The sequence below is a fragment of the Salvia hispanica genome, chromosome 2, assembly GCF_029641045.1.
Source record: "Salvia hispanica isolate PSC_SH4W2 chromosome 2, Shi_PSC_v1, whole genome shotgun sequence".
Lineage (NCBI taxonomy): Eukaryota > Viridiplantae > Streptophyta > Magnoliopsida > Lamiales > Lamiaceae > Salvia > Salvia hispanica.
This window is the reverse complement of record NC_142693.1, coordinates 6,230,407-6,293,396: the sequence shown is the minus strand read 5'-3', so window position 1 is coordinate 6,293,396 and position 62,990 is coordinate 6,230,407. Positions and strand designations below refer to the sequence as shown.

General features: G+C 34.8%; 6 protein-coding genes and 2 pseudogenes across 10 annotated transcripts in view; 7 read left to right on the top strand and 1 right to left on the bottom strand.

Moving 5' to 3' along the window:
- Positions 1 to 2,251: 2,251 nt before the first annotated feature.
- LOC125202414 (very-long-chain aldehyde decarbonylase CER1-like) lies at positions 2,252 to 5,538 on the top strand. The gene is made up of 9 exons (XM_048100807.2): positions 2,252 to 2,408; positions 2,493 to 2,716; positions 2,799 to 3,031; positions 3,223 to 3,442; positions 3,909 to 4,284; positions 4,376 to 4,684; positions 4,768 to 4,866; positions 4,946 to 5,119; positions 5,217 to 5,538. The coding sequence occupies exons 1-9, from the start codon at positions 2,349 to 2,351 to the stop codon at positions 5,397 to 5,399; spliced, it is 1,878 nt and encodes a 625-aa protein (XP_047956764.1). The 5' UTR covers positions 2,252 to 2,348; the 3' UTR covers positions 5,400 to 5,538.
- A 9,182-nt stretch (positions 5,539 to 14,720) lies between these two features.
- LOC125201589 (very-long-chain aldehyde decarbonylase CER1-like) lies at positions 14,721 to 18,633 on the top strand. The gene is made up of 11 exons (XM_048099763.2): positions 14,721 to 14,794; positions 15,638 to 15,750; positions 15,864 to 16,090; positions 16,180 to 16,412; positions 16,495 to 16,714; positions 16,824 to 17,199; positions 17,273 to 17,380; positions 17,464 to 17,664; positions 17,735 to 17,821; positions 17,892 to 18,065; positions 18,224 to 18,633. Exons 2-11 carry the CDS (start codon positions 15,691 to 15,693, stop codon positions 18,386 to 18,388), a joined length of 1,851 nt encoding a protein of 616 aa, XP_047955720.1. The 5' UTR covers positions 14,721 to 14,794; positions 15,638 to 15,690; the 3' UTR covers positions 18,389 to 18,633.
- A 7,998-nt stretch (positions 18,634 to 26,631) lies between these two features.
- LOC125212942 (very-long-chain aldehyde decarbonylase CER1-like) lies at positions 26,632 to 29,651 on the top strand. Its single transcript, XM_048113257.2, has 10 exons — positions 26,632 to 26,746; positions 26,901 to 27,124; positions 27,195 to 27,427; positions 27,526 to 27,745; positions 27,930 to 28,302; positions 28,391 to 28,498; positions 28,582 to 28,782; positions 28,842 to 28,928; positions 28,999 to 29,172; positions 29,309 to 29,651. Exons 1-10 carry the CDS (start codon positions 26,687 to 26,689, stop codon positions 29,471 to 29,473), a joined length of 1,845 nt encoding a protein of 614 aa, XP_047969214.1. The 5' UTR covers positions 26,632 to 26,686; the 3' UTR covers positions 29,474 to 29,651.
- A 560-nt stretch (positions 29,652 to 30,211) lies between these two features.
- LOC125185508 (putative receptor-like protein kinase At2g21480) lies at positions 30,212 to 39,774 on the top strand (annotated as a pseudogene).
- Positions 39,775 to 44,947: 5,173 nt separating this feature from the next.
- LOC125201274 (uncharacterized) lies at positions 44,948 to 52,462 on the top strand. 4 transcript variants are annotated; one of them, XM_048099315.2, is made up of 19 exons: positions 44,948 to 45,054; positions 45,133 to 45,239; positions 45,395 to 45,455; positions 45,563 to 45,599; positions 45,687 to 45,826; positions 45,991 to 46,167; positions 46,427 to 46,505; positions 46,602 to 46,735; positions 47,119 to 47,258; positions 48,011 to 48,061; positions 48,177 to 48,259; positions 48,357 to 48,411; positions 48,898 to 49,012; positions 49,329 to 49,791; positions 49,872 to 50,085; positions 50,237 to 50,307; positions 51,160 to 51,328; positions 51,412 to 51,541; positions 51,644 to 52,462. In XM_048099315.2, the coding sequence occupies exons 2-19, from the start codon at positions 45,141 to 45,143 to the stop codon at positions 52,330 to 52,332; spliced, it is 2,907 nt and encodes a 968-aa protein (XP_047955272.1). In that variant the 5' UTR covers positions 44,948 to 45,054; positions 45,133 to 45,140; the 3' UTR covers positions 52,333 to 52,462. The 4 variants fall into 4 exon arrangements, with proteins under 4 accessions (XP_047955272.1, XP_047955273.1, XP_088921985.1 ...); XM_048099316.2 differs by having other exon boundaries at positions 44,971 to 45,239; positions 45,687 to 45,817; XM_089065859.1 differs by having other exon boundaries at positions 44,971 to 45,239.
- A 2,746-nt stretch (positions 52,463 to 55,208) lies between these two features.
- On the top strand, positions 55,209 to 58,199 carry LOC125210349 (very-long-chain aldehyde decarbonylase CER1-like). The gene is made up of 10 exons (XM_089063779.1): positions 55,209 to 55,286; positions 55,414 to 55,637; positions 55,735 to 55,967; positions 56,063 to 56,282; positions 56,490 to 56,862; positions 56,951 to 57,058; positions 57,142 to 57,342; positions 57,413 to 57,499; positions 57,575 to 57,748; positions 57,890 to 58,199. Exons 1-10 carry the CDS (start codon positions 55,227 to 55,229, stop codon positions 58,052 to 58,054), a joined length of 1,845 nt encoding a protein of 614 aa, XP_088919905.1. The 5' UTR covers positions 55,209 to 55,226; the 3' UTR covers positions 58,055 to 58,199.
- A 1,582-nt stretch (positions 58,200 to 59,781) lies between these two features.
- On the top strand, positions 59,782 to 61,302 carry LOC125210393 (Ribosomal L18p/L5e family protein). The gene is made up of 2 exons (XM_048109954.2): positions 59,782 to 59,976; positions 60,593 to 61,302. Exons 1-2 carry the CDS (start codon positions 59,818 to 59,820, stop codon positions 60,989 to 60,991), a joined length of 558 nt encoding a protein of 185 aa, XP_047965911.1. The 5' UTR covers positions 59,782 to 59,817; the 3' UTR covers positions 60,992 to 61,302.
- Positions 61,303 to 62,219: 917 nt separating this feature from the next.
- LOC125210368 (UMP-CMP kinase 3-like) overlaps positions 62,220 to 62,990 on the bottom strand; it is a 2,969-nt pseudogene continuing 2,198 nt past the window's right edge. The window contains exons 5-8 of the transcript XR_016135603.1: positions 62,886 to 62,990; positions 62,624 to 62,704; positions 62,429 to 62,536; positions 62,220 to 62,340 (exon numbers count right to left, since the gene is read on the bottom strand). The exon at positions 62,886 to 62,990 is cut by the window's right edge and continues 52 nt beyond it. The product of XR_016135603.1 is annotated as a UMP-CMP kinase 3-like (transcript). The remainder of the gene's footprint in view (positions 62,341 to 62,428; positions 62,537 to 62,623; positions 62,705 to 62,885) is intronic.

Sequence of the window (62,990 nt, the reverse complement as noted above, 5' to 3'; positions counted from 1 at the left end):
ACATGGATGAATACGAAACATAGACATATAAATTATAAAAAAGATTTTTAAGTAGCTGGATCTACTGAGTTTGACCGGTCATGAAGATTTTAATATAAGAATTGAAAGCCAAAGCATATGCAATTTAATTTGTAGTCAATTTTTAATCGTGAAAAAACTTTAATTTTATGTTGTGAAATAGTGTATATGTATTTACTCTATATTTATAAATATGTAGGTGTAATAAGGTTTGTGTATATAAGAGGTAGGGTCAGTTAGGTGCTTAGTTTAATGCATTGATTTGATTCATACTCAAATCAAATTAATCAAGCTTATTAATAAGGAGCCCCCGCTCACGTGCTAACGCTTGCATCATACACTTTATAATCACTGCCCAATTAATTAATTATACTCCACTTGAATTAAGTACTAACTTTTATTTATGTTACAATATACTAAGATTAATAAATTAATAGTATTAGACTATAATCATGGGTTCATAAACTATAATTATAAATCCTAATTAGTTGTAAATCACCCCTAAGTAAAGGGGTTGCAGAAGGTAGCACCAAAGCTTTTGTCCTTGTTAGAAAGACAAAACCGGGAATGTTTGATAATAGAGAGAAAATAACACATTCAAATTATTGTGAACCCTCTCAAATTAATACTCTCTTAATCGAGTTAGGAAAAAATCAAATACGAATGTCGTGTTTGATTAGGACAAATCAGAAATACTCTATCCGTCTGTCATTTGTAGTCTCATCTTGATCAATTATGAAAATTGGTTAGTGATTGAACCGATTTTTACTTTCTGATCAAAAAATGAACCCATCCATATGATTGTATAACATTCCATTTGTTGTTACGTGTAAGATATTTCATAAAAAGAATCTGTTTATTATTCTATATTTGAACTTGTATATTTGTAGACTTATTGACATTTAATGTTATTATGATTCAAGACTCGTGTTTTATGATATCTATTTTTTATTCACTAAAATTTGGAGTATTAGTATTTTTATTGTTCAAGAGATTAGATGTAGATGATTGATTATCTGAATCCAAAGAAGAATAATATATCACTCGTAAGAAAAAAATTAGTTATGTTGTAGGAGAATTAAATGTTTTATTAAATTAATAGTACTATATATCAGATATTTTATTTTTTTATTTTAATCGAAATTAATGGCAATGCAGCTCATTGTATTATAAAAATATTTAAACTTGCAAAAGGTCACATCTTGCTTTTAAAATATGGCTGCTTCTGTCTAATGACATTTATTTACTCGAAATTGACACATAACAGTAGCAACATAGATTAATATTGCCCCATACAGATATTATTGCGACCATTCCATGTGAAGCGCTTGGACCAAACGCGCTTTCTCTTCCAGTAATGAACTCGTTGTCCAAAATCAGACAGCATAAATCTAGATTGTCAAGTGACAAACAAGATAGTTTTAAATTGCATGATAATATAAAATAATAATAATAATAATATGCAAATCTGTTCGTCTACATCCACGATTTTAATTAATGCCCTCCTAATGTTTGTCATCTCATTAAACAAGTTGTCAACTAAACAAGTTGTAATTTTCAAATCTATGAAAAATTCAAAATTTGGTAGTACTAGTACTAATTAACAAGCAAATCCAGCATAAATGACTCAAGCTTTCGAATTGGTTGCAAGATATTGCCTATATGAGTTATTAAACCCTAAGGCATGGTTTGGTTTGGTTGAAGGCCAAACCATACCAAATATGAAGGAGCATGAAACAAATGATTTGGCATTGCTATTCTGCCGTTTCACTAAATTAGATATATGTTGAGTAGTTAGTCTCAATTACTCAATCTCCCTATTGATTGGGCAGTTGGGACTAATAAATGCCCCATTTATAAGCTTGTTGATTTAAAGGACAGCTAAGGGTGGCTGCATCTGCCTTGATTGGGATTTTAGTGGCTCGATTTGACCGCACAGTAACTCCGACCCTCCTCACGCGTTGTTACGTGTATATTGATGATGTTCGTCGATTCTACATTAGATGCATTAGATGAGCGAGATCCCTAAGTGAAAATTATGAAATTGAATTTTACAAAGTACATGTGTGGGTCGAGTTAGATACACTGATATGGTACATAATAATAATTAGCATGGTACATCTTCCATAAATGCAAACCCTAAAACTAAATGAATTAAAAAAAGGGAAAAAAAACAAGAGAGAAACACGTGGAGGGTAGTTATTAGGCAGAATCATTGAAATGCTATTATGGAAAAGTGGTGAGTCTACACATTGTCTTTTTTGTTATAAAGGCAATGGACGTGAAGATGTTGAAGCATTAGAAACCAAGGGAAGGAAAGAAGAAGAATTATGGCGTCGAAACCGGGATTTCTCACCGAGTGGCCATGGACTTGGCTCGGAGACTTTAAGGTATGTATATAATTCTTAGTACTATTTCATAAAAATAGATGAATATATGTGTAACTTTTTGTGTTTTTTGTTGTGTTGTTGTAGTATGTGGTGATAGCGCCGTGGGCAATACACTCAACATACACATACGTGACGAAGGATCGAACCGAGAGGGATATTGGGCAACTCATCATATTCCCTTTCTTGCTATCAAGAATGATCCACAACCAATTGTGGATTTCCTACTCTCGCTATCGCACGGCCAAGGGGACTAACCGGATAGTCGATAAAAACATTGAGTTTGAGCAGGTCGACCGCGAGAGAAACTGGTATGAAAACCCACAAATATAGGTTTTTGAGGGGGCTCGAGCCCACCCGAACTGTAGAATGATTGTGATGGTGTGTTTGCAGGGATGATCAGATTATATTCAATGGGATATTATTCTACATTGGATATATATACATCAAGGAGGCTCATAATCTTCCATGGTGGCGAACGGACGGTGTGATTTGGACAATCCTTCTACATGCGGGTCCGGTGGAGTTTCTATACTACTGGCTGCACCGGGCGCTGCATCACCACTTCTTGTACTCGAGATATCATTCGCACCACCACTCCTCCATCGCCACCGAGCCCATCACATGTAACATATTTTTCAATACCCTACTTATAGAACATTCAAGAATCATGATTTAAATTTATTCTAGGTTTGCTAGCTGACTCTAGTTGTTGTTACAAGACCAATTAGGTGATGATATGATAATTGCCTTTTAATTAATCTTGAAATTTACCACTTATCTAAAATTAAGTAACAATGTTTTATATATGTGGTAGCTGTGATACATCCATTTGGGGAGCACATAGCCTACTTCGCCCTTTTCGCGATACCACTGCTGACGACCGTGTTGACGAAGACGGCTTCCTTGCTGTCGTTTGCCGGTTACATAACCTACATCGACTTCATGAACAACATGGGACACTGCAACTTCGAGCACATACCCAAACGCCTCTTCTCCGTCTTCCCTCCCCTCAAATACCTCGTCTACACGCCTTCGTGAGTATTGCTTACTTCTTGATTTTCAATGTGTGATATTAAATGAGGATAATGAGGTCCCCAGCTGATCTTTTTGGATGATATTTCTTCATTTCTTCATGTGATTAATGCATGCTTGCCAAAAATACATGTATAGGCCCCTTCAGATTTTAATAACTTGTTGGAAAATGTGATGTGTTCCAAACCTACTATTCCTAGATAGTGATTCATACTACAATTTTGGTTTCTCACCTAATTAAGATTGATCTGTCACATTCCAAAATCCCTACCTACATGACCTAGAAATTCATGCAGTTAATACTAATAAATTCATGATTGATGTGTTGCTTTGCAGATAATTAGCAACCAACTAATTTTACTTTTTGTATATATGGAAATTAATTTGATCTACCATATAGTAAAAAGATTAGTTGGTTCTCTAATTTTAAATTAATTATCTAATTGAGGATGGCATTGGTGTATACAGGTACCACTCCTTGCATCACACTCAATTCCGGACCAATTACTCGCTCTTCATGCCATTCTACGACTACGTGTATGGCACCATGGACAAGTCCTCTGATACATTGTACGAAAGCTCACTAGTTAGAAAGGAGGAGGTGCCTGATCTGGTGCATCTCACTCATCTAACGACGCCAGAATCCATATATCATCTGCGCGTTGGATTCGCAAGCCTGGCCTCCGAGCCTCACAAATCCAAGTGGTACCTGTGGCTAATGTGGCCAGTGACTGTATGGTCCATGATGCTCACTTGGATATACGGCCGCACATTTGTTGTCGAGAGAAACGTCTTCAAGAACCTCAAACTGCAAACATGGGCTGTGCCTAAGTATAGCATCCAAGTAAATACATAAAACCACAATGATCAGTCACATAAGTGTAAATTACACAGATTAACTAATTCTAATTACTTTGGTTTTACATGTTTTGCAGTATTACATGCATTGGCAGAAAGAGTGGATAAACAACCTGATTGAAGATGCAATCCTCGAAGCGGATGAGAAGGGCGTAAAGGTGCTGAGCCTCGGGTTATTGAATCAGGAAGAGGGGCTTAACAGAAATGGTGATGTTTTCTTGAGAAAACACCCTCAGCTTAAAGTGAAACTGGTGGATGGGAGTAGCTTAGCAGTTGCCATAGTTCTGAACAGCATTCCGAAAGGAACAACTCAGGTGGTGTTCCGAGGCAATCCAAACAAGGTTGCATATTCCATCGCGCTCGCCTTATGCCAAGGGGGGATACAGGTTAATGATCATAACAACAAACTGAATCCATTTGCCATGTATAGTTAAATACAGATGGATGATTTAATCTCCCTTGTGAATAGGTCTTCACATTGAACGAGGACGACTACAAGAAGATCAAAGCTAAGCTCAACAGTGAGGCCGCGAGTAATCTGATTCTCTCCAAAAACAGCCCTTCAAAGGTTTGCATCTAAAACAGACATAACCATTGCATCAAAACTACATTTTATTGACTAATTGTTTCCACAATTATGTATCCAGATATGGTTGGTGGGAGACGGGCTAACTGAAACAGATCAACAAAAGGCGTCGAAAGGAACCATGTTCATTCCCTTCTCTCAGTTCCCCCCAAAGAAAACGCGTAAAGATTGCTTGTATAACACCACACCAGCAATGTTGGCTCCAAAGCATATTGAGAATCTTGACTCTTGTGAAGTAATCACACATCATCTCATCTAATCTCAATCACAATACTTTTTCAAATGCACTATAAATTAACATAGAGTTTTTTTTAATCATTGATCAATGACAGAACTGGCTGCCGAGGAGAGTGATGAGCGCGTGGCGTGTGGCAGGAATCGTGCATGCTGCAGAGGAATGGAATGTGCATGAGTGTGGCAATGTGATGTTCAATATTGAGAAGATTTGGAAGGCCAGTCTTGAGCATGGATTCCGTCCCCTCACCGCGTCTGCTGAATCAAACCTCAACAACTAGGTTGCATTCTTCGATTTCGAAAAAAGTGAAATGTGGTATATATGTTGCAGCCTAAATTTTACAGTTACAAAAATGCTCAAATGTCTAATCTTGAACATTTAATTTATCCATTCTATATCAAAGAAAACTTTGGAGTGTTTGCCTCTGCTTCAGTAATAGCATATTGTTAAGAATTATATAACTAATGCACTTCAATTATTGGCATTATTAATCAAACTTTATGCTTGCAAAATTTCTGCTAGTGATTTGGTGAAACTAATAACCACAACACTTCACTCAGAAAAACGTAAATATTCAATGTATGTGAATTAATTAAGTAAATACTATTAGTGTCAGGGAATACATAGTATATTCAGTTTTCAGTACAGTATGATTCTTTCAAAAGGGCCTCATTAACTTCCAGTCTGAACTTTAATTTTAATTCTAGTCTACCACTGGCAAACTTTGAAGATATAAAAGCTCTATACCAATTCAGACAGGACAGACTTATACAAACGATAATTATTTACTTTTCATATATTTGATAGAGAATTTTCAACATTACATGGTGTGCATCAATATAATTAAGCTGTCATATTCCTATGTATGCAGTGGCGGATTCAAGATTTTCGATTTGGGGGTATGGTAATTATATCAACTTGGAGCTATAGAATCGGTTAATTATCTTCTCATGAACATGTCATTATTTTTTTCGAAAAAACTTCATTATCTTCTATTTGGGTGGCTTTCACTGTCTAAAATGAAAATGCTTATATTTATATATTGGAGATAATTTATTTAAGCTTTTACAAAGTGCATTATTTTTAATGACAAAACATCTTTTGGCGTATTTAAGAAAAAAATTCAATAACTTTTAAAAATTAAATAAATATATGCTAATGAGATTATCAAAATAAGAATGTATCTAAATCCAGAAATGCAACCCAAATCTTTGGTACTAGGATTAGATGATCTAATGGTCAATACCTAAACAAAAACACGAAAGGTCATAATTAAGCAGTTTTAGGTCACATTATAAGATTTGAGTTTAATGTCATGTTAAAAACATTTTAGGTCATTCTTTGTTAGTAGAGTATGACCTAAACATAGACTAACAATGACCTGAAAATGTCATACTCGTGACATGGTTTTGTGTTTTTGTATTTAAATCTAGTTTTTTCATAGATTAAAACCCCATGCATTAGAAATACAAAAGATAAAAATATGAAATGTATTAGAAGAGAATTAATTTTTTTTACTAAATAATTGAAAAATGATTAAAAAAATAATCTAATTGTATTAAAAAAGTACTAAAAATACTTTTCATAAAAATTAAATGCACTGCAAATAGAAAATTTTAAAAAGACAAAATATTAAAAGGAATTAAGCTTGAGAATAGAGAAAAGATAATAAAATCAAATATATTAGTGGAAAATAGAAATAAATGTTATGTAAGAAAAATTAAAGGCATTAAATATTAAACTGCATCAGCAATAATAAAAGGTAAAAAGGAGAACCATCAAAAGAGAACTAAAGAAATCTGAAATGTGCTTCATGAGATCTGAATCTGTGTCCCCTTCTTTCTCATGTAGATCTGCCACTGCCAGTGCTCCTACATCTAAGAAAATAACCTGCAATAAAAGACGAATTAATAATGTTAAAAAATGATTTGGATATTGGTAATTGAAGGTACTTCGATAAGCAATTTGAGTTGGCATACACTATAAAGCTGCCAATGTTTCTCCACGTGCGAGCAACCGCTGAGGATCTTTGCAATATTCTTGAGCGAAACAAACATAGTTTCTTTTATGGGATTCGCATATTTGATCCAGGAATATTTGAGTCGGATGATATTGATGCTGTTATGAATCCGAGAAGACTTCATCAGGATAATATACTGTTCTCATTTAGTGCATATGTTGATTGAAGCTTATGGAGACTTCGGCAGCGTCTTGGTGATTTCCGTGGACATACTATTGCAATTCGGATTTCCCACCTTGAGGACAAGGTGGATTTCAACCGGGGGAAAGTTGATAGGGCCCTCGAGCATCCAAATCACGCACATGATCGCATCCAAATCTCTCTCAATCTCCAAAGTATCTTTTAATAGTATTTGATTTGATTTTACATATCTTTTGTAATCTTTTTAATATATTTTGCTTGCTTAGCAAGATAGGGTTTAGAATTCTATAAATTATAGAATTCTCTATCATTTTGATCAATTGAAAATTAAGAAATAAAATACTCCTTTTCTCATTCTTGTTCCAAAACCATAGAACTTCAACTAGGGAATTATCTCTTTTGCTCCGTTAAATCTTCGCGTGCTCTACAAGCCACTCGATAGGGAACTTAAACCCTATCACAAAAGCAAATGCATAATATGAGGGACCTTCTTTTTTAGTCCATAAACTTTGTCAAAGTATCATTTTAAATCCGTGAACTTTGAAAATATTATTTGAGGTCCGTCAATTATGAATTAATATCAATCGAATTACTTTATTACTATTTTCAATTTTTTTCGGATGAAAATACTCTCACTACCTTGAAAGATGTATATTTTTTCTAAACTTATCACATACTCATATTTTGTTATAAATATCTTCACTATATATTTTTAACGAATTTTCTAAATATAATTTGACCTTCAATATTAATATTGAATGTTATGACATGCGAAAAAAAAGTTCTTTCTTCAACTTTTTATAATTAAATAATTCTTCAAGTTGACGTTAACTTAACTTCGAGAACTCAATTTTGAAAGATAAGGAAGATAGTAATAGTACGAAGATAGAATAGTACACCTGATGCAGTAGTACACTGTGTGCTACTCCCTCAGTTTCATAATAGATGTTATACTTTCTTTTTTTGGTTTGTCTCTTAAAAAATGTAACATTTTCTTTTTTTTAGAAATAACTCTCTCTCACATCAATATAAATATTTTTTTTCTTCACCTAACACATAAAACATCTCCTAAAATTCCATCCACAAGTATAACATCTATTATGGTATTGAGGAAGTATTCCCTCCATCCCTCCGTTGTTTTGCAAAAATAATAATAAATAGTTAGAATTGAGAGAATGTAAGTAAGTAAGAGAATAATGTATATACGACTCTCTTCTATATTATTTTCTCTATTATTTTACTTTATCTCTACTTTACTATTTAGTATGATCTTTGCAAAACAACGACCATAAAAAAACGTCTCACTTGTAGTGAGACCGAGGCAAGGGAGTACTTAATAGGAGTAATTAAATTCTGATTGTTGATGATAGAGAGGGTTTACTGTGTATCATTATAAGGTAAGGGAGTACTTAATAGGAGTAATTAAATTCTGATTGTTGATGATAAAGAGGGTTTACTGTATATCATTATAAGGTAAGAGAGTACTTAATAGGAGTAATTAAATTTTTATTGTTGATGAAAAGAGGGTTTATTGTATATCATTATAAGGTAAGGGAGTACTTAATAGGAGTAATTAAATTCTGATTGTTGGTGATATAGATGGTTTACTTTATATCATTATAAGGTAAGGGAGTACTTAATAGGAGTAATTAAATTCTGATAGTTGGTGATAAAGAGGGTTTACTGTATATCATTATAAGGTAAGGGAGTACTTAATAGGAGTAATTAAATTCTGATTGTTGATAATAAAGAGGGTTTACTGTATATCATTATAAGGTAAGGGAGTACTTAATAGGAGTAATTAAATTTTTATTGTTGATGATAAAGAGGGTTTACTGCATATCATTATTAAGGTAAGGGAGTACTTAATAGGAATAATTAAATTCTCATTGTTGGTGATAAAGAGGGTTTACTGTATATCATTATAAGGTGGGAGTACTTAATAGGAGTAATTAAATTTTTATTGTTGATGATAAAGAGGGTTTACTGCATATCATTATAAGGTAAGGGAGTACTTAATAGGAACAATTAAATTCTGATTGTTGGTAATAAAGAGGGTTTACTGTATATCATTATAAGGTGGGAGTACTTAATAGGTGTAATTAAATCCTAATTGTTGATGATAAAGAGGGTTTAGTATCGACACGTTGATCTTCAACAACCCAGGATTTGTCGTGATAACAGTACTATATGCATTTATGGAGGCATGTGTCTCGAATCTTCATGGAGGATGCGTTGCGTCTCGAGTTTGATGCTTTAAGAAAAAAACTAATCTGAATAATTATTTTACTTATATCATAGCAATATTAAAAAGGGAAAAGATAAATTAACAAAAATTATGTATACAAAATACCCTTTAATTTAGTTCTATATTTTAGGATATAATTTTATGACTAATTTATCCTTATTTAATGTTCGTTATTTTTAACTATTAGTTTAGAAACATATCATTGATTTAGATTATGACTTGTTTATGGTAATACTAATTAACACACTACATAATTAAAGTACTATATTTAATCATAAAATAATTCCTAGTAGTACTATATAATTTAATATAGTACCATATTTTTTTTGAAAGAAATTCATATTTGATCATTTTATACATTAGTATCTAGTTTTTTTGTCATTTATATTATTTTTTCATAACTTGTTTGATTTTTTTACAAAAATTTATTTCAAATTATCATACGATATAAATCATCAAATGTTGTGAAAGTAAAATAATTTAATATATGGAAAAAATAAATTAAAATAGTAAAGCATTTTTATATTTGATACGTGGACTACATGAGAAAATATTATAGCCATAATGGTTTAACATTTCTTGCAATATCTTTTTATTTTTGTGTTATTTTCCATCAATGCTATTTTTCCTTAGCTTGTTCCCTTTTTCATTATATATCCAAAAACAGATATATGAATGCTATTTATTTTAATTTACTTTTAGCTATGAGTATTTTTATATTAAGGAAATATTAATTATTATTTCTTTCTTAATTAACATGAAGGGTCTTTGTAGTAGAAATTAAATACATATACAAGTAGTTGCATTTATTTATAATTTTTAGAATCATTCAATCATGAAATATTTCGATTCAAATTATTTTTTTAACTTATTTTTTAATATTATATCAATTTTAATTTCATTGCATGATTTTTTATATTCTGGATGTAGCGAATAAAATGAAATCGACTTAATGATAATTAATTTGTTGAATGACCGTACTCATAAGTTAAGTACATATTCTTGTATTTTTATAGTTTACAGTTTTTATTGTTGTCATTTTATAATTTACAATTTTTCGATGTGACTGACTAACGTAGCTTTAATGTATTTTTTAAGTAGTACATATTGAATTTATTTATGTTCCATGGTTTTTAAATAATGTTGAGTCACGAGAAAATTGAATTAATGATTATCGATTAGATGTGTGATAATAAAAATTAAATATATATATCACTTTTTAGAATTACTCAATAATAAATTAGTTGAATGAGAATGACTATTATTATTTCAATTTAATATTTATTATTATTATTATTATTATTATTATTATTATTATTATTATTATTATTATTATTATTATTATTATATAAGTAAACCGATTTAATTATCATTAAATGGTTGGATGATAGTACAAGAAATTAAGTAGTATATATATACTGCAGTTATTTTTATAATTTACAATTTAAGAGTTATTCGATTTGAATGATTTTATCATTTTAATTTATTTGATACTATTACATGTCAATTAGTTGGATGACAATACTAAATCAAACTATATACATGTAGTCATTTTTATAATTTATAATTATTCAAATTATTTAATACTAATATAGTTGAATGTGAATGGATATTATCGTTTTAATCAATTTTATAGTACACAAAAAACCGACATAATCACCATTAATTAGTTGGATGGGAGTACTAAGAAATTAAATATATATTATATATATAGTCATTTTTATAATTTACCGTTTTAAAATAGTTGAACAATAAAATAGTTGGATGTGAATGACTTTGTTATTATTTTATAACAAATTTAATTTTGTTTATGGTTTTTGAGTTAAGATATTAAATATAAAAAAAAATTGATTTAATCATCATAAGTAGTTTTATGATAATGTTAAGAAATTAGGTAAATATACATGTGGTTGTTTTATAATTTATTAACTTTAAAATTTACTAATAGAGTATTAATATAGTTGGATACGAGTGACTGTTATTTGTTAATATTTAGTTTTTACTATTTTATATTCATTTCATAATTTCGAGTAAAGATATACAAGACTCAAAGAAATCGATGTGATGATATTTAATTAGTTGGATGAGATACTAATTAATTAAGTATACTTACAAATAGCTATTATTATAATTTATTTATTTTTTATTACACAATGAAATAGTTTGTTTTTAATAACTATTATTTATTTTTTATTACTGATTAATAAAAATAATAATTTTCAACTAGTTGGATGGTAATGCTAAAAATTAAAATAATAGTAATATTTAATTAGTTGGATGACAATAATAAAATTTTAAATGCATTATGTGACTTTTTTTAATGACTACTAACATTTTATATGTAAATTTATTATTAGATTTTATTGCATAAGGTATTTGAGTGTTGAGAAAATAGAAGAAATTTAATATTCTTCAAATGCTTACCCAATATTTATAAAAATGTATGGTGAAGAATGTGATAAATTTATCTTTTTAGTTTTAATTTAGCTATAATTATGTAGCTTTATGATAGAATGGATTATCTTTCCTAAATTTGCAGTTATTAAACTTAGAAACTTAATCTTCCCTAAATAGTTATAAAAGGGTAAATATGTAATGTTAAATAATTGTGAATGTAAAATATCTAAAATATCCAATTTTGTATATACAATGTTTGTTAATTTATCACTACTCAAAAACTATTAAAAAATATCACTCCTTTCGTCCCACAAAAGATGTTACATTTTCCTTTTTAGTTTGTCCCACAAAATATGTTACATTTCCTTTTTTGAAAAAAAATCTCTCTCACATTAATATAAATATTACTATTTTCTCTTTCCACCTAAAATCTCGTGTCGTCCGACAAGTGTGACATCTTTTGTGGGACGGAGGGAGTAGTATTTTTTATTTTATATATTATTTTCGTTCATAAAAAATAGTCTTATTTTGCTATTTCTATAAAAAATAATCTTATTTCTAAAATAAAAAGTTTATATCTTGTTTTTTACCTTCTCTCTCTTATTTATCCACTTTTTCACTTTTCTCTTACTTTATCTACTTTTTCTCTCATCTTTTTTATTTTACTAATTTCTAATTAAAATCGTTCGTCCACAAATGAGACTATTCTTTTATTAACGGAGGGAACCTAACTAAAAAATTGAAATACAACGGGATTAAAAATCTGAAATTTGCTAAAAATCTGAAACCAAACTAAACCGAAGCAAAACCTGACAAAAAACTGAACAAAAATTTAACTTTTACTCCTACCGTTTGACGCGCACGAATTTTAAGAAATATTCCTAGTGAAAGTCAATTGAAAAAGTTATTGGCACATGAGTAAATAGAAATTTATGGGTTCCGTCCTCCTAAATTAATTGGGGGTTAGGAAAAGGGGTCCATAAGTATTGTTTCAATTGCCAACACGGTTAAACAAATCATGAATTGTCGTATTTATGGAAATAGGTAGGAGATCCGATAAAATCTCCTACACTTCAGGAAAGTATCTTCAGAATTAATTGTTTCTTAAGTATGATCTTGAATATAAAAATCAATAGCATTATGTATGGCTGTGATTAACCATTCACTACCGTTCTTCCATAAAAATCCACAAACAGTGCTATATAATGACTACATTTACGTTGCAATAGCATTCCTCAGTCAATCGCATTAAAGCACAAACAATTTCAACTATATTTGTTCCATAAAAATAAATATATTTTCTTCTTTTTTTCAAAGTACTGTAGTACTATTATAACTTTTTTTCATGGCGTTATGATAGAATAGAGCAATTGTGTAATCGAGACAAACATAAACGTAAAGAGACACAGATTTACATGGTTCACCAACTTAGTGTTGGTTACGTCCACGGGCAAGAAAGGAAAACAGATTATATTCAAATTGTTTTTAGATTACAAAATTATGTGCCCTACTTCTATATAAATAGACACACGAGACGGGCTAGGCCCAATACAATAATTAGGACCCAAAACAGAAACATAGCATAGTGAAATCTCCGTTTGGCTAGCGGCAAACAATATAGATTCACACGAATTATTAATACTTCGTATCAAGAGAAACTTTTATTCGTTGATCACAATTCAAACAACGCTACCATTCTTAAAGGTCGTAACCAAGGATTATTGCATATATTTATGTGATGGAGGAGTATAGCCCGGCTTATATTTTATTAGAAATATTGGGTTAAAATTCCCAAGCCGTATACAGGCGGTACTCTAACTATTATTCTCTCTTTTCGCGAATAGGAGTCTCATTTTTCCATTTTAGTCCGTCCGCGAATAAGAGTCCCGGTTCACTTTTACCATAAATGGTAATAGGTCCCACCTTCCACTAACTCATTCCACTCATATTTTATTTAAAACTAATATATACAAAAGAGACTTTTTTCACCTACTTTTCTTAACATTTCTTAAAACTTGTGCCGCCCATAAATAAAACTCCTAATGGCGGACGGAGGGAGTACAATTGAAGGAAGATAACAACAAAAGTGGAATGGAAATTACAACAGAAATTGATGGAATGGATAGCAACAAACTAAAAGTCGAGTCGAGGAAAACCCTATTTCCGCAAGATAAATTACGCCCTGGCTAATGCTCACAGAATGGCGAATTGTCCCCAAAGATAAAACGACTTCCTCCTAGCATGTAGAAGCACCTCAAACCCACTAGGCACCGGTAAACTTGATGGAGTTCCGAGAATCGATCTAGACAATGCTTCTAAGATGCACACTAGATGTAGAGAACTTGAAAAAAGAGAAAGTGCCTTTTGTTTGTTTTTATTTATTTATTTATTTATTTTTTATATGTGTCTTTCTCGTCTCTCAAACCTACCTATTTATAGGATAGGAGAAATCACTTTAAAAGTACTACCTCCGTCCCCCAAAATTTGATATACTTTGACCCGGCACGGGTTTTAAGAAATGTAATGGAAAGTGAGTTGAAAAAGTTGGTGGGATGTGGGTCCTACTTTTAAAGTATTAGTTTTATAATAAAATGTGAGTAGGAATGAGTTAGTGGAATATGTGGTCCACTACCAAAAATATTAAAAGTGAAGTGTATCAAATTTTCAGGGACGGATCAAAATGGTAAACTTGGTCAAATTTTTTGGGAGACGGAGGTAGTATTAGACATTATAAATACTCATAAACCAGTTGAGCTATCTTAATTAGTTGAAAAGCCAAAAGACTTGATTAAAGGCTAAAGCCTTTCTTTCACGTTTTTTCCAACATATTTGCTGGCTGGAAATCCCATGTTGAAAATCTGCATATGATGTGAATATTCTTACTCCTATTTATTTCGTACACATAGAAATATATGTTTCGTTTGAGCATTAGTATTTATTTTTGAAAAATAATGCTATATTCTTTTTATAGTGATGCTCAAGTGTAAAATATAATTTCTAAATAATTTACAAAATAAATCTGAATATTTATTTTATATTCTTCGACCTTTGAATCTCTGGTCCGAAAAATGTAGCACTCTTGAAAATATCATGTTATTTTTACCATATTTCAAAAGGGTTGAATCCATAGATCAAAATTTGCAAAACATTGTTTCCATCTTTGCCCACCACTCTCGTACATACGAGTGCAACGAGAGGGTGTTCCAATGAGATATTTTTGAGCATTTAAATTGTGAAAATAGGATTTAACCCCCCACACTACACTAGCTAGGGTCCCAACTAATATTTCTAGGCGACATATATTCATCTATTTTTTTGCTCGAGTTTAATGAATGCTAATGACCAATAAATCAGGACACAACCTTCTGTATGGTACGAGTTTTAATATGCCATTGGTAAATTAAGAAATTGGAAAATAAAGTAAGATAAAAGTAGTGTTAGTGGATTGTGGAGTCCACATTACCAGTACTCGTATTTCAATATCTAAAAATTGGTCTAATTTTGATGGACGACCCAAAATAGTAAAACTAGTCTATTTGTTTGGACGGACGTAGTATACGTATTAATTATTTCATCAAGCATCGTGCATGTTAACAATAACTTATCACAAGTGGTAGATATTTTGAAATGAGTTTATAGCCTAACCTATTCTACATTTACATATATCATAACATATTTTCTTAAGAACTGCTTTTTCCTTTCCCTATATAAGGTTCGGTAGTTGGACAGAAAATTTAACAGGTGTCTGACATACTGAGACATATAATGGCTACAAAACCAGGGTTGCTTACTAATTGGCCATGGCAGCCTCTTGGAAGTTTTAAGGTACTCTAATACATTTTTTTTTGTGTATGTATAAGTTTTAGATTTGAAAGAAGTAAACTCACAAACATATAGTAGTATGTAAATTGTAATCAACCTTCACTTTTAATTTGTAGTACATCATATTGGCTCCATTGGCAATGCATAGCCTCTACTCTCTTGCAATTACAATAGGCAAATATGAGTTGGACTACCTTAATCTCCTCATTCTTCCATTTGTACTATCAAGAGCTCTCCACAACCAGATATGGATTTCCTTCTCTCGTCACAGAACTGCTAAAGGCAACAACAAAATCGTCGATAGAGCCATCGAATTCGAACAAGTTGACAGAGAAAGCAACTGGTTAATTTATTAGTACCCTTCTTAATTCTTGATTAGCCTCAACAACTTTAGTACTATTTGAATTGTAATGATTGATGTGTTTCTTACAGGGATGATCAGATTCTTCTAAGTGGACTTATCTTGTACATTATCAACCACACAATATCTGTTGCCTCTTCCTTGCCGGTGTGGAGGACTGATGGTGTGATAATAACGGTGTTGCTCCACGCTGGCCCGGTCGAATACCTCTACTACTGGCTGCACAGAGCTCTCCACCATCATTATCTCTACTCGAGATATCATTCTCACCACCATTCTTCCATTGTCTCTGAGCCAATTACATGTAAGTATAGGGTGTGTTTGTGTGTGTTGTCTAAGGAAAAAATTAAACTAAGGCGTTTGTGAATTGTGATATTATATGGCAGCTGTGATACATCCATTTGCAGAGCACATAGTGTATCATGTACTGTTTGGGCTTCCGATCATGGTCACGCTCTTTAATGGCACGGCTTCGTTGGCGTCCATATTCGGATACGTAACGTTCCTTGATGTGATGAACAATATGGGGCACTGCAACTTCGAGTTCTTCCCAAAATGGCTGTTTTCCACCTTCCCTCCTCTCAAATACTTGATCTATACACCCTCGTAAGTACTGCACATTAGTTTAATACTGTCCGCTTTGGAAAACACTAAATATTGCTTCCAATTTCAGAAATCAAATGTTTGATTAGTAACTAGTTAGTTAAAACTGCAGGTTCCATTCACTGCATCACACACAGTTTCGGACAAACTACTCACTGTTCATGCCGTTTTATGATTACATCCACGGCACCATGGACAAGTCCACGGACGCCTTGCACGAGAGCTCGCTCGAGAAGCCGCAGGAGTCTCCTGATGTGGTGCACCTGACTCACCTCACCACGCCCGAATCCATCTTCCATCTCCGGGTGGCGTTCGCCTCCTTGGCTTCGAGGCCTCAGGAGTTGAAACAGAGCAATGGCCTCATGTGGCCTCTATCATGGCTCTCTGCTACTCTCAACTTCCTCCTCGGCCGCACCTTTCTTGCTGAGACGAATCGGTTTGGGAAACTGAAGATGCAAACATGGACAATCCCACGTTACACCAAGCAGGTAATTAACATCATGTTTCTATTATTTTCATAAAAAAGATGAGTATCACAACTTGCTTAATCTTTACATGTAGTATGCACTAAATTGGCAAGGACGAGGAATCAATACCTTAATCGAAGAAGCCATACTCGAAGCTGATGAACGAGGTTCGAAGGTTATAACCCTAGGATTGCTCAATCAGGCAAGTCCTCTTAACAACCAATCTTCACTAATTAATCAGACATTCATGCTATAGTAATTAATATCGATTTTGTGAAATATCAGAGCGAGGAACTGAACAGAAGTGGACAACTTTTTATTGAAAAACACCCTAAACTGAAGACTAAAATTGTTGATGGAAGCAGTCTAGCAGTAGCCATTGTTCTACACAGCATTCCCAAAGGAACAACTCAAGTCCTATTCAGAGGAGCTCTCTCCAAACTTGCTTTTGCTATTGTATCCGCTTTGTCCCACCGCGGCATTCAGGTCTCTCTCTCCTTTTCTCTCTTGAAATCAACCATTAGAACAAATTTAATTGAATTTGATTTTGTTTCAGATTGCAACATTGTATGAAGCTGAGAAGCTTAAGCTATCTTCAACAACTGAGGCTCAAGTTGTAATCTCCAAAAGTTACACTCAGAAGGTGAGTAGTATTTCATAATGTTTTTTGTGAAGAAAGAAGAGAAATTGAGAGTATTAGACAATGATTGTAGGTATGGATAGTTGGAGATGGATTATCCAAAGATGAACAACTCAAGGCACCAAAGGGCACTCTCTTCATTCCTTTCTCCCACTTCCCTCCCAAGAAGGAGCGCGACGACGCCTTTTACTGCCACACGCCTTCCATGATCGCCCCTCCCTCCCTCCAAAACCTGCATTCCTGTGAGGTTAGTAGTACTGTCGAAAAATGATGGCGAATGAAATAAATAAATAAATATAACAAATATCTCACGTTAGTATAAAGAGATGTATGTATAAGTTTCTATAAGCTTTCAGTTCCTCTGTTTTCCACAGTTTGTAATTTTTTGTTTTGGAAATATGGTAGAATTGGCTGCCGAGAAGAGTCATGAGTGCTGCCCGTGTCGCGGGGATACTGCACACAGTCGAAGGGTGGGATGTGCATGAGTGCGGCGACTCCATCTTCGACGTCGACAAAATATGGGAGGCTGCTATCAAACATGGCTTTCGCCCTACAACTATTTCCATCTAATTAATTACACCACATATCTATATGACCATATATTAAAGGTTGGGAAACCACATATCGATAGTAAATACTAGTATTATGAATGATATATAAGAAATAAATGGACGACCATTATTAATAGCTAAATGTCTATACTTTTTATATTTCGATCAACTTAGGGCTCATTTATAAATGATTGCTCTTTATGTATACAACTCGACAGCTAAGGCTTATACATGAATTTGATCTGTTGCACTTTTAGCTAACAATTTCTAATTTTCTACTACATTATTTTGATTTGTAAATTAAATTATTCAATCACGCACGTGAAAAGCGGTCCTAGAAAAAAAATACAACATTCATAGAATCATAGTAACAAAATTAAAACAACTCACGGGAATGTGAATCAAATCCATGAACAAGGGAATTTATTATATTTATGTGCACAAACACCCATTTTATTCTTCTCAAACTACATAGTAAAAAAAAAGGATATGTAATACTATGTGAGGCTAATCTATTGTGGAGAACTATGTACGGGTATCTTTTAATACATTTATTTTGATTCTGATATTTTAAAAAATTATTGACTCATCAATTTTATAAACTATACTACGAAATTAAATTTTAAATTACTTGTAGTCAACCAAGAAAGGCAGAAAGAGGGTTCAAAGGATCGAGGGCTTGTTATTTAAATAGATATGTCGATTGGCTTTTTCTATCATATAAAGATCAATTATGGGTTGCAAATTTAGTAATGTGGGGTTTGTGTGTTTCCTTTATAAATCACAAATTAAACATCGGCAAGTTGCTAACTTGTCCTTTAACAAATTTGGGGTTGTAGTTATTTACAAATAGATAGGAGAGGCTAAAATAAGGGAGATTTATATCCAAATCGCAAAGAATGAATAATTGTTTATTACTAACTGACTATTGTAATCGGAAAATGGAAACGAATTAATAACTGCAGCTATTCATATGGCTTAGTTAAGTGGACTGACTACTTGTTGAATGTGCTGTAACTAATTAATTAATTATTGACTCATTGAGCAATGCATGATATTACAACAGGATACTGATAAAAAATAACTAAATTTCAATGTATAACCAAATATCTAAATACATCGGAGTATTATATTGCTAACTCAATGCTTAATTCCTAACTACAATTCAATAATAGCCATTAGATATTCAAATTAAAGGCCTAGATCATTAACAACAAAATGTCAATACGATCAACAAAAAACGTCAATAAGGCTATAGGATTAATTCCAATAAAATCAATAGGAGTATTAATGTCAAGTTAGTTATAATTAACCTTTAAAAGAAATCCCAAAACTTTAAATTCATATAACATATATCAAATTAAAGATAATTTTATAAGGATTCCAACGATATACTACATGCATATGTTCCAACGTCAAAATTTGAAAAAAAAATCTAGAATTTTCGTATTTTTCGTACACAAGCTAATGTCAATATAGCTAAAATAATATGTCAATATAAAGCATATACAATGTCAATCCTAAATTTGTGTTGACATTCTCAAAGCATTGTGTTGATATTTTCGAAACACTATATTGACATTTTCATCCAAAACCCTAATCTGACGTTTTTTTTTTAATTTTTTTCGATTTAATTAATAAAAACGAAAATTACACGTGGCAAATTGTAGACCACACGTTTTTTAAAATCATGTGACCTTAAATTGGTTATAGTTAGCAATTAAATGATGAGTTAGCAATTGATCACTCTCCTCTAAATACATAAGTGATTTGTAGATAACAATTAAATCGATTTAGTTCATAACACAAATGGTATAATTAAAATGATCTAAAAATGACATCCGTGATTTAATACCATCCCTTTACCTTTAAATATAAGTAAAATTTTGTTATTTATTGATCACTGCCCTCTTATAACATATATATGCACCTCAAATTCAAAAAAGTTACTCCTACAATTTTTGAACAACCAAAAATATGCACAATTCAGCACAACATCTACTCTCTTTTAATACTTGTAGGGTCAGAGTGACAACACTATTTTTTGTAAATTTCAATAGTGATTTCGTGTATAAAAAGAAAGATATAATATCAGCTTTACAAATATTAAAAGCTCTCATACTCAAATTTTAGTAAGTCTCTGTTTTTAACTTCAAAGTTAATAGGTTGTGCATCGTTTTTCAGTGTATATTGTCGGCCTATGTTTGATGATCGCCTAAACATTTTCTCAACACAAAATAAAATAATATTTTGTGAGGTTTGATGGATGATTCAGTTTCAAAGCACTTGAAATTTGAGTCTCTTAACAACTACTCATATTCAATAACTACTCATACTAAATAATACCTGAATTAAAATGTTTTAATACTATAAATATAAACTAATACTCCCCAATCTTTTAAGATTAAGAATATAAACTATTTTTATTTTGGTCTATTCCTAATAATACTTCAATTTTTTTTCCTATTATCTCTCTTTTACTTTACTTAAAAGGTTCATATTTTTAATGGTCGGATAAAATATTATTACTAAATAATAGCCTGAATTAATAGTATTATATTGTAATTTATTCTCTTTAATGCCATTTTTCTGTCTTTTGCTTTTTTTTGGATGGGAACCCGTTGCTGTTGTTGATAATACATTTCTTTTCTTCCTTAATTTTAACCACTTTACTAAGAAAAGTAAATACAATACTTACTTAAAATACTAGGTGTAGGACGAAGTTTTTTCGATCTTATCGTACATCCTTTATACTAAGTACTCCTATGTAAGAAACTAAGAGAATTCTACACATTTTTAAACCTAAATAATGAAAGATTTCTTGAGTACTAAATATCAAATTTCTGAAGATAATCTAAATTAACTAAAACTATAAATTTTAAGTGAATCAAAATTAATGATTCACATGTACATGTTAAATACGATGTACCTATTAATCATATGTAGTAATTATTTAGGTATGAAAATATTCTTAACAACCTAGATCGATCTAAATGTACTTATATATGTACTACTGTATATATAGCTTCATAACTGCGATCTTACTCTTTTTTTTTTTTTTTTGGCATGTACTTAAAAAATGCGAAGAAATATAATTTGAAGATGCTAGTGGATATAAGTCTTATTTTTATAACTCATACTAGCTAGTCCAAAATGAAAATGTATATAAAAGTAAGATTCATATTCATGAGACACTAGTCTCGTATCCAGAATTTATATACATTAGCCTGTTAAATTTTGATTTTGCTATCTATCCCCGTCTCACGCCATAGCATGATACTCGTAGTTTATACATCTGTTTTTTTGTTTTCATTAGCCAAAAAAACTTTAAACAACTTAGGAGTGGTGAAGTATAGAGTTCAACACTACTAAAAGCTAACAAAACAGCAAGTGACCAAAGGCCAAATGCACAGACATGAGAAGGAAACAAAGAATACTTACGAGGATATAATGTTATATAAATTTATTTAAATCTATCTATATAAGTTTGCTACTACGTACTTAGTGTTACATAAATCTGTTTAAATGGACAGCATGTTACATAAATGTGTTTAAATCTAAAATTTATCTAATTAAGTTGTTAAGTCTACATAATTTTATCTATGTGGGTTGTTACTCAATATATAATATGACTCAGACCTGTATAGACATGTACGTACCACGTCATACGTACTACTAGCTAGTACTTTTTCTCTTATCACTCTCGTATCTCCGTTCCATAGTAATGGAGCCGTTTTTTTTTCGGCACGAAGATTAAGAAAAATTGTGTTAGGTGAGACCATCCGCATCGCGTCTCGATGCTGTCTTTATCTCGTCTCGGAGAGACGAGAAAACATCGAGACGGCGATGCAACATTCCATCTCGTCCCGGGCTCGTCGCGCGTCTCGCGCAGAAGAAGACGCTAGCGCTAGGCGTGACACCCACTCGCCGGCCCGCGAGTGGGTGTCGTCACGATGATGTCATAAATAATTTTTTTATAAAAAAATTCAATTTTCAGAAAAAAAAAATTTAAAATTTTTTTAAACCGTAATATTACCGTTGAGCGGTAAAAAATTTGTTTTATTTTTTATTTTTTTTATTTTTTTATTCTATAAATACTCCTCTTTCTACTCTTTCATTCTCCATTCTACACACAAACACACATCTATTCTTCTCTCAAACCATCTCTCTTTCCTCTCCAAATTTTGTAAAAATGTTCGGTGACGGAAACTCCGGCGACTCTGGCGGGTTCGACTTGAACGCGTTTGGCAACTGGGGGGCATGTACAACGTTTTTGGGTGCTACCAGTTCCGGTTCGTCGCCGGGCACCCAAGGCTCGTCGACGCCGACGGCATATCAAACACCACATTTTAATGTGGATGCATACTATCGTCCCTCCCCCAGAGGTACGGGCAAACGCAGGGATTATCCCAAATTAGGGAGAATTTTCCAGATGAACGCACTCCGGAAAACCTTCCGATAGGAGGAGGATGAGGCGGTGGAGGCTCCGCCAGTTGCGACGTAGATGCCGAGGAGGAAGAGGGCGAGGAGGAGGAGGATCTAGGCCGTCATCCATACAACCCGCAAGGAGACGTTGGCTCTGTACAACGCTTGGGTCAGCATCTCGTATGATCCCATCGTCGGGATGATTCGCCGGCGGAGTATTTAAATTTTTTGTTTTTTTAATTTCTGGTATTCTAAATTATGTCTTTTTTTATTTTTTTTAGATGTTAATTATGTGTTTTTTTATTTTTTTAGGATTTTACATTGTAATTTTATTTTATTTAAAGAAGTCTGTTTTTATTAATTGAATTTGTTGGAAACAAAAATAAAAAATGAAATTTGATTAGATATTATTAGATTTGTTTTAGGATATTCTTGTATCCCCACATATTATAAATATGTGTGGAGTATTCCATAGCATTCAATCAATAAGAATATCAATATTATCGTTCATTCTTTTCTCCATAGAGAGACAACCGTCGTGCTCGACGGGCACTCGCCCACGACAGATATTTATCGATCGCCGATCATCCCGATAAGAGGTTTATCCTATCATGTTGTCTCTTAGTTAAGAGATAGGTGAAAAGTACAGTGGGGCCCATGAATAGTGAAAAGATGAGACGGTTAAAAAACGGATAAGAGACATGGATGCGGATGACCTGAGTTAAGTAAAAAGGAGAATAAAGTGGAAAATGGAAAAGATAGAGAGATGAAAAGAGAAAAAAGTAAGAGAGAGTAAAATAGGTGTGGAAAAATGTGACTTTTACTAAAAGAGGAAATGTCTATTATTATGGAACGTACCAAAATGACAAAATGACTCTATTACTATGGAACGGAGGAAATAAAATTTATACTGTATACATGTATCATTCTTAAATCTGTTTAAAATGGGATTTTATATTCCATTCAAGTCACAAACTCAATCGTATTGTGATAATCGTGTTTAATAGATCTCAAATCTCAGTATGAAGATGATGACAAAATATATACAGTATACTACTTCAATCATTCAATAGGAGTACCAACTTTGGTTGAAAATTGGTCTACTACGGTCTACAGAAATTAATTTTATTAAATATGTCACATGAGTTTAAATATTCGTAAAACGGTTTGACTCCCAAGATGACGACTTATAGTATATAATTTTAATACTAAAACTTAGAATTTTATTGAATAATACGGAAATTACATAACTAAAATTCTAATATTAAAATTTATTTTAAACGATGAAATATGTATTCCTAAACTGCTTGTGGATAAGAAGCTACAGCCGCAGAAGAGTTACACCAGAAAAATGTTGCGGGCCTGCTGAGTGGGCCACGTGGTGTTCCAGGGGGCTCTGGCTCACCAGCCTCCCCTCCCTCGTGAGCCAACCGGCGAGACAGGACACCCGCAATGCCGGCTCGCCGCTGACTCGTCCCCTGGGACGAGACCCAGCCTACTTTGGGCTGTGTTGTGGGTGCCCTTAAAATCTCCTATAATATGGTGCTTTAACGCTCACTTCCTAAGAGCCGTTTCTTATTTATGCTTATACACTAGAGACCAATTTTGCCATGAGCATTGCATATTTACACCATTTCGCTTGCTTTTTAAAAATTATAAATTACTTCCTTCGTCCGCTATTAGGAGTCTCGTTTATCGGCAGCACGGGTTTTAAGAAATGATAAGAAAAGTTGATGGAAAAAAGTTAGTGGAATAAGGGTCTCGCTTATATATATTAGTTTTAAATTAAATATGTGTGAAATAAGTTAGTGAAAGGTGGGAACCTATTACCATTTATGGTAAAAGTGAACTGGTACTCCTATTCGCGGACGGAGGGAGTATCAATTTTACAAATTTCGCAATTATCATATATGTTACCTCTCCAATGACATACGTAGAAATGTGGCAATCGACTTATATTGTGGACAGAACGACGTCTATATCGCGATGTCATATGAACACACATTTTTTTTTATTTTAACACCTTCACGGTCGAGGGTTATATGTACACACTTATATGTACATAAACATTAATTCACGCACAGTGGCAGATCTAGGGGGCGGAGGGGGCGACCGCCCCTTCCGTGTGACTATTTTCTCTTTAATCGCTCCCTTCATGTGACTATTTTTCCTTTATCCGAACGTAAAATTGTTATGTCCGCCTCTCCTTTTGCCTTCGGTGTGTCTGAAAATTAAAAAAATAGCCATGTCTGTCATAAACCAAGCTAGTAGGGAGTAGTATATTGTTCCGCCTCCTCCGATTCGTATTCTGGATCGGCCACTGTTCATGTATCCCACCGAGGTCTACAGATGAAATAATTGGTGAAATTTGTAGATTTTGTGATTTATGATTTTATTTTAAAAATATGCCGAATTCGTGATTTATTTTCTAATTTGTCTTTATTACTATAATTGTCGCTCTGATTTGGCAAGCAAGAAAAGAAGCTTGTCATTATTGCGCACGCACTTGATCCTAAATTCCAATTTTAAATGGCTCTTAACTTTTCTTTATCACTTTTAATTTATTATTTTAACACTAATGATAATAACGCGTGAATATATACAATGTTATAAATCCTCACAAATATGCTTTTGTCGATAGATACTTTCATAAAGTAAATAAAGGTACGAGATTCAGAATATAAAATTATCGGTAAATATTTTGGTAAATTAAGAGTAAAGAATGTGCTTCATGTGAGCACCACTCTCGTTTGACGCACGTTTAATATTGTTTATTTTGATTTTTATATTAGTTTGATACTAATACATTAAAAATGTAATTAAAATTTTAATTTTTTTTAAAATTCATAAAAATCAAAGCTCGCTTCACTTATTCTTCTCTATAATTTTTATTAAAATAACAATTCAAGTTATGATTTTTATGAATTTTGTGATATTAAAAGTTTCAATTTAATGTATTAGAATCAAACTAAGTATATAAATCAAAACGAACAAAGTTAAACGTGCATGATATGAAAGTGATGTTCACATAAAGTATATCATTCCTCGGTAAATTAAATCAGGCTTACTTAAAAATGAAACCAACACAGCCAATAACCATGTATGATGATAACCGATTAATATTGTGATAAATTTCCTTCAAATTCGACTCTACATGCCCTAAAATAAAAAAATAATACCTTCTAAATTAATGAATTATTGGACTTAATTTAACCAAATACTCATTTGTATCCATCAATAAGTTGAAATAGATAAACAATATACGCATACAATATACACATATAATATACTTATATTCGTGAAACTGAATTAATCCTAGTATTGTAACATTACCATGGCAACATACACGTACAATATATTCCTTCATTCCACCGTAAACCATTCGTATTTCTTTCAGGAACGTATATAATAGTATATCCCTCATTCCACCATAAATTAATTGCACGGGAGTACACTCTAATTATGAGTGTACTCCTATATTTTAATTCTCACTATGTACATTTATATTTTGAATAAATGCATATACTTCATTCCTTACGATCAATTTAAGCCTGCAAATTACACTACGGATAATTTAACAAATAAATAATGAATAATGGTAAAATTCTAACTGATTCTAAAAAAATGAAATTATAAATCATCAAGTTTACAACAATTACCATATTATAAACATTATTCCACCGTAATTACAAAGTTTGGAAATTTTGTTGAACTCTGTTATAAAAAGTGTACAACTGACCAATATTTAGCCATTATTGGTGGTTTATTGGTAATTTCCCCTTTTTTTTATTTTTATATTACTACTACTCATATATGCATTTAATATCAGCGTTGCATTTTTTTCCCTATATAAGGTGCTGGTGAATGCTGATAAAAAAAAAACATAGAGAAAATGGCTACAAAACCAGGGCTCCTTACTGACTGGCCATGGAAGCCTCTTGGAAGCTTCAAGGTATTCTATTCTCTTCCTCACCACTCATTCTTCTTTGCATACATGTTTCATTTTAGTTTTAAATCTCACACTTTCCAGTTCTTGCAATGAACACCATTTTTTCTTTTTTTAATTTTTCAGTCTCATGATATTTAATGAAACTTCCCTATTTTAGTATATAGTGTTGGCTCCATGGGTGCTGCACAGCCTCTACTATGTTGCCACAAAAGGAAAAAATGAGCTGGACTACACTTATCTCCTCATTCTCCCATTTCTCCTCTCAAGAGCTCTCCACAACCAGATATGGATTTCCATCTCTCGCCACAGAAACGCCAAAGGCAGCAACAAAATCGTGGACAGAGCCATTGAATTCGAACAAGTCGACAGAGAAAGCAACTGGTTTATTTCAAATTCCATTTCTACCCCTTTTTTAATTTAAAAACATTTAATTTAACTGATTTTGTTACAGGGATGATCAGATTCTGCTAAATGGACTCCTCTTCTACATTTTCAGCTCCTTTCTCCCAATCGCCTCTTCCTTGCCAGCGTGGAGGACTGACGGCGTCGTTATAACGGCGCTTCTCCACGCCGGCCCGGTCGAGTACCTCTACTACTGGCTCCACAGAGCCCTGCACCATCATTATCTCTACTCGAGATACCATTCCCACCACCATTCCTCTATGGTTACTGAGCCAATCACATGTAATCGTAAAAATTGGTTAATTTAATTAGCACGTACTAAATACTAATGTGTTCGTTTTGGGAAGAAATTGAAATTGACTAACGTTTGTGTGATGCAGCTGTGATACATCCGTTTGCAGAGCACATAGCTTATTTTTTGCTCTTTGCGATTCCGCTTCTCGGAACGGTGATTACCGGGACGGCCTCGCTGTCGGCGCAGTTCGGATACATCACCTACATTGATTTCATGAACAACATGGGCCATTGCAACTTTGAATTCATCCCTACATGGCTCTTTTCTATGTTCCCTCCCCTTAAATACTTCATGTATACCCCCTCGTAAGTAAATTGTTACGAATCTAGATCATATTCTTCGTGTTATTATGTTATTTTTGTTATGTATCATTAGATGACGACATGAATTCCTAACGGCCGGTTCCAATTTTGAGTAAATTTGAGATAATCGTGTCTACTATGTGATTTTTGTTATGTATCATTAGATGATGACGAGAATTCTTATTAGGTACCACTCGCTCCACCACACTCAGTTCCGAACCAACTACTCGCTATTCATGCCGCTGTATGACTGCATCCACGGGACTATCGACAGGTCGTCTGACGCCCTGCACGCGAGTGCCCTCGAGAGGAGGCGGCCGGAGTCTCCTGACGCGGTCCACCTGACGCACCTCACCACGCCCGAGTCCATCTTCCATCTCCGGGTGGGATTCGCGTCGTTTGCTTCGAGGCCTCATGACTCGAGATGGAGCACGTGGCTGATGTGGCCGGTATCGTCGCTCGGCTTCTTCATCTATGGCAGCAGCACGTTTCTTGCCGAGACAAATCTGTTAGGGAAACGAAAGCTGCAGACGTGGACCGTGCCACGATACAGTGTGCAGGTAGTAACAAACACCATTTCCCACACGTTTCTATGTCTCCATTTGAAATGGATCATCACCTCATTCACTGTTTGCTCTTTAAATCTAGTATGGCCTAAAATGGCAAACACAAGCTATCAATAGCTTGATCGAAGAAGCAATATTCGAAGCTGATGTACGAGGTTGCAAAGTTGTAACCTTAGGATTGCTCAATCAGGCAACTCCTCTTAACAACCAATCTTCACTAATTAATTTGCCATTACTCATTCTGTTATATTAATTGATTTGATGAATTATCAGAGTGAGGAACTGAACAAAAGTGGACAACTTTTTATTGAAAGACACCCTAAACTGAAGACTAAAGTTGTTGATGGAAGCAGTCTAGCAGTAGCCATTGTCCTAAACAACATTCCCAAAGGAACAACTCAAGTCCTATTCAGAGGAGCTCTCTCCAAGCTTGCTTTTGCTATTGTATCCGCTTTGTCCCACCGCGGCATTCAGGTCTCTCTCCCTCTCTTGAAATCAATCAATACAAGAAATTGAATTTGAATTTGTTTCAGGTTGCAACATTTTATGAAACTGAGAAGCTTAAGCTATCTTCAACAACTGAGGCTGAAGTTGAAATCTCCAAAAGTTACACTCAGAAGGTGAGAAGTATTTCATAATGTTTTTTGTGAAGAGAGAAGAGACATTGAGAGTATTAGAGAATGATTGTAGGTATGGATAGTTGGAGATGGATTATCCAAAGATGAACAACTCAAGGCACCAAAGGGCACTCTCTTCATTCCTTTCTCCCATTTCCCTCCACAAAAGGCGCGCGACGACGCCTTCTACTGCCACACGCCTTCCATGATCGTCCCTCCCTCCGTCCATAACCTGCATTCCTGTGAGGTTAGTACGTTGGCAAATGAAACAAACAAATATCTCACGTTAGTATAAAGAGATATCAGAAACCACGGTGTATGTACAAGCTTCTATAAGCTTTTAGTCAACATTTGGTAATTATTGTTTTTGAAATTTGGTGTAGAATTGGCTGCCGAGAAGAGTCATGAGTGCTGCCCGTGTAGCCGGAATACTGCACGTGGTCGAAGGGTGGGATGTGCACGAGTGCGGTAACTCCATTTTCGACATCGACAAAATATGGGAGGCTGCTATCAAACATGGCTTTCGCCCTACAACTATTTCCATCTAAATAATTCCACCACATATCTATGACTATAGTCTCTATATATAAGAGGTTGGTAGACCATATATATATATCGATATATAGAATAAGAAGTAGTAGTAATAAATATTATATGTACCCAAAACACCCATTTTATGTGTGGCTAATCTATGTGTGTGTGGAGACGAGTAGTATCTTTTAGTAATACATTTATCTTGATTTCTGGTATTTAAAAAAGTTATTGACTTATCAATGTTATAAACTATACTATGAAATTAAATTTTAAATTACGTGTAGTCAACTTTAATGAACCAAGAAAGGGGTTCAAAGGATCGAGGGCTTGTTATTTGAATAGAAATGTCGATTGGCTTTTTCTGTCATATAAAGATCAATTATGGGTTGCAAATTAAGTAAAGTGGGGTTTGTTTGTTATTTACAAATAGATAGGAGAGGCTAAAATAAGGGAGATTTTTATCCAAATCGCAGAGAATGAATAATTGTTTATTAACTGACTATTGTAATCGGAAATGGAAACGAATTAAATGCAGCAGCTAGTCATATTGCTTAATTAAGTGGGCTGACTACTTGTTGTATGTGGATTATAGGCCATTGAATGTGCTTTAACTAATCATTAATTATGATGAAAATATCATTGACTCATTGAGCAATGCATGATAAAAATAACTAAATTATAAAGTATACCCAGATAATTAAACACGTAAGTGATTCGTAGTAACAATTAAAATCGATTTAGCTCATATCACGATGGGTATAATTAATATCACCTAAAAATAACCTCTGTATTTTAATATCATCCTTCTATTTCAAGTACAAGTAAAATTTAGTTATTTATTGATCACTGCCTCTAATAACTAACTAGTATCACACTTGTGCTATCCACAATTAATATATTTTTAATATATTAATTTTAATTTTAAATTAATTAAATAAAATTAGAATCAATATTAACAATGAACAATATGAATAACAATTTTAGTTATATGAGAATCAAACATCTATACAAAATCAACATTAAAGCATAATAAATTTGAACTAAATAACATAATATATGTATAAACATTAAATCACGGAATATGAAGATAAAATTCTATCACAATAAAGAATTAAACACAATGATAATTACTCATGATTTTTAAAGTCATCCGCCTCATCTAAAACTACAATAAAATAAGAAACAAAATCAATAATCAATAATGTATTAAAATGATCATCCGTAAAACAAAACATAAGATGTGATACTCTAAATGAACATTTAACCACCATTGTCTGGATGTTGCTGCATTTGGTGTTGGTCGGAGCTGGCCCAGAACGGGGGCCAGTATTTGGCGGCGTTGCCGCCAGAGTACTAACGGTGATACGAACTGATTTGGTGGTTGTGTGGGATATGGAAAACTTAGCCTAGCCAAATTACAAGAAGTTGCTTGAATATGATGCTATGTCACCCTCTTTAAAACCAAGCATTTAGAAGAGAATTCAAGAAACATTCGTCTGTGGTCGGGACTGGCACACAAAATCACCATCTACATGTTTTTAATCTTGTAGTTGTACGCGTACCTGCAGCAAAACAACACCTAAAACTCCAAAAATAACAGACTTCTGAATTCCCGAACCTCTTAAACCTGCAATAAATGAACAAATTCATTACAAACAATCATTATGCAGTGGAAGTTGCAAAAAACATCACAATGATTAATTTTCGATCAGGCATCAACCTCTGAAATTACTATAGATAATAACCATTAACTCCCTATTAACTTTAAATAACTCCCCACTCACTTCAAATAATTACCCACCAAGTAACCGTATCAATAACACATTAATATTTAACTCTGAAATAACTCCCCACTAACTTCAAATAATTACCCACCAAGTAACTGTATCAATAGCATATTAGTAATATTTACGTACTAAAATTCGGTAAAAAGAAAAACACTTTTATTTAAATAATAATATCTATTTTAAAAAGATATTTCCCTAAATACCCCTAAACTCCCTTTTTATATATTGTATAGATAACGAAACCATAACATATATATGCACCTCAAATTCAAAAAAGTTACTCCTACAATTTTTGAACAACCAAAAATATGCACACACTCTCTTTTAATACTTGTAGGGTCAGAGTAACAACACTCTATTTTTTTTGTAAACTTCAATAGTGATTTCGTGTATAAAAAGAGAAAGATATATTTATCAGCTTTTCAAATATTACAAGCTTTCAAACTCAAATTTTAGCAAGTCTTTGTTTTTAACTTCAAAGTTAAAAGGTTGTGTGCATCGTTTTTCTGTGTATATTGTCGGCCTATGTTTGATGATCGCCTAAACATTTTCTCAACACAAAATAAAATAAAATTCTGAATTTGTGAGGTTTGATGGATGATTCAATTTTAAGGCACTTGAATATTTGAGTCTCTTAACAACTACTCATATTAAATAATACCCTGAACTAAAATATTTTAATACTACAAATATAAACTAATACTCCCCAACTCTTAAGATTTGAATATAAACTATTTTCATTTTAGTCCGTCCTTTAAAATTATTCATGTCCGTAAAATTAGGGACGCAATCGCTTGCAAGTTACTTGAGTCATTTCTCTTTTGTGGCAAGAGACCTCTCCACGGCGGCCTCCCGCCGCTGTCCTCTTGGTCTTCCTATTAATATCCTTACCAGCCGTCATAGTCTCCTCAACGATCAACGCCCCCACCAACTCTGGCGCCTTCACGCCGCCGGACAACTACCTCTTCGATTGCGGCAGCCCCACCCCTGCCACCGGCAACCGTGTCTTCGTCGGCGATCCCGAATCCGCTAAATTTCTAGCCTACACCAGCAAACCAATTGCCACGGCGGCGCTGCAGCCCGACCCGACTGTGCCCTCGCGATCTACAACACTGCCAGCGTGTTCGAGAGCGTCGCGACATACACTTTCCACATGAACCAAACCGGTGGCACTGGATTCGGCTCCATTTCGCCCCGGTCCAGAACAACATCGGGAAGGATCTCAAAACCGCTAAATTCAAGGTCACGACGGAGCACCTCGTGTTGATCAGAGCTTCGAGAATCCCCCGAGTGCCACGTGGAGCATGCGGGAGTTTCTCGTCAATGTTACGACGGAGCGATTTTCGGTTGCCTTCACGCCCGACTCGGGCAGCTTTCTTACGTCAGCGCCATCGAGTTCACGTCCGCGCCGGATCTCATGCTTGGCAATAATGCCGCCGCCGTTTTCCCTAAGGGTGATTATTCCGGGTTGGCGAACGTGGCGTATCAGACGGCTTACTGTCTTAACTCTGGCGGCCCGTTGATCACGGCGCAAAATGATACCCTAGGGCGAAATTGGGAGCCCGACCAACCATACCTTGATCCCAAATTCATGGGATCGGCTGCTTCCGTTAAACCTAACGTGATAACCTATCCCGAGGGCGAGTCGCCACTCATCGCACCACCAATGGTTTATGCTACTGCCACCCAAATGGCGGACGCCAATGTTCAGGTGACGTTTTTATACTCCCTAAAAATATGAACTTTTGAACGGGCTGCACAATTGGTAAATAAGTAAGATAAAAAGTAAAAAAAAATGATTAAAGTATTGTTAACAGATAATACATCCAATCTTATCAAAAAGTAAAATGTTCACTAAAATAGAATATGCATAATTTTTAAGGTATGAATGGTGTAACTTATAAGCAAAAGCTTGGATATACAATTTCAAATAGATTGCAAAAGAAAAAATGAATTAAATGATTGCATTATTTTTGCAGGTTTCCAGTTTCAACATTACATGGAGAATGGAGGTCGACCACTCATTCCAATATTTCATTAGCCTCCACTTTCTAGATATTGTGAGCAACGCTGCAAACGAGCTCTATTTCAACGTGTACCTGAACGGGAAACCCGCCATCACCAGACTCGATCTGTCGACGGTGGCTGGCGGCCTGACTGCAGCCTATTTCACAGACTTCATGTTGAACTCAAGTATGGTTACAGAAATGGATCCATTGACGGTCCAACTAGGGCCGACGGGCCAAAACGTGGTCACCAAAAATGCCCTTCTCAACGGCATTGAGGTGTTCAAGATGAACAATTCCGTAGGCAGTTTGGACGGAGAGTTTGGCGTCAATGTTAAAAGGCTCAGTGGCGGCGTCAACGGAACGGTTGCTGTAGTGGGGTTCGCAATGATGTTCGGTGCGTTCAGCGGATTAAGCACAATGGCGGTGAAGTGGAAGAAGAGACCTAAGGATTGGCAAGAGAAGAATAGCTTTTCTTCTTGGCTGTTGCCCATTCACGCGCGAGATGCGAGCTTTTTGTCAGGCGACTTCTTTAGGCTCGAGAAAAAGCCAGGTTTTCTCTTCCAACATGGGTCTAGGCCGATATTTCTCTTTTGTCGAGCTGCAGGAGGCTACCAACAACTGGGAATCCACTGGCATTCATCGGAGTTGGTGGCTTCGGAAACGTGTATCTTGAAACCATCAATAACGGGGTGAAAGTGGCGGTGAAGCGGGGCAATCCGCAGTCGAAGCATAGGATCAACGAGTTCCAAACAGAGATCCAGATTTTGTCGAAGCTCAGGCATCGCCATCTCGTCTCATTGATTGGCTACTGTGATGAGAACGCTGAGATGATCCTGGTGTATGAATTCATGGCAAACGGACCTCTCAGAGACCATCTCTATGGCAAGGATCTTCCCACATTATCATGGAAACAGAGGGTCGAGGCATGTATCGACGCTGCTCACGGTCTACATGATCTCTACACAGATGGATCTTAGGGCATCATTCATTTCGATGTCAAGACCACAAACATTCTCATGGATGAGAACCTCGTGGCCAAGATGGCCGACTTTGGCCTCTCCAAGGACGCCCCGGGAGCCGAGCAAACTCACGTCAGCACGGCCGTCAAGGCAGCTTCGGCTACCACGACACTGAGTACTTCAGCAAATAACAACCTACAGATAAATTAGATGTATATTCTTTTGGGGTCGTGCTATTTGAGGCGCTATGCGCCCCCGCCATCAACTCTGCATTGCCCAGGGAGCAGGTGAACCTAGCTGAATGGGAAATGCAGTGAAAGAGGAAGGGCCTCCTCGAAAAGATCATAGATCCAACATTGGTGGACCATATCAGCCCCGAGTCTATGGCCAAATTCACCGAGGCTGCTGAGAAATGCTAGGCGGAGTACGGGGTGGATAGGCCCACCATGGGCGATGTGCTCTGGAATTTGGAGTATTCGCTTCAGATGTAGGAGTCTTGGTTGCAGGAACATGGTGACGTGGCAGCAACCCCGTCTTCGCCTCACATTGTTGTTCCTACACCAAATGAAGACGCTCCTGCTTGTGCGGTGGTGTCTGAGCCTGCGCCACTGACTGCAGTAGTCAACAATTGAGGAGGGTAGAGCTCCTGGTGAAGAAGCTCAAGCCATCGAAGAGCACTCGGGAACTGCCATGTTCGCGCAATTTGTAGCTCTTAACAGCCGCTAGATGTCACGAGATCCTTCCATGGTCAGATAAATTAATCCCACACTATCATGGAGAATACGACATAGACGACTGAATGTGTTTCTATCCATCCTCAAATTATCCATGCATGACCTGTCTGTCAAACGCACAAGCCTATCTAAATGTCTTACATGCGTATGGATTGAATTTATAATATGTGATTGGTTAATTCTATCTACGCACTTGAACTTGTGTGTTTGCGAGCCAATAAGTGTGATCATTAAAGATACGAGGAGCATGTTAATTTGATGATTATGTATTATCTCCTCCAACAAAAGCAACAAGGATGTCATTTCATTACCCCTACGTTCTCTCTGAACAAGTATTACACACGTTTTAACATATTGCTGGTGAAAAAATATCAATCAAAGCTAGAAAGAGAAGCAAAGACACAAACCGATATGAGAATAGCGGTGCACTCAACATCCTCTAATCGTCTAACTTTGATTAAAACAACAAGATTCGCTGTAAAATGCCGCAATGCAAGTAGTTGACTATCAAATATATCATAAAACCGACACAAGACAAACAAATTACAAGGTCATCAATAAACAACAAGATCATCCGAAACACAAATCTAATGTAAATAGAAGTGAACTCAATAGCTAAGTTTCATATAAATGAACAACTAATTCCTAAGTCCAGATTCGGAGAACACTGACATTTACAACCTAGAACCAATTAGAAGTTGTAGACGCAAAATGATAGAACAAATACATGAATTAATCTCAAAATTAAGCGCGTTTTTGAAGCAATTTAAGCGAGTTTTTGAAGCAAATTGATACCAATTTTAAAAAATACATCAACCCAGGCTGAAGCAATGGTGGTAGTCGAATTACAGTCTCAAATCCAAAATTTGCCTTGCAAATTGGTGTACCTTACGAGCGGCTTCTTCACCTGCCATGGATAACCGAGGAAGAATCGTTATTCCGAAAAGAGTCGAGCTTCCCAGATGTTTCCAACACTTTGCGTCAATTTGAAGATTTGAATCCATTACAATTGAAGAATTGATTCAGAAAACGAAGTGAATTACATTCAATCGTAGAGAATTACCTTTAATCGTCGCCGACTAATTCCTCGACGAATATTGTGAACTTTGACGGCGCGGTTGATGCTAGTGTCGCCCAAATTGAGTATGAAATTGAAGGAGATAAGAGCGAGAGAAGGGGTTTTAGACAAGAGAGCCTTAAAACCACAATATGGATCCATAGCATAGCTACTTATCACAGCCGAATGTAGAGTTAGTGTTGTAGAGGAATGTCAGTTAGCTATCATAAATATTTTCGGGTCATGGTGTTTATCACGGGTCGTCGTATAACTCTATCGGACCAAACAAAAACTATATAGAACCTAGATAGAAGGCTATATCTATGGCTATCATACCAATCAAACAACCCCTAATAATATAGTTTTTGTTGAGGTGTAAAAGTGCAGAAATTAAACAAAGTTTAGGTTAAGCCAAGGACAACTATGATATTTGATTAAAGGGTAAATATGTAAAACACCACTAATCATTTCATAGACAGTATCAGACGCTGAAAAAACCCTACCCAAATCCTCATCACAGAACTCGCCACCACCAATCGGCGCCTCAACCACCGGCGACCCAATAGCTTCGAACTGCGCTTTTTTTTTCTACTTCTTCCTCATAGCGTCGGTTTTTGTCAAGTAGAATAGGCGATGGGAAAAAACAAGAGTAATAAGGGCGGAGGCGAAAATCAGCAATCTCCTTGCACAATTTTCGTTGCGAATTTGCCGTTTTCACTAACTAACGCTCAGTAGCTTCTCACATACTGATTTCTTGCTCCTTTGTCTATTTCCCGTAATATTTATTATACATGTGTTATAAATATGCACATAGTATTTGTTAATATTTGTCTCTAATGGTTTTGGCATTAGTTGGAAGAAGCGTTCAGTGATGTCGGACCAATACGATGATGTTTTATGGTTATGAAGAAGGGTATGCTACTCAAGCTGTATTTTTTATTTTTATTTTTTTAAATTGATACTTGTATGGTTTATGCTAGCTTAAACAATTTTTCCTTCTACATTAATGATTCTCATTGCACTTTTTGTGTATGCTAGGGTCAACTGAACACCGAGGATTTGGCTGTGTTCAATTGTAAGTCGTTTTTGGATTTTGGAGTGATCATTTGTCTGAACTGGCACAAGGTATGACTAATATACTTACTGGATTTATGATCTGATTACTGTGTTGTTGTTGAAGATGTCAATCGTGATGTTGAGCTGAAAAATGGTACAACTCTTGGTGGTCGTAAGATCGTGGCTAAACTAGCTACACATCGTGCTCCACTTGAGCAAAGTCGAGCTAAAGGGATCAAGGTCTTGTGAGTATGTTATTGAACAACATGCTCTTATATGTAAAATTTTACGTTGATGTGTTAGTTATTTGTCTTCTCATTGTCACGTGAATATGTGCTCATTTTGGAGGCAATGTTTCAATCTTTTGTTTTTCTCTCACTCTTTAGGCCAAATTCGCCGAGGCTGCCGAGAAATGCTTGGCAGAGTACGGGGTGGATAGGCCCACCATGGGCGATGTGCTATGGAATTTGGAGTATTCGCTTAAGATGTAGGAGTCTTGGTTGCAGGAACACGGAGATGCGGCAGCGACCTCGTCTTCGCCTCACGTTGTTGTCCCTACACCAGATGAAGACGCTCCTGCTTGTGCGATGGTGCCTAAGTCTGCGCCACTGACTGCAGTAGTCAACAATTGAGGAGGGTAGAGCTCCTGGTGAAGAAGCTCAAGCAATCGAAGAGCACTCGGGAACTGCCATGTTCGCGCAATTTGCAGCTCTTAACGACCGCTAGATGTCACGAGATCCTCCGTTGTAAAATTTATAAAATCTATTACTACTATGGTTTTAACAGTACATACCGTGTGTAAGTGGGAAAATCCTCTATTCTATACCATTTTGGTCGTGCAAGCTGTTGATTGTTACAATATGAAACCAATATTGTTATGTGGGGAATACAACCATAGCTAACTTCTTATTCATCATTTTCCCATCATCTTTTTTGTAATATACATCTACATGGATTATCATAGAGGGATTAGAGAGATTGATGGATGGATTTTACTACTATTGATGATGCTACTATTAAATGCATAATCTTTAACAACTGGATTCACAAAGTGTTTTAGATCACTTGGGTGAAATTATTTGTTTCACTTCTTGTTCAACTTTTATTTTCCTTGGTTTTATTTTCTTCTTATTATAAAATAATTATATAGGTCCGAATATGGTTTATATAGTTTCTAAGTAATTAATTTTAAAATTTTTAGTTGAATATTAGGGTTACTAAATTCAGTAGTATGATGTAATTTTTTAAGTTTAAACTTGTAGTTTAAATGTGATATAGTTTTTGTTAAGGTGCAAACGTGTAGAAAAAAAAAACTATTAAGTTAAGCCAAGGATAACTACGGTAATTCAAATTTGATTTAAGGGTAAATACGTAAAACACCACTAACCATTTCATAGACATTATCAGGCACTGGAAAAGACCCTTCATAAATCCTCGACACGAACTCAACAGTCGCCACCACAAATCGGCGCCTCAACCGCCGGTGACCCGACAACTTCGAACTGTGCTTTTTTATCCTACTTCTTCCTCATATCGTAGATTTTTTTTCCACAAGTATAATTAGCGATAGGAAAAAACAAGAGTAAGAAAGGCGGAGGCGAAATCAACAATCTCCATCAACCATCTTCGTTGCGAATTTGTCGTTTTCATTAACCAACGCTCAGGTAACTTCTCACATACTGATTTCGTGTTCTTTTGTTTGTTTCTTGTAATATTTGTTATACATGTGTGTAAATACGCACATATTTGTTAATATTTGTCTCTAATGGTCTTGACATTAATTGGAAGAAGCTTTCAATGATGTCAGACCAATATGATGATGTTTTATGGTTATGAAGAAGGGTATGCTACTCGAGCTGGGTTTTTTATTTTTATTTTTTAAATTGATACTTGTATAGTTTATGTTAGCTTAAACACTTTTTTCCTTCTACATTTATGCTTCTCATTGCACTTTTTGTGTATGCTAGGGTCAACTGAACACCGAGGATTTGGCTGTGTTCAATTGTAAGTCGTTTTTGGATTTTGGAGTGATCATTTGTCTGAACTGGCACAAGGTATAACTAATATACTTACTGGATTTATGATCTGATTACTGTGCTGTTGTTGAAGATGCCAATCGTGCTGTTGAGCTGAAAAATGGTACAACTCTTGGTGGTCGTAAGATCGTGGCTAAACTAGCTACACATCGTGCTCTCACTTGAGCAACGTTGAGCTAAAGGGAATCAAGGACTTGTGAGTATGTTATTGAACAACATGCTCTTATATGTAAAATTTTACGTTGATGTGTTAGTTATTTGTCTTCTCCCTGTCACGTGAATATGTGCTCATTTTGGAGGCAATGTTTCAACCTTTTGTTTTTCTCTCGCTCTTTAGGCCAAATTCGCCGAGGCTGCCGAGAAATGCTTGACGTAGTACTGGGTGGATAGGCCCACCATGGGCGATGTGCTCTAGAATTTGGAGTATTCGCTTCAGATGCAGGAGTCTTGGTTACAGGAACACGGAGACGCGGCAGCGACCTCGTCTTCGCCTCACGTTGTTGTCCCTACACCAGATGAAGACGCTCCTGCTTGTGCGATGGTGCCTAAGTCTGCGCCACTGACTGCAGTAGTCAACAATTGAGGAGGGTAGAGCTCCTGGTGAAGAAGCTCAAGCAATCGAAGAGCACTCGGGAACTGCCATGTTCGCGCAATTTGCAGCTCTTAACGACCGCTAGATGTCACGAGATCCTCCGTTGTAAAATTTATAAAATCTATTACTACTATGGTTTTAACAGTACATGCCGTGTGTAAGTGGGAAAATCCTCTATTCTATACCATTTTGGTTGTGTAAGTTGTTAATTGTTACAATATGAAACCAATATTGTTATGTGGGGAATACAACCATAGCTAACTTCTTATTCATCGTTTTCCCATCATCCTTTTTGTAATATACATCTACATGGATTATCATAGAGGGATTAGAGAGATTGATGGATGGATTTTGCTACTATTGAAGATGCTACTATTAAATGTATAATCTTTAGCAACTGGATTCACAAAGTGTTTTAGATCATTTGGGTGAAATTATTTGTTTCACTTCTTGTTCAACTTTTATTTTCCTTGGTTTTATTTTCTTCTTATTATAAAATAATTATATAGGTCCGAATATGGTTTATATAGTTTCTAAGTAATTAATTTTAAAATTTTTAGTTGAATATTAGGGTTACTAAATTCAGTAGTATGATGTAATTTTTTAAGTTTAAACTTGTAGTGATAGTTTTAAATGTGATATAGTTTTTGTTAAGGTGCAAACGTGTAGAAAAAAAAAACTATTAAGTTAAGCCAAGGATAACTACGGTAATTCAAATTTGATTTAAGGGTAAATACGTAAAACACCACTAACCATTTCCTAGACATTATGAGGCGCTGGAAAAGACCCTTCATAAATCCTCATCACGAACTCGTTAGTCGCCACCACAATTCGGCGCCTCAACCGCCGGCGACCCGACAACTTCGAACTGTGCTTTTTTTATCCTACTTCTTCCTCATACTGTAGATTTTTTTTTCACAAGTATAATTAGCGATGGAAAAAAAAAACAAGAGTAAGAAAGGCGGAGGCGAAAATCAGCAATCTCCTTCAACCATTTTCCTTGCGAATTTGTCGTTTTCATTAACCAACGCTCACGTAGCCTCTCACATACTGATTTCGTGCTCTTTTCTTTGTTTCCTGTAATATTTGTTATACATGTGTGTAAATACACACATATTTGTTAATATTTTTCTCTAATGGTCTTGGCATTAGTTGGAAGAAGCGTTTACTGATGTTGGACCATTACGACGGCGCTTTATGGTTATGAAGAAGGGCATACCACTTGAGTTGGTTTTTTGTTTTAAATTGATACTTGTATGGTTTATGCTAGCTTAAACAATTTTTTACTTCTACATTTATGCTTCTCATTGCACTTTTTGTGTATGCTAGGGTCAACTGAACACCGAGGATTTGGCTATGTTCAATTGTAAGTCATTTTTGAATTTTGGAGTGATCATTTGTCTGAACTAGCATAAGGTGTGACTAATATACTTATTGGATTTATGATCTGATTACAGTGCTGTTGTTGAAGATACTAATCGTGCTGTTGAGCAGAAAAATGGTTCAACTCTTGGTGGTCGAAAGATCGAGGCTAAACTAGCTACACATCGTGCTCCACTTGAGCAACGTCGAGCTAAAGGGATCAAGGTCTTGTGAGTATGTTATTGAACAACATGCTCTTATATGTAAAATTTTACGTTGATGTGTTAGTTATTTGTCTTCTCTCTGTCACGTGAATATGTGATCATTTTGGAGGTAATGTTTCAATCTTTTGTTTTTCTCTCACTATTTACGCCAAATTCACCGGGGCTGCCGAGAAATGCTTGACGGAGTACGGGATGGATAGGCCCACCATGGGCGATGTGCTTTGGAATTTGGAGTATTCGCTTAAGATGCAGAAGTCTTGGTTGCAGGAACACGGAGACGCGGCAGCGACCCCGTCTTCGCCTTACATTGTTGTACTTACACCAGATGAAGACGTTCCTGCTTGTGCGGTGGTGACTGAGCCTGCGCCATTGACTGCAGTAGCGGATATTATTCTGCCGTCAACAATTGAGGAGGGTAGAGCTCTTGGTGAAGACAAGCCATCGAAGAGCACTCGGGAATTGCCATGTTCGCGCAATTTGCAGCTCTTAACGGTCGCTAGATGTCACGAGATCCTCCGTTGTAAAATTTATTTCATGTATTTCTACTATGGTTTTAACAGCACATGCCGTGTGTAAGTGGGAAAATTCTCTATTCTATACCATTTTGATTGTGCAAGCTGTTGATTGTTACAATATGAAACCAATATTGTTATATGGGGAATACAACCATAGTTATATCTTCTTATTCATCGTTTTCCCATCATCTTTTTTGTAATATACATCTACATGGATTATCGTAGAGGGATTAGAGAGATTGATGAATGGATTTTGCTACTATTGAAGATGCTACTATTAAATGCATAATCTTTAACAACTGGATTCACAAAGTGTTTTAGATCACTTGGATGAAATTATTTCTTTCATTTCTTGTTCAACTTTTATTTTCCTTGATTTTATTTTCTTCTTATTATCCAATAAGGGAAAAGATAAATTAACAAAAATTGTATATACAAAATACCCTTTAATTTTAATTCTATTTTGAGGATATAATTTTATGACTAATCTATCCTTCGTATTTAATATTGGATATTTCTAGCTCTACGTACTAGTTTAGGAAATTCATTGATTTAGATTTTGAACTATATTTATGGTAGTATTGATTAGCACACTATATCATTAAATTACTATATTTAATTATTAGATAATTACTATATTATTTAATAAAGTACGTACTATATATTTTTAAAAGAAATTTAGAATGAACCATGTTTGAACCATTTTATAATTTAGTATCTAGTTTTTTTTTTATCATTTCATATTATTTTTTTCCATAACTTGTTTGAGATTTTTCTTTTTTTTTTTGTTAATATTTCATTCTAAATTATCGTGTGATATGAATCATCATGTTGTTACAATGAAATGATTCAGCATACGAAAAAATAAATTAAAATAATAAAACAGTTTTATAATTGAAATGTCAACTACATGAGAAAATACTTTTATAGTAATAATGATTTAACATTTTTAGCGTTTCTTTTTATTTTCGTAGTACTATTATTTTTCTTTAATACTCCTTTTTTTTATTAAATATCCAAAAGCAAATATATAATTTTTCCTTGGCTTGTTCCTTTTTTTTTATTAAATATCCAAAAGCAAATATAAAACAAAAAATTATTCTAATTACTTTTAGCGATGAAAATTTCTATATTAATAAATATTATTCATTACTTCTTTCTTAATTAACATGAAGGGTGTTTATATTAGAAATTAAGTATATATAGGTAATATAAGTAATTGAATTTAAAATTTAAAATTTATTATTTATAATTTTTTACAATTATTTAATCATAATATAGTTTGATGCAAATAATTTTTTTGTTTTAACTTACTATTATTTAATATTATATAAATTTCAATTTCATTTCATGGTTTTTGAGTGATGTAGAATCACAAGAAAATTGATTTAATGATTAGCAATTAGTTGGGTGACAATTAAAAAATTAAACATATATACATGCGGTCCCTTTTTAGAATTATTCAATAATAAAATAGTTGGGTGTAAATGAATATTGTTGTTTCAATTCAATTTTCTACTACTATTATATACAAAAAAGTTATTTTTGTTTCATAATTTTTTGGTCTACATGTAAAGTACACAACTAAATCGACTTAATGATAACTAATTGGTTGGATAATAGTACTAAGAAATTAAGTACATACTAGTACTATATTGTAGTAATTAATTTTTACAAATTATAATTTAAGAATTATTAGATGTGAATGATTTTATTGTTTTAATATTTTGTTACTATTACATATTAAAATTTATCCATGTTTCCTGATTTTTGAGTTAAAATGTAAAGTACGGAAAGAAATCGACATATCGACCATCAATTAGTTGGATGACAGTACTAAAACAAACTATGTATGCATTTAGCCATTTTTAGAATTTACAATTATTAGAATTGTATAATTAATATAGTTTGATGCGAATGGCTATTATCGTTTTAATCTTTTTTTTTATCTATTATACATTATATTTTATTTTTTTTTATCGTAATTTTTGAGTCAAGGAGTAGAGTACACAAGAAAATCGACGTGATGACCATCAATTAGTTGGACCAGAGTGCTGGAAATTAAGTCTATATAGTCACTTTTATAATTTGTAATTTTAAAATTATAGAATAATAAAACAATTGGATGTGAATGACTTATTATTATTTTAATTCATTTTTATTATTATTTAGTATCAAATTGATTTTTGTCATGATTTTGAGTCAAAATATTGAATACAGGAAAAAATTGATTTAATAATCATATGTTAGTCTGATGATAGAACTAGTATAAATTAAGTGCATATATACGTGGTTGTTTAGTAATTCACAATTTTAAAAATTGTTTAATATTAAAATAGTTGGATACGAATGAGACTGTTATTGTTTTAATTTATTTTTTGTTGTTTATATTCATTTCATAATTTTAGAGTGAAAATGTACAATATTAAAGGAAATTGATGTAATGCTAATTAGTTAGATGACAATACTAACAAATTAAGTATGTTTACAAATAATTGTATTTATAATTTTGTTACTATTCCATTTAACAGTGAAGTAGTTGATTTTGAATAACTATTATTGTTTTTAGTTATTTTCTATTATAAATAAATTGAAGTAATAATCTTCAATTAATTGGATGATAATCACAAATACATCAATTTTTATTTATAATTTTGTGCGTTCTTTTAGTGACTAAATTTTTATATGTCAATTTATTCATTAAATTTATTGTATGATAATGTAGCAAGTGTTGAGGAAATAAAAGAAAATTTATTAATATTATTTAAATACTTGCTAATATTTTTAAAAATATACGGTGAAATATGTGATGAATCCATCTTTTTAGTTTTGATCTGCTATAATTTTGTAGGTTCAAGATAGAATGAATAATACTTTCCTTAAATCTGTGGTTATTTGATTAGGAAGCATTATCATTTCCTAATTAGTTGTTAAAGGGTGAATGCGTAATATTTCATCATCATTAATGTATTATGAATATAAAATACCTAAAATGTCTAATTTTGTATACACAATTTTTGTTAATTTATCACTATCCATAAAATAATTATATAGGTCCAATTATGGTTTTATAGTTTTTTGATAATTAATTTTCAATTTTGTATTAACAGTTACGATACCAGTTTTTGGGTTTAGGGTTTAAAATGAAGAAATAAAAGAATACTACCATTTCGTAGACGGGTATCAAGCGCTTGGAAAAACCCTTCATAAATCATCACCTCATCACAGACCTCGCCATCAGAAGTCGGCGTCTCAACCGCCGTGGTTCGTACGCCGGCCGACAGCTTCGAATTGTGTTTTTTTCTACTTCTTCCTCATATCGTTAATTTATTTTTCAAGTAGAAGCGGCGATGGGAAAAAACAAGCTTAAGAAAGGCGGAGGCGAAAATCAGCAATCTCCTTCCACCATTTTCGTTGCGAATTTGCCATTTTCATTAACTAACGCTCAGGTAGCTTCTTACATACTGATTTCTTGCTTTTGTGTTTGTTTCATGTAATAATTGTTATACATGTGTTGTAAATATGCACATGTATTTGTTAGTATTTATGTAGCAAATGTCGTAAGTTCTAGCTATTAATCTGTCTCTTACCGTATTGGCATTAGTTGGAAGAAGCGTTCAGTGATGTCGGACCAATACGACGGTGCTTTATGGTTATGAAGAAGGGTATGCTACTTGAGCTATTTTTTTGAATTTGATACTTGTATAGTTTATGCTAGCTTAAACTTTCCTTCTACATTTATGCTTCTCATTGCACTTTTTTTGTATGCTAGGGTCAACTGAACACCGAGGATTTGGCTATGTTCAATTGTAAGTCACTTTTGGATTTTGGAGTGTTCATTTTTCTGAACTGGCACAAGGTGTGGCTAATATACTGGATATATAAACTGATTACAGTGCTGTTGTTGAAGATGCTAATCGTGCTGTTGAGCTGAAAAATGGTTCAACTCTCGGTGGTCGAAAGATCGTGGCTAAACTAGCTACACATCGTGCTCCACTTGAGCAACGCCGAGCTAAAGAGAATCAAGGTCTTGTGAGTAAGTTATTTACAAAGTGCTGTTATATGTAAAATTTTACCGTCACTTGGAGTGTAACTAAATTTATTGTCTTCTCCCTGTCACGTGAATATGTGATCATTTTGGAGGAGTAATGGCAATGATTCAATCTATTGTTTCTCTCTCTCTCTCTCTCTCTCTTTTAGGCCAATCTGAGGAAGCTGGCCAAACAAAGAATGAAAAAATTGTTGAAACTGCAGTTGCAGACGAAGCCGTTGAAACTGCAGTTGCAGGCAATGCAGTTGAAACTGCAGTGGCAGACAAAGCTGTTAAAAATGTAGTTGCATACAAACCTGAAAAGACTCCAAGTGTTAAAGGAAAAGGTTCGGTTTCTGACTGCTCAGATTTAGGGAGTGCTTGGAACTTTAGGGGATGGATAGTGAATGTATTTCGTACACCCCTCTTGTAGGGGGTATGTTCCATTCCCGGTTGCAAATGATGACTCATTACCTGACTCAAAAAACTACCACATTTCATTGCCATTCCCGATCTCCTAAAACCCCAAACCAAGCACATTCCCTTACATGCTCACATATTATATTTCCAGTTGTGATTTCATCACTATCAATTTGTAATGATTAGGTGCTGTGGGGGAGAAAAGAAAAAGGAAGGATGTTTCAACTGCTGCCCCTGCCGAAGCAAAAGTATCAGAAAAGCAAAGGTTTAGTTCAAGCATAACCTATGACGCAATCACTGTAATTAGTTTCAATCTATTGATTCATTTGTTGTGGTCTTAACTTAAATTAATGATAAGCAGGGTTGCTAAGACTGTCATATTTGGTAATCTCCTAGATAACGATATGGCCAAGGAAGTTCATCGTATAGCAAGAGAGGTTGGGACTGTATGCTCTGTAACTTACCCACTTCCAGAGGGAGAACTTCAACACCATGGTAAGAATAAACCTGAAGAAACTCAATATTCAATCATGATTCATGAGGCATATGATTCTCAGTGATCTCTCTGTTTCATCCTTTTCTGGCTTTTACAAGTGAATGATACTGATAGTAGTGTGAATAATATAAACGAGTTGCAATTTTGAAGATTGCTACCTGCACCAATTAATTCTAAAAAATCGGAGAAAATTATTTCCGTTCCACAAAATAGTGCACACTAGGTTGCAGTACGGGATTTCATAAATATTAGATAGAATGTATTGTTACCAGTAAATTCTGTTTCATTTCCTACCTTATAATTTCTCATGTTCTTTAGCCTTTGAGTGCCCGTATATGGTATTGGTATGGTAATATCTACTTGCTTATTTCAAAATTTTCAGGGTTAGCTCAAGATGGATGCAAAATGAATGCTTCCTCTGTACTTTATACAAGTGTAAAATCAGCTCGTGCGTGTGTTGCAGCACTACACCTGAAAGAGATACTAGGGAGATCTGTTTGGGCACGCCAACTTGGTGGGGAGGTAGAGATACATTTTGGTCTCAGGATTTTCCCATTTGATGTGCAAATTGTGTGGCAATTTTGTACTCCACTTGATCAAAAATGCACTAATACGGACTCCTGTTTCACTTGTTGTATGGATTTTTACCATGTCTCTAAACTTAGCATTCTTGTTGTGTAGAACATGTCTTTGGCTGTAGTGTTGATTGGTAGGATTTTAATGTGTCTCTAAACTTTGGTTATTCTACGTGGCTACTTTATGCTAACAAGTTTAACTATAAAAAATAAATTTGGATTTTGTTTTATTGGTTTTGAATTCTGGTTTGTTCCATTGTTCAGTACTAGTCAGCTTATAGTTGTTCCCTATCACATAACTTAAAACCGCAATGTAGTTTGGCACCAATGTTAATCTTCTTGGTTCCACCTCAATAGATATGGTTATTAAATTTTTGAAATTTGTGAACCTGGCAACTACCAAGTTGGTCTGTGCCATAATTCTTCAGGGTTAATTTTTCCTTTTTTTTTGCTGAACTTTTTGTCACAGTCCTCCTAAATGTCACACTATGCAAGCAGGTCTCCTGATTGCATATTAGTTTTCTGGTTGTTTGTAATACTTAGATTGCTTTAAGCTGTGTAAACGTTAACCTCTATGTTTTGTAGCTTATACATTTATATTCTGGTTGCCACTTATTCCTTCAATTCCTATTAGACATCATACATTGTTTCTTCTGGACGCCTAATCATGATTTTTGACCAAAAAATGTGTTGTACCAGGGCTCTAAAACTCAGAAGTGGAAGCTTATTGTGAGAAATCTTCCATTCAAGGTTCTTGTCTTATACTCAGATATTTTATTTTGTAGGTTTGATAATCACTGGTCTGTTATACTTTTGGAGGATCTTTCTCGGTAATTGATCATTCTTGTCGACTATTGCTTTGCAGGCTAAAGTGGCTGAGATAAGAGAGATGTTTGGTACTATAGGATTTGTATGGGATGTAGTTATTCCACAAAATCCAGGGACTGGGTATTCCTATGAAAATTTGTTTCTTTGATTGAGCTATTCTTTTCTTGACCTGCATTTACTGTTTTACTTATTCTTTGCTTCTATTTTCCTTTTACAGGTCATCCAAAGGATTTGCATTTGTTAAATTCACATCAAAGCAAGATGCAGAAAAAGTATGTTTTAATGAAAGAAACTTGATATGAAATTTCCTATTCAGTAATGTAGTCAATTGGCCTAGGAGGTATCTTGTCATTTTTTTTATAGATAAAGAACCCAAAATAAAGAAAGAGGATAGCTTAAAGATTGGTGATTGAGAACATAAAACTTGCCTAATGCATGAGGTTCAGCTTGTATGATGAATAATGTACCTAATGTAGTAATATCTTGATGCATGCACAGCATGTGTTGTTGTTGCCTGCTGCTATTATTCTCCAGGGATTTGTTGTAAGTTTTGATGGAAAGATGGTCTGGTGCTTGAGGTCATACATGCATAAATAATATGACATGTGTGCCATATATGGATTTAGGGAAATGGTAGATAAGTGTTTAAATCTGTGTTATATATAACGTGCAGACTTTCTGGCGTCCAAATTTCTGCTGTAAACATTAGGCTTTTCAGAACATGATAAGTACCCTACATCTTTGATTTACTCGCGCAGGCCATCCAAAACTTAAATGGGAAAAAAATTGGTAAAAGACCAGTTGCTGTTGATTGGGCTGTTTCAAAAAAGATCTATGCATCTGGAAATAATACTTCTGCCCCCACAGGAGATGGTATTCTACATAGCTTTCTCATGCTCTCTCTATCTTATTCACTTTCATCTCTTTTATAATTGAATACTCACTCTCCATGAGTTTTTATTTACCCAGTGCTTTATTCTGCTAGTAATTTTATGCAGTGGGTTTGGCTATATGTTTATTTGTAGTGCACACTGGCCACTGCCACACTGCATAAATTACCATCTTGTTTTAAGTTTTTTGTACTTTGTCACTTAGTTGGTTGCCTTATCTTCGGTACTAGTTAAGATGGCATTTTGGATTTGGATACTAAGTTAAACTCAGCGTGAGATTTATTTTTTTTTTGTTGCAGAGGAGGAAGGTGATGGAAGCAGTAGTGAATCAGACGACAATGATGTAGAACCATTTAGAAAATCTGAACTGGATGGTGATAATTCTGCTGATGAATTCGATTCCTTTGACAATGAGAATAAAAGTGAAATTAATTTTGAAGAAGAGGCAGAGATAACAAAAAATGTACTTCAGAACATTATTTCGTCATCTTCTGGAAATGTTGCTGGTGGTGATGACTCAGAGCTATCTAAAGGAAACATTGAAAGTAAGTCATCTGATGTATTGGGCACCCAGGTTGCCGCCACCATTAGTGTTAGTGAAGAAAAACCTAAAATAACAAACCCTCAAGGGGAAGAAGAGTTGCAGCGAACGATTTTCATTAGCAACCTTCCCTTTGATATCACCGTTGAGGAAGTGAAACAACGTTTTTCTGCATTTGGTGGAGTGGAGACCTTTATGTTGGTTCTTCATCCTGTAACAAAGTAAGGATTTTGCATTTTATTTTATGATTTACTATTATTTAAATATAACCAAGGTTTATGTAAACTTATCATCTCTGCAGGCGCCCAAGAGGAACTGGATTTCTCAAGTTTACAACAACAGATGCAGTTGGTGCTGCACTATCAGCAGCCAACACAGTAGCTGGTCTGGGGATCTTAATCAAAGGCCGGCCAGTGAAAGTTCTTAAGGCTCTGGACAAAAAAACAGCTAATGATAAGGCACTAGATAAGGCAAAGAAAGAGGATGGTGACCACCGCAATGTATACCTGGCTAAGGTTCTCTCCAGATTCTTCTACTTTCCTATCAGTCTTCTTCTTATTAACATTTGAATGTTTATATAGAACATAACAATGTATATATAGTTCTCATACGCTGAAGTGTAATAACTAATAACACCCATATTTATGTTTGGTCAATTCTCGACAGGAGGGTTATATAATGGAAGGAATGCCTGCTGCAGAAGGAGTATCAGCAAGTGATATGACAAAAAGGAAGAAGTAAGTGTTACTCTTCTATAATTATGTTTAGACCAGAATTTGAAAACAGGACATTTGTATGATTACATGAAACGTGCATAAATTAAATTAACTTCTCTGTTCCACCAACTACCGTTATAATTGTTACCTTCCAGACTTGAAGGTTGCTTCTTATGTGCCTGAAGCCTGTTACGCTATTAAAGAGTGAAAAAACATCTACTAAGTGAATAAGATCCGATGTACTATATACTATCAAAGTTAGGGCCTGTTCAGGTTCTTGAATATGGCAAGAAATGGAGCATTTTCTAATCAATTATGGTTGTTCATGTTCCTTGTTTCAAAACTGGACAGCCCTAGATTCAAAAATGGGCCCGCACTATTCCGTGTAGTAATATGCATAAATGAATTCTGGGAAATTTGGTGGTATTTGAATCTGCATGGAAGTCCACACCCAGAAATGAAAAGGAATTGGCAGTTTCACCCCTCTCAAATTGGTTTCTCTCCCCAAAAATCAGAGGGCATTCTTGGAAGATTGGGCTGCAGGCTCCAAATTATTATTCCAATAAAAATTAAAAGTGGGTCCCAGAATTATAACTTGTTACATGAACACTCAAATAAGGAGCAACAAATATGGATCACTGATAGAATTGGTTATGCATCTTCTGTAATAAGCACATTTTTTAATGTGCTTGATGTTTGTCATATTATTCATACTTAGCTGTATTGGTTTCGGAAAATTAAAAAAAAAAATTGTTGTTCCTATCTTGAGTTATTTTTATTTCCTTAATTTTACTACGATGGAGCTATCATGTGCACTCATAGTTGTTTTTATATTCTTTTCATATATGATGATCCAGCTGTCTCATATTGTAGGTTGCACGAAGATAAGATGTCTAAGCTTCAATCTCCAAACTTCCGTGTATCAGACACAAGGCTTATTGTATACAACGTGCCAAAGACTAAGAATGAAAGAGATTTGAAAAAGCTTTTTTTGAATGCAGTAATTTCTCGTGCAACAAAGCAAAAGCCTGTAATTCGACAGGTTGGAGCCGTTATTAGTAGTTAACACACTTGATTTGTTTATTTTTGTCATACTTATTTATTGAATTGTTTCTGCAAGTAAAGATAAAGATCTTGAAGGATTCAAAAGTCCGAAAAGAAGGTGAAAAAAGTCGCCCTCGTGGAGTGGCTTTCTTAGAGTTCACAGAGCATCAACATGCACTTGTGGCCCTGAGAGTTCTCAATAACAACCCTGGTCAGTCTTTCTCTATCAATAACAACCCACGATAATATCTATCACCGGAACTTTTGCAATTTGTCTCAATAAAATTAATGCAGCATTCTTGATGGCTTATAGAAATCTTCGGATCTGAACATCGTCCCATTGTGGAGTTTGCACTAGATAACGTGCAGAAGCTGAAACTTCGGGCAGAAAAGATTCAAGCACAGCAACTACAGGGTCCACAAGGTGCTAGAGGGAATTTTGGGCAAAATAATAATTTAGGCAGAGGGGGTTCTATTGGAAACACGAACCCAAGAATACGCAAGTTTAGAGATGGAGATGCCTCAGTGAGGACTAATGATAACAAAAGAGGGGAACTGGCGAACAAAAGCACCGAAGGAATGGTTGCTGAGGAAGGCAGCAAGAAATGGCAGAAAGGTCCTAGAAAAGTTTCAAAGAGCAGAGTTCCTCCGCCTGAGAACAAGCCCAACTCCAACATGAATGTTTCTGGTCAGAGGAAAGGTAGGGAGGCTGGTGGTCAGGAGCCTATACAAAGCAATACTGTGACTAAGAAAGAAGGAAGAGATGCCGGGATGCCAAGAAAAAGAATGCCTCGTGAGCAATTCGAACAATCAACGGAAGGTGATGGTGGTGAGCGGAACAGGAAACGCAGGAAAAGAAGCGACCCAGTGGGGCGCGATGTAACGGATAAACTGGACAAGCTGATTGAACAGTACAGGTCCAAATTCACTGGAAGCAGTTCTACCCAGTCTGATGGCAAAAAGCAAGGCACTAAGAGCCTTAAAAGATGGTTTCAGTCATAATCCTGTGTTTACCTATTTTTAGCTGTATGCTTGTTTCCTTGAAATTTTGATCCAAATACACTTTGTTGTAACATGAAAACAAAAGAAACAAAACTCCAATTTAAATGCATGGTGATTAGTGGATTTTGTAGCGGCAGAGTATTTGATTATGTGAAGCGCGTGAAAGTCTACTTTTTATATAGTAAAAGATCTAGGTGAAGCTATTACATCCTTGGTATAAGGATCTTTCAAGATAGATCAAATAGATCAATGGAGAAATATAAGCAAGAAATAAAATTCTTCCTTGGAGACATGTTATTGTATTGTTGAAAATAGCATATGCGTTGGCTAACTTTACCTTATCTCCTCTATTCTATTTAACTCAATAAACACAATTTTCTTAAATCTCGTGCCGAAAAGAAACGCCTCAAGTAACAGGGACGGAGGGAGTACATGGTTATGCAATAGATACCAATTTTGCCATGAGCATTGCATATTCACACCATTTCTCTTGGTTTTTAGAAATTACTACCTCTGTCCCTAAAAATTTGATACATATTACTATTTCGGTCCGTCCTTGAAAATTTGATACACTTCACTTTTACCATTTTTGGTAGTGGACCCCATATTCCACTAACTCATTCCTACTCACATTTTATTATAAAACTAATACTTTAAAAGTAGGACCCACATCCCACCAACTTTTTCAACTCACTTTCCATTACATTTCTTAAAATCCGTGTCGGGTCAAAATGTAGCAAATTTTGGGGGACGGAGGTAGTATAAATTATCAATTTTTACAAATTTTGCAATTTTTATATGTTACCTCTCCAATGAAATACACAGAAATGTGGCAATCGACTTATATTGTGGACAAAACGACATCTTTATCGGGATGTCATATGTACACACTTATATGTACATAAACATTAATTCACGTAAGTGGATGATCTAGGGGGCGACCCGTGCAACTATTTTCCCTTTATCCGAATGTAAAATTGTTATGTCCATCCCTCTTTTTGCCTTCTCTACGTCCGAAGATTAAAAAAAATAGTCATATCCGTTTTAAACCAAACTAGTAATATATTCCGCCTCCTCTAATTTTTATATTAGATCCGCACTGTTCACGTATACCGCTGGAAGACTGCGGTCTATAGATGGAAAAATTGGTGAAATTTGTAAACTTAATGATTTATATTTTTGTTTTAAAAAATATGCCGAATTCGTGATTTATTTTCTAATCTGTCTTTATTTTATTGCTATAATTGTCGCTCCGATTCGGCAAGCAAGAAAAGAAGCTTTAAAAAAAAAAATTAACTCCTATATGGAGGAAATTACAAATAAACTCCTAAAAAATGAGGAAATTACTATAATTGTCACTCCGATTCGGCAAGCAAGAAAAGAAGCTTTAAAAAAAAAAAAAATTAACTCCTATATGAAGGAGGAAATTACAACTGACGTTAAGAGGGCTCAAACTCGGCACCTCATACATTGATATCTAAGCTCCTAGCGGCCAAGGCTCTGACAAGCAAGAAAAGCAAGAAAAGAAACTTGTCATAATTGCTCGTGCACTTAATCCTAATTTCCAATTTTAAATGGCTTTTAACTTTTCTTTTTCACTTTTAAAATGTTATTTTAACACTAATGATAATAACGCGTGAATAAAAATGATATAAATCTTCACAAATATGTTTTGTCGATAGATACTTTCATAAAGTAAATAAAGGTACGAGATTCAGAATATAAAATTATCGGTGCATATTTTGGTAAATTAAGAGAAAATGAAATGTTGCATGCCTTATGTGAGCTTTTTATGTGAGCACCACTCTTATTTGATGTATGTTTACTAATGTTCATTTCAATTTATATATTTAGTTTGATTCTAATACATTAAATTATGTTATTGAAACTTTTAATATCACAAAATTCATAAAAATAATATCTAATAAATTAATAAAATAACAAATTAAGTTTTGATTTTTATGAATTTTGTGCTATTAAAAGTTTTAATAACATATTTTAATATATTAGAATCAAACTGAGTATATAAATCAAAACAAACAAAGTTAAATGTGCGTTAAACGAAAAGTGGTGCTCACATAAGGTATATAACATATCATTTCTCGTTAAATTAAATCAGGCGTACTAAAAAAAAGTAAAACCAATACATACAATAAACATGTATGATGATATCTGATTAATATTTTGATAAATTTCCTTCAAATTCGATTCTACATGCACTAAAATAAAAGAATAATACCTTGTAAATTAATGAATTATTGAACTTAATTTGACTAAATATTAATAGACGCATATGTATCCATCAATAAGTTGAAATAGATAAACGATATACACATAGTACAATATATTCATATTTGTGAAACTAAATTAATCCTCTAAGCTATGTTGGTTACTATGCACTAGGTATTTTGGCATTACTATAATATTTGCATTTGACATGTGAATCACTTGCACGGGAATACACTCTAATAATAAGTACTATGTACTCCTATATTTAATTATCACAATGTACAATTATATTTTGAATAAATGCATATACTTCATTCTTCACTATCAATTCAACACTACGGACAATTTAACAAATAGATAATGAATAAACTAGTAAAATTATAACTGATTCTAGAAAAAATGAAATTATAAATCATCAAGTTTACAAATCTTGCAATTACCATATCATAAACATTATTCCACCGTAACTACAAAACTTTGTTGATTTATGTAACTCTGTTTTAAAAAGTGTACAACTGACCAAAATTTAGCCATTATTGGTGGTTTATTGGTAATTTCCCCTCCTATTTTTTAATACTACTATTATGCATTTAATATCAGCGTTGCAATTTTCCCTATATAAGGTGCTGCTGGTGAATGGTGATAGAAAAAAAAACATAGAGAAAATGGCTACAAAACCAGGGCTCCTTACTGACTGGCCATGGAAGCCTCTTGGAAGCTTTAAGGTATTCTATTCTCTTCCTCACCACACATTCTTCTTTCTATACATGTTTCATTTTAGTTTTAAATCTTGCAATGAACACCATTTTTTTTTCCAGTCTCATGATATTTAATGAAACTTCCCTATTGTAGTATATAGTGTTAGCTCCATGGGTGATGCACAGCCTCTACTATGTTGCCACAAAAGGAAAAAATGAGCTGGACTACACTTATCTCCTCATTCTGCCATTCCTCCTCTCAAGAGCTCTCCACAACCAGATATGGATTTCCATCTCTCGTCACAGAAATGCTAAAGGAAGCAACAAAATCGTGGACAGAGCAATTGAATTCGAACAAGTTGACAGAGAAAGCAACTGGTTTTGTTTTAATTCTAATTCTACACCTTTTTTATCCTTCATTAGCCTCAACAAATATTGGAACATTTAATTTTGAAAATTGATGTGTTTGTTACAGGGATGATCAGATTCTGCTAAATGGACTCATCTTCTACATTTTCAGCTCCTTTCTCCCAATAGCCTCTTCCTTGCCAGCGTGGAGGACTGACGGCGTCGTTATAACGGCGCTTCTCCATGCCGGCCCGGTCGAGTACCTCTACTACTGGCTCCACAGAGCTCTCCACCATCATTATCTCTACTCGAGATATCATTCTCACCACCATTCCTCCATGGTTACTGAGCCAATCACATGTAAGCATACAAATTGGTTAATTTAATTAGTACTAAATACTAATGTGTTTGTTTTGGGAAGAAATTGAAATTGACTAATGGAGTTTGTGATGCAGCTGTGATACATCCATTTGCAGAGCACATAGCTTATTTTCTGCTCTTTGCGATTCCGCTGCTCGGAACGGTGATCACAGGAACGGCCTCGCTGTCGTCGCAGTTCGGATACATAACCTACATTGATTTCATGAACAATATGGGGCATTGCAACTTTGAATTCATCCCTAAATGGCTCTTTTCTATATTCCCTCCTCTTAAATACTTCATGTATACCCCCTCGTAAGTAAATTCGATATCCGTTACGAATCTAGATCATATTCTTCGTGTTATTATGTTATTTTTGTTAATGTATCATTAGATTACGACATGAATTCCTTAATTGTGAGTGAATTTGATAATCGTGTCTACTATGTGATTTTTGTTATGTATCATTAGATGATGATGAGAATTCCTGTTAGGTACCACTCGCTCCAGAATTCCTGTTAGGTACCACTCGCTCCACCACACTCAGTTCCGAACCAACTACTCGCTATTCATGCCGCTGTATGACTGCATCCACGGGACTACCGACAGGTCGTCCGATGGCCTGCACGCGAGCACCCTCGAGAGGAGGCGGCCAGAGTCTCCGGACGTGGTCCACCTGACGCACCTCACCACGCCCGAGTCCATCTTCCATCTCCGGGTGGGATTCGCGTCGTTTGCTTCGAGGCCTCATGACTCGAGATGGAGCACGTGGCTGATGTGGCCGGTGTCGTCGCTCGGCTTCTTCATCTATGGCAGCAGCACGTTTCTTGCGGAGACAAATCTGTTAGTGAAACGAAAGCTGCAGACGTGGACCGTGCCACGATACAGTGTGCAGGTAGTAACAAACACCATTTCCCACACGTTTCTATGTCTCCATTTGAAATGGATCATCACCTCATTCACTGTTTGCTCTTTAAATCTAGTATGGCCTAAAATGGCAAACACAAGCTATCAATAGCTTGATCGAAGAAGCAATACTCGAAGCTGATGTACGAGGTTGCAAAGTTGTAACCTTAGGATTGCTCAATCAGGCAACTCCTCTTAACAACCAATCTTCACTAATTAATTTGTCTTTACTCACTCTTTTATATTAATTGATTTGATGAATTATCAGAGTGAGGAACTGAACAAAAGTGGACAACTTTTTATTGAAAGACACCCTAAACTGAAGACTAAAGTTGTTGATGGAAGCAGTCTAGCAGTAGCCATTGTCCTAAACAACATTCCTAAAGGAACAACTCAAGTCCTATTCAGAGGAGCTCTCTCCAAACTTGCTTATGCTATCGTATCCGCTTTGTCCCACCGCGGCATTCTGGTATCTCTCTCCTTTTCTCTCTTGAAATCAACCATTAGAACAAATTTAATTTAATTTGATTTTGTTTCAGGTTGCAACATTGTATGAAACTGAGAAGCTTAAGCTATCTTCAACAACTGAGGCTAAAGTTGTAATCTCCAAAAGTTACACTCAGAAGGTGAGTAGTATTTCATAATGTTTTTTTGTGAAGAAAGAAGAGAAATTGAGAGTATTAAACAAAGAATGGTTATAGGTATGGATAGTTGGAGATGGATTATCCAAAGATGAACAACTCAAGGCACCAAAGGGCACTCTCTTCATTCCTTTCTCCCACTTCCCTCCCAAGAAGGCGCGTGGAGACGCCTTCTACTGCCACACGCCTTCCATGATCGCCCCTCCTTCCCTCCATAACCTGCATTCCTGTGAGGTTAGTACGTTGTCCGAATAAACAAACAAATATATCACGTCAGTATAAAGAGAGAACTGAAACCACTATGCATAAGTCTCAATCATCTTTCAGTTCCTCTGTTTCCCACATTTTGTAATTATTGTTTTTGAAATTTGGCAGAATTGGCTGCCGAGGAGAGTCATGAGTGCTGCCCGCGTCGCTGGAATACTGCACGCAGTTGAAGGGTGGGGCGTGCACGAGTGCGGTGACTCCATTTTCGACGTGGGAAAAATTTGGGAGGCTGCTATCAAGCATGGATTCCGCTCCACAACCATTTCCAAATAATACACTAATATCTCTATCTTAAAAGTTACTTTCCTATGCAATTTAAGTTCATCAATAAGTCCATCAGTTTGGATTTGTGTTAGTCTCATCAACAATGTGTGCACAAGATGGCATTGATATGTAATATATCCATACATTTCTTGTTTCCAATAAGATACAAAAATTCATCTAAGAAACATTAGTGCAAAGCATGGTTGAGAGCTCCTCGTTGAGAGGATTGCACATTTTGTGCAGAAAATCATTAAACAGCAACAAAAATGCAGAGATGAAGTCATTCCAATCGTATTGGTTTCGATTGAGTGAAATAATCTGAGGAAGCTGAGCTCTGCAAAGAGGGCAGGTCAAGTGCGAACGGAGCCATACATCAATGCACCTCGAGTGGAAGCTGTGGCCGCACTCCCGCAGCTTCCGGTAGCAGTCTCCGCCGCGTATGTCGTTGAGACATATGGAACAGTAGTTCTCAGTCTCCGAGCTCTCGTCGTATATGGAAGCCGCTGGCATCCGCTCTTCTTTGCCGGAAAATTTCTTGAGGAATGATTCCATGTTTGATAGTAAAAGCTCTGTTTTTTTATTTTTTGGTGTTGAAATGGAACTTAATTGTGATTGCTTTATATAGTTATGGTGAGGGAATTGGATTAAGATTGTGACGGACAAGAATTAATTCAAAGGTAAAACTAGTCATAGATAAGTGGTAGTAAATTATTTAGAAAAAAATACAATGGTGATTTTGTGCATGGGAGATGACCAAATAGAAGTCATGTGTTCAGTCAAATTCAAATAGGACTGATTTTTCTTTGGGATTTGAGAGAAACAGAGCGCCGTCGTGGGCACTGAGTCACTAACTGTTTTTATTTAATTGACCTTTTCCTTATATTTTACTCTTCTTTTCTAATTCGCTATGATATTATTAGCAACTTCTTAGGATGTTTTGATTGAAGTCTAATTAGTTTGCATGTTTTTCTTGATACGACTAATTCATCGGTGATTTATTGTAAATTAAAAGATTAGAGTCTTGATACAACTAGAAGAAAGTGTCATAATATTAATTTAACTTATTATATTAACTAGAAAAATTTTTAAAAAATCAAAACTATTTAAGGGATTAAAAATTTTTATTTATAGAAGCAGAGTTAATTCATATGTTTAGCGCAGGGTATTCGGTCGGTTCGATTCTACCCGAACCGAATACCCGGTTAACCGAAATTGAAGCACCGAACCGAAACCGAATTGGCCTTGATTCGGTTTGGTTCCTAACCGAACAAGGTTGGTTCGGTCCCGGTTAACCGAACCGGAACCGGAAAAAAAAAATTTGCAGTTCATAAACATGATCGGTTCTCTCGATTTTTAATAAAAATAATTATATATACATGAAATTAATCGGTTCTCTCGGTTCTAACTGATCGGAACCGATAACCGATTGATGTCTTGCTACCGGAACCGAACCGAACCGAACCGATAATTGAAAAATTTTAGTTATCGATAAACGAGATTCAACATATTCGGTTTGGTCATCGGTTAGCCAAATAGAAAAAAGTGACCAAATAGAAAATAAGATTATATATAGTCTTTATTAAATATGACAATCAATCAATCATCACTTTATAAAATAATTGTTAGTATATGATCAATCATTAGAATAGAAATAAAAATAAAAATGGGCCATGGTACAAGCGTGATTGCAGGCCCATTCTCTAATTAAATCTGAAAATCAAATATCTAGAAATTGCAGGCACTCATAATTCTAAAATTGAAAAGAAGAAGAAATGGCTTCCTGCATATCACCAATTCCGCCTTTATCTCTTTCTCTCCCCTTCTCCAAAAGAGATGGCCGCGCCTCTCTCTCATGGTCATCTTCTTTCCCTAACATCAAGCTTGCCACACCTACCTCAATTCTCTCCTCTTCATCTCGCACTCCGAGACAGGTTTTTTCTCTCATTTCCCACTCAATTGCCTTTACAATTTACTCCATTATCCACTTTTTATTTTTTCAGAATCATTAATTTTGAATAGTCTTTTAGTAGAACTGCGTTGTAGCTCTGAATTATCCATTATCAGTAGGAATATTATTGATGTTAGATCAGTGTCATGTTTTTTGGATTCGAAAAGATATTAGGTAAAACATGGAATTTTATTAATTGGAAGTGCAATTGCAGTTTTCTGAGGAAAAGATTATTTCTTGCAGCTGAAAGAATCCTAGTTCAGTAAATTAGGGTTGGGGTATTTAGTATTCACACTATAACAATGTAGAGGTTTCCATTAGAAGATTGATTAAACAGACTAAAATTTTCTGTTGGGGCATTCACATAAATTTTGTCATTCTTTGATAGGAAATGGTTTTATTCCATGCTAAGATCTACAGACTGCAAGGGCTAGGGGTGCATAAAATCATAATTACATCTTACATAGGCGAATTTGATCCATACGAAACGCATGAGAACGACTGAACAGCATACTGCATTGTTCGTTGCCTTTGTTAGTCCATCTTCTTGCTGCATTCTTTCTATGGCTTGTAGTCTGATCTTTTGTGAATCTTTGAAGGGTTTCGTTGTTCAAGCTGCTTGGACGCGGAGATCTCGTAGTGAAGCTGCTAAGAGGCCTAACAGGAAGTCATGGAAACAGAGGACAGATATGTATTTGAGACCATTTCTGCTGAATGTGTTCTTTTCAAAGCGATTTATCCACGCAAAAGTGATGCATCGAGGAACCAGTAAAGTAGTGTCTGTTGCCACTACAAACTCCAAGGATCTGAGGAACACGCTGCCATCCCTCACCGACAACAATGCATGCAGAGTTATAGGAAATCTGATTGCCGAGAGATCCAAGGAAGCTGATGTATATGCAGTTGCGTTTGAGCCAAAGAAAAACGAACGAATTGAGGGCAGACTTGCCCTTATTCTTGACACAATACAAGCGAATGGTATCATATTCGTTGACTAGGACTTCAACATGCCTTGGCTTCTACTGCTCTTTGGTGTCTGATGGCTGCAAGCATTCTGAGGAAACAAGAGTAGAAGGAATAGGTTTCTCGGTCCTCGGTTCTCACCAAATGTCAAAATCTTGAAGCATCAAAGGCCCATTACTCATGAGATATTCAGCATAGGGATGTTTAGCAGATGACACAATGTTGATGGTTGGTGTTGCTTTGGAGTGTATTAGGATCAATGTAGTATGGAGAAGAGTTTCCAGTTGTGCATTTGTAAAATGTTTTATTAACTTTTCTCTTCTTAAAAACTTTATTTGGTTGCGTATTCGAACATATTTTTCCCCATTGCTCTGCTAAATGAATCAGAGAGAGGAATGTAGCAGGCATTTCCAATTCCGAAGCAAAAATAAAGGATAAATGAACATGCAGTAATCTTATTAGTACTAAGAAATATGCAAACATAGAAGAATTCAGTTGTCGTATACTAGATATTATAGAGGCAATAACCTCGTTGAGATACTAGGGTAAGACAATATAGAGACAAGAAACTTCATAACATTACAATCTATAAAAGTATAAATGTAATAACCCCTCCAACTCAGGGGGAAGAAATCCACTGATAACACACAAACCTCCTCAAGCCATATATTTCAGAACTGCCTGAACAAGAAAAACCAATAAAACTTTTGAGCAAGGGCGATTAATAGTTGCAATAATATATGAGCAATATAACAAGAGGAATACAACACGAGCTGCCAACTCGAGAATATTACAATCAAACTATCAGAGCAGTGTCTGCTGACTGTTCAATTTATATCACTTAATAATCACAAAATGCAGTACATCAAGCAGTTAGTAGAGATCATTACCTATACTGATATCTGGAGCAAAATGATGAGTGAAGTAGCAAATTTAAGCAGCAACCTATGTCAAGCGAAAGAGAAACTATTACTCCATATGGCTGCAAGGATGTGCATCATATTACTAAATTACCCTGCCAATCATTTACTGGAATTTGAATTCTGTGCACACCACAACTAAATTATCTCACAGTCGCAATTTTTACGAACCTATTAACAATTAAGATTTGCAATGCATATATGTTATACCAATGTAGTCAGTTTGTGGTCATGACTGTAAGTGGCAGGGTATATTAGAAGTTTTTTGTAAAATAAAACCAAATTCATAAGAGCACTGTTATCAAGCATTTTACTTTACACTACACTATATGGCCTCAATCCTCATCCAGAAGCACTTTTATGCATCAATTCCTGAAAGAAGAATAATATTGCTTTACCTTAGGTGGGGTGAAAATAGCTTTGACCGCCTCAAAAACTTCTCCAATAGGTCTTGCAGCATCAATCTAAATCCAAGGAAACATCAAGTATTATGAGTATTTGATTTCTTCTGAATACACAAATAAGGTACGAATGAAATGGTGATTAAATTACCTTCTTAACCTTGCCTTTTGCACTGTAATATTCAATAACTGGGAGACTAGATTCCATGTAGACATTAAATCTCTTCCTTATTGTCTCAATATTATCATCTTCCCTACCCTATGCAGGAAGAAAAGAAAGAGTGAAGATGAATATGGACACCACTAGAAGAAGAATGTTGAGTAGGTATCTGATCAAATAAGTAACCTGGTTTCTACCCAACAAGCGCTTCTGCATTTCCTCCTCTGAACAGTCGAAGAAAAGTACAAACTCTGGCTGAATACCAGTCTGCGGAAATAAATGCAAATTTTAAACATGGATTCAACAGTCAATGAGAGATCATAAGATGTATTGCATGCTTTTGGAATATCATAAACCATCTCATGTTAGCATATGCCAAATCCTAATTCCAGGAAAACAAGCATATATAAAACCTCAATATGAATATATATGGTAAACATAAACTTACTACAGACTCAAATGCCGCACGATTTTCCTCATTACGCGGGAAACCGTCAATAAGAAACTTGTCGTTTTCATTTTCCTCAATTGCTCGTTTAAGAAGCTTGATTGT

Bases quoted from the DNA above. Each gene is read 5' to 3' on its own strand.
- LOC125202414 (XM_048100807.2), top strand. From the start codon at position 2,349: ATGGCGTCGAAACCGGGATTTCTCACCGAGTGGCCATGGACTTGGCTC. The intron at 3,443-3,908 runs GTGAGTATTGCT...TGGTGTATACAG, and splicing joins TACCTCGTCTACACGCCTTC to GTACCACTCCTTGCATCACA. The intron at 4,285-4,375 runs GTAAATACATAA...CATGTTTTGCAG, and splicing joins TGCCTAAGTATAGCATCCAA to TATTACATGCATTGGCAGAA.
- LOC125201589 (XM_048099763.2), top strand. From the start codon at position 15,691: ATGGCTACAAAACCAGGGTTGCTTACTAATTGGCCATGGCAGCCTCTT. The intron at 15,751-15,863 runs GTACTCTAATAC...TTTAATTTGTAG, and splicing joins AGCCTCTTGGAAGTTTTAAG to TACATCATATTGGCTCCATT. The intron at 17,200-17,272 runs GTAATTAACATC...CTTTACATGTAG, and splicing joins TCCCACGTTACACCAAGCAG to TATGCACTAAATTGGCAAGG.
- LOC125212942 (XM_048113257.2), top strand. From the start codon at position 26,687: ATGGCTACAAAACCAGGGCTCCTTACTGACTGGCCATGGAAGCCTCTT. The intron at 27,746-27,929 runs GTAAGTAAATTG...AATTCTTATTAG, and splicing joins TACTTCATGTATACCCCCTC to GTACCACTCGCTCCACCACA. The intron at 28,303-28,390 runs GTAGTAACAAAC...CTTTAAATCTAG, and splicing joins TGCCACGATACAGTGTGCAG to TATGGCCTAAAATGGCAAAC.
- LOC125201274 (XM_048099315.2), top strand. From the start codon at position 45,141: ATGGGAAAAAACAAGCTTAAGAAAGGCGGAGGCGAAAATCAGCAATCT. The intron at 47,259-48,010 runs GTAGAGATACAT...GTGTTGTACCAG, and splicing joins CACGCCAACTTGGTGGGGAG to GGCTCTAAAACTCAGAAGTG. The intron at 49,792-49,871 runs GTAAGGATTTTG...TCATCTCTGCAG, and splicing joins GTTCTTCATCCTGTAACAAA to GCGCCCAAGAGGAACTGGAT.
- LOC125210349 (XM_089063779.1), top strand. From the start codon at position 55,227: ATGGCTACAAAACCAGGGCTCCTTACTGACTGGCCATGGAAGCCTCTT. The intron at 55,287-55,413 runs GTATTCTATTCT...TCCCTATTGTAG, and splicing joins AGCCTCTTGGAAGCTTTAAG to TATATAGTGTTAGCTCCATG. The intron at 55,968-56,062 runs GTAAGCATACAA...TTTGTGATGCAG, and splicing joins GGTTACTGAGCCAATCACAT to CTGTGATACATCCATTTGCA.
- LOC125210393 (XM_048109954.2), top strand. From the start codon at position 59,818: ATGGCTTCCTGCATATCACCAATTCCGCCTTTATCTCTTTCTCTCCCC. The intron at 59,977-60,592 runs GTTTTTTCTCTC...GAATCTTTGAAG, and splicing joins CATCTCGCACTCCGAGACAG to GGTTTCGTTGTTCAAGCTGC.